The sequence below is a fragment of the Protobothrops mucrosquamatus genome, unplaced genomic scaffold (genome assembly GCF_001527695.2).
Source record: "Protobothrops mucrosquamatus isolate PMUCROS unplaced genomic scaffold, P.Mucros_1.0 scaffold1598, whole genome shotgun sequence".
Classification (NCBI taxonomy): Eukaryota; Metazoa; Chordata; class Lepidosauria; order Squamata; family Viperidae; genus Protobothrops; species Protobothrops mucrosquamatus.
The window spans coordinates 117,919-190,007 of record NW_015387761.1 but is presented as its reverse complement, the minus strand read 5'-3'; the positions used below and the strand labels follow the sequence as shown (position 1 = coordinate 190,007).

The following is a 72,089-nucleotide window of genomic DNA, read 5'->3' as shown; positions in this document are numbered from 1 at the left end:
TGGAACATGTATCCATGTGGAAGATGTGATCATGTGAATAAACTGTATATAAGTTATTAGATTTTGTAGCAACCTTTCATAAAATCCCATCTTCTCCATCTCCAGCTCTCCCCAGAACAACTTGTCAGCCGTTGTTTCCCAGAGGCTATAGGATTACCTGCTGATTTTGTCTGGATAACACCACTGCATTCCTAGGTCATCAATCATTAATGCACAGGGCAGAGAGGAAGGTCCCTGAGTGGAAAAGGGAAGTAGGCAGGTCATCTTCACAGCTTTGAATTGAAGGAAGAATTCATTTTATGATGATGGATGGGCACTAAGGAACAGATACAGCCACCTCAGGCCATTAAATGGGATAGACAAGACAGAGGCCCATTAGCTCTACCTTGGGTCACTAGTTCATGAAATTTCCCAGCTCAACATCACAGAGGAGAGAATGGTGGTCACAGAAAGAGCCCCTGGTGGCCACTGCTGAGCTTTCTTGAGGGGAATCATGTTCAGGCTATTGAGAAATCATTGTATGGCAGAGAGAACAACTGCATGTTTCTCTTCAAGATGGTAGAAAGAACAGATAGTAGTATTGGCTTCCCTTTGTTTAGATATTGTCTTTTATAAAATGGCTCTAGACTTTCAGTTAAATAATTTCTCTACAGTAACTAAATGTATAAACTGTCTTCAGGCTTAGGGGTCTGTTTTATTTAGAAAAAAGCCTTATTCCCCCAGCTAATACTACATCTGTTCTTGGTTGATTCTTCCTTACCACATAAGCTATTAATTCCTTCTTGTTTTGTTCACAGAATAAACTCACATTTCACTATAAATATCCAAGACTGGCTTAATTTCATCAATATCAGAATGGCTATGTTGGCAGACACCTGGTTAAATGAACCATGATTTATTTAACACAACTCAGTTGTAAGAATTGTACAACACAACTGAGCCACAAGCTAAACACATAAGTTGAGTCTGCATAGCATTTTAGGTCAGACTGTGGTTGACTAGTTTTTCTTTCAATGCAGTGTGCAAACTCAGCCAGTCAGGAAGAGAAGCTAGAGCTCTACCTTGAAAGTGCTTATATACATGAAGCAGTAAAGCTGTATAAAATTATTTATGAAATTCATGAGCTTCTACACATTGCAATGCCATTTATGGCTGAATCTGGATTTATTAGCAAAGGGCTAGCTGTGATCAGATGGGGGTATGACTTTGATGTCCTTAGCAATTACTTCATATGCCAAAACCTAGACTAAGTCAAACAGTGGGTGGGGAAGAGAGAGAAATTCCAGAACATCTGGAGTTTGGGAAGAGGAGGTAAAATTAAAAGGAAATCGGGGGCTGGAGAAAAATCACTGTTCCTATATTTCTTTGATCATCCTGATTGAGAATATTCATGAACAGGCTTATCCGATTCCAAACCTTCAAGGTGAGATCTGGCACTTCATTATGGAAAGAAAGTCAATATAAAAAGGGATGATTATAGGGGAATTAAACATGAATGTTGACTCTGGAAAAGATACCAAAACCACCTTCCCTGATTAAAAAAAATTAAACACAGACGGTTAAACCTTGTTCTGAAGAAGAAAAGCACAGCTGATCAAGATTACCTCTCTAGTGCAGAATATTTACATATAGAGGCTATGTTCACACAACCACTTAACCTGATTAATAAACTAACCATTTTCTGGGTACCAGATAGATTGTTTGCACAATGCACTATGCACACACAGAAAAAAAACCTTACCAAAGTTAACACTAATAATGTTTACCATGTAATATGAATGCAGCTAATAAATCTTGACCTGACATTTTGTGAGTCCAGCCAAAGGCTATCAGGAGAATTATCTGTACAGAATAAGAGGGTTAAGATAGGATACAAGAGAAGAAGTGATAGTTGAGAAGTGTTGGAAGGTCAAAAGTTTATCACATGTGAGAAGAGAAAACATACTTTGAACTTCAGTTACTCTTAGGGAGAAATGGGACTGGACGACTGGTTCTTACTGCTCTGTTGTAGAAAAAGGATTAATTGACTAACTCTCATAGGATTAAATGTAACCCAATAGAAACAATTAATGCTCTGTCTTAAACTAATGCCACCTAGTCCTATAATGGGAATGCCTAAAACCAGTCACCTGACCTGCTTTGCATACTTAGTCCTCCAAGAGCAAGAAGTGGAGAGAAAGAGTGGCTAAAACCCAAACCTTTTGATGACAGAAATCTTGTCTGGCCACACATACTATAGGTCAATGACAGCACTGAGTCCTGTTAGAGCAGGTTGCTGTTGAGCTTGGGACTCAGCTCAGGATGCAGTTTTGAATCTTTAAAGCTCTGTACCATTTGGATCCAGGTTATTTGGGGGCCACCTGCATCCTCATGAGCCTGCTTCTGCGTTGCAGTGATTTTTATTAGCATCATATAGATAGCTTTTTCATTTTAAGTTGACATATTTTAGCTGTTTCATTCACTTACATTTGTTTCAAATGACAGTATGATTTTATATGAACATCATACAGTATTGCTATTTAATTCTGTGTTTTATATTGAAACATCTTGAGAAGTCTGCAGTTTTGCATTAAGGGCACTAAGGGCATAAATACATTTTTAAAATACGGTAACTTCTTGGGTCCTATTATTTCTATTTCTCCATGGTCCTGTTGCGGCAGTGCATAACAGTACATTTGCTTGAGAACTCTAGAGGACTTCTAGAAGACAGTAAAGAGATATTTTTCTCTAGTGATTGTTCAGAATTTTGCAGGGCAGAACTGATAGCTCTGGGCAATTGATTGTTGGCATTTACTTCCAGCCATTGTTAATGTGCATTTCTCCAGTCCTTTAGTTGGAGAAAAATAAGATGGGCCCAATTTCTGCTGCTCCAACCGCTGATGTCTAATCTGTCAGGCAACTGCAAGACAACTGAAGAGGAGAACCAGTAAAATTCCCCTGGTATTGTTGTTCTTTCGCTTGTATCAGCAACCAACAGGGGAAAATGTTACTACTTGTAAAGTAAGGCAGGGTGATCTTGGACAAATGTGGGCAATGCCTAGGGCAAAGATTACCTGAATGACAGGCTGACAGAGTGCATCAGCTGAAATTTTTAAGTTGTTCTCAGAGGCTTTAGTTTATAGCAGGGATGGCTGGCTCAGGAATTCTGGGAGTTGAAGTCCACGAGTCATAAAAGAGCCAAGGTTGCCTATCCCTGGTTTGTAGCATCCATGCATTGAGGAAAGGAAACAAGTAGTATGCATATAAGTTCAGATGTCCCCAGCCTGACCACCATCCAGATATGTGCACATTGAATTCCAGAACTGCCTGGCTACCTTAGCTATTGCTGGGAGTTTACACATCTGAGGGTCTTGTGTCTGGTTGAGGAAGACTGACTAGGTTCTTAGAGGAACAAACGGCAGCATCACCGATCAATGACTGATGGTGCTCTTCCACAGTCTTAGGACTATAAGTGGGTCCCATTTCCCCATATCAAGTTATAAGAGAAGGTCATGCTACAGCTCTTGACAACATCAAGAGAAGTCCTTGATTGTAGATCCTGACCTCCTGTCTTGTTCTCTATGGCAACCAAAAGGTAAAGGCATTTCTTTACATAAAAATCATTTTAAAGCCATAATAAGATGAAGAAATATCCTGATACAGCACATCTCAAAATTTAAAAACCTTCTTTCCCCTATTGCTTTCTAACACTTTTCTACTTTCTGGCTCCCCTTTCTTGATTGCTCTCCATTGACCTCCATTGGGAATTTTGTTCAATAAATAAGTCTCCCAGGTAAATGGTGGGGTAGAGGATAGCAGCCAGGTTGCCATTTGTCAATTTCCTTTTCTGGAATGTCTCACTCCCTTCATGATAACCTGATATCCATCAGCCACACTGACCCTATCTTTAGAAAGCCTGAGGAGGAAGGCAACAGGTGAACTCTTCTGGAATTTCTAAGGATAGATAGCCTTTTAAGGTGAGGAAGGAAGGAAGGAAGAAAAGAGATAACCTTCTGCAAAGGAGGGGTAGGATAAATCCTATACTTCTTATAACTGAAGAAGAAGGTCAAAAGACATTTGTAATGCAAATTAGCATTACAGTAAATCTAGTTTTCTACTCATAGCACAACTCCCCTCCCTCTTCCCAAATTGTAATGCTGCCCCTCTAAGATCCACTTTGAGCTCAAGGTGTGGGGAAAAAAACCATGAGAGGAAGATCCAAGATCTGATTGAAAGCATGGTAGTTGGCAGAGTTAATGCCCAACCACAGCCTTGGGCAAGACCTGATTATATCACATTTTCCACCTGGCACTGGTTTTCCAAATATGGAAAGGTGTAAGGTGCCAGCACATAGAGAAGGATCCATTGTGCTGGCACCTTACACAATCAGAACATTCCTTGGTGACCAAGATGATTTGGAGGTCACACCTCTTACATTATCCTAATGACTCTGAAGGAGGATCTGCACAAGTGTCAAAGCTGACTTGCCTTAAGAATCTGCAACCACCAAAAAGAATCTTATCTTCCTGTTGCCACTTTTTCTGGTGCCCCTGAAGGGTTAATGAGCCAGTAAGGGGAAGCATCCCCATCCAACCCTCCCACTTCTTGATAGGCCCCAAACAATAAGCCCCAGGAGGCATTGTGGGCTCATTACTTTCACTCTGGGGTTGAGGCCATCTGCTTTTGTGTGCTCAATGCTGGCTCATCTCTGCTCCTTTGGGGTGGGGGTAATTGGGTTTAAACACTAAACTAATGAGGTGTGAAAAGGTTAGCACGGAGAATAAACAACTGAGGGAACCTCTGTGGGAAAGGGAGCAGGCAAATGGAACAGGAGAAGGCTACATCAGAAGATCGGCCAGCCAGGTCCACTCATATTCCTGGGCTTTCAAAGAATTTCCTCCATGCCCCAAATGGCCCAGCTGTTATAAACAGCCTGAGCTCCACACCAGACCTCACACCCCTAAGATAACTTCACATTGTCACTTTGGAAAGCAACACTGGAGGCAGGGCTGAAGTGATAGATGGTTATGGATCTGAAGCAGGAAGCATTGATTTCACTCTCAAACAGATTCATTGAAGTGTGCAGCAATGCATTAAAAATCAGAAACAGTGAACTGACAACAGTGAACTGCTCTTGAGGTCAGTCGCTTATTGTGAGTCCAAAATGGAACCGTGGTATTACACAAGCAAAGCAAATAGGAAGTACAACTCAAACAACAACTCAAGAAGCTTGGGAAACTCTGAAAACTAAGATCATAACCCAGTCCAGCACAATACTTCTGAAAAAGAAAAACAAGAAATCCAAGAAGGAATGAGCAAGGTTACACAAAGATCTCTCTGGTAAACCGAAAGACAAAAAGGACAAGTACAAAAAAATGGAAAGAGGGACACATATCTAAGACAGAGTATCAACAGATAGCCTGAATCTGCAAAGATGAAGTCAAGAAAGCAAAGGCTCAGAATAAACAAAGGCTTGCAACAAAAGTCAAGGATAATTTTAAAAGTTTCTTTCAACACATAAGAAAAAAGTCAAAGAAACAATAGGTTCACTTAAGAGAGAAGATGGCAAGGAAGTAACAGGCAGCAGAAAGCAGAACTGCTTAACTCATTCTTTGCATCAGACTTCACGCAAAAAGAAACTACAGCCCAACCTACCAAAAACATAACTGTAAAAGACAGACTAGAAATAAAAATTAAAATAAACAAGAAAATGGTTAGAGAACACCTATCTGATCTTGACAAATATAAATCACCAGGACCTGATGGATTACATCCCAGAATTCTGAAGGAGCTGGCAGATGTTATCTCTGAACCATTGTATTATATCTTTCAAAAATCCTGGAACACCGAGGAATTACTTAGGATTGGAAAAGAGCTGATGTGGTCCCCATCTTCAAAAAAAAAAAAAGGGGGGGGGAAACACACCCAGGAAACTACAGACCAATCATCCTAACATCATTACCTGGGAAAATACTGAAAAAGATAATTAAAAAACAGCAAACATCTAGAAACAAATAAAGTTATAACTAAAAGCCAGTATGGGTTTGTTAAAAATAGATCATGCCAAACCAATCTTATTTCATTCTTTGACAAAGTGACTAAATTAGTAGACCAGTGAAATGCTGTGGACATAGTATATTTAGACTTCAGCAAGGCATTTGACAAAGTAGACCACAACCTACTTCCTGGTAAACTATAAAAATGTGGAAAAGACAACATTACCACCAAATGGATTTGTAACTGGGTGACAAACTCTACTCAATGACTAATCCTTAATGATACTACATCTATATGGAGAGAAGTAAGCAGTGGGGTAGTACAAGGTTCCATCTTAGGCCGAATATTCTTCAATATCTTCATAAATGACTTAGATGAGGGAATAGAAGGAGAACTCATCAAATTTGCAGATGATGCTAAGGTGGTAGGAATAGCCAACACCCCAGAAGACAAGCTCAGGATCCAAAAAGATCTTGACAGGCTTGGCCCTATCCAACAAAATGAAATTTAATATGGAGAAAAGCAAGGTTTTACACTTAGGCAGGAAAAATCAAAGGTACAAGTACAGATTGGGTGAAACCTGGCTCAAAAACAGCAACTGTGAAAGGGACCTTGGAGTCCTAGTGGATGATCACTTAAACATGAGCCAGCATGTGCGGCAGCAGCCAAAAAAGCTAATACAATCCTTGGTTGTATAAACAGAGGCATAGAATCAAAATCAGTATTAATATAGTTTTATAAAACCTTAGTAAGGCCACACCTGGAATTATGCATCCAGTTTTGGTGACCACATTATAAAAAAGATGTTGAGACTTTAGAAAAAGTGCAAAGAAGAGCAACTAAGGTAATTAAACCCCTGGAGACTAAAACATATGAAGAATGGTTGAAGGATTTGGGTTTGGCTAGTCTAGAGAAAAAAAGGACTAGGGGGGATAGCAGTATTCCAGTATTTGAGAGGTTGCCACAAAGAGGAGGGGGGTTCAACTTATTTTTCAAAGCACCAGAGGGCAGGACAAGAAACAATGGATGGAAACTAATCAAGGAGAAAAGCAATCTGGAATTAAGGAGAAACTTCCTAACAGTGAGAACAATTAACCAGTGGAACAGTTTGCCATCAGAAGTTATGGGTGCTTCATCACTGGAGGTTTTTAAGAAGAGACTGGACAGTCACTTGGCTGAAATGGCATAAGGCTGTGGTGGCGAACCTATAGCATGGGTGCCAGAGGCGGCACCCAGAGCCCTCTCTGTGGGCACGCGTGCCGTCGCCCCAGTTCTAGGCCTTCAGCTGGGTTTTATTAAACCTTTTCGCTTTAGGCCTCCGCTGCCATGTGCAAAAAAAAAAGGTTCAATCAATCAGTCAATTTCAGCTTCTTGCGGGGAAAAAAAAGATCTTGCAAAGTTGGAATTGATTGATTGAACTTTTTAGTCCCACCCAGTCTGCCATTAGCACCGCAGCCACGCCCAGCCAATGGGCCACACCCAGCCAATGGGCCACACCCACCCAGCACCCAACAATGCATAAGTGGGTTTTGGGTTGCAGTTTGGGCACTTGGTCTCTAAAAGATTCGCCATCACTGGCATAAGGTCTCCTGCTTGAGCAGGAGGTTGGACTCGATAGAAGACTTCCAAGGTCCCTTCCAGCTCTATTCTGATTGAAGTACAAGAAGTAATATTTAAAAGAGGGATTTAATTGGATTGACGATCCACTTACCCCTAGCCTTTTGTCACGTTTTATCAAAGAATAATCTTGACTAGCAAGATTCTGTTAATAGTATTATGGCATTTGGTATATAACGTAATTGAAGTGGTAAATACTTACCTTCATTGCAGAATTTTTAGTGCAAAATTAAACTTTAAAAGGTTTTTAAAATAGAGAATATGGGAAGACATGCATAAAGGCATCTATAATTCTTCTCTTGTTCACTGACAGACATGAACAGTCATGTTCTTAGAAACAAAAATATGAGGGATGGTCTCCACGTTTTCCAAATATTTGTTGAAAGTTTAAGAAACAGTGGTTTAAGTCAATAGGCTATCTAGAAATTTTGCATAGAACAACCAGATATGTACATTAGTGAGGTTCATGTGGTCTGATGCAGTTCTAACATGATGTCTGTGGATCAACAATCTGGAAGGAATTTATTTTCTCCAAACATAAGGATATGCTGATTGATTGAAACTCATCAAGCACATCAAAAGTATATATATAAACAGGTATTCACCATGGGATTATACTTGTCTGACATAAAGTGGGCTCATACGTTGTACTAAGCCAATCTGTGATTTGTTGGTCTTAGTATGCCTCATTATGTAAACCCATCCCTTGTGCTTTATAAACCATCATTTATACTCAGCAGTGGTTAAGGCACTAGGCTAAAAACTGGGAGACTGTGAGTTCTAATCCTGTCTTTGGCACAATGCCAGCTGGGTGACTTTGGTAACTTTGGGTCAGTCATTCTCACTCAACCTTAGGAAGGAGGAAATGGGAAACCACTTCCAAAATGTTGCCAAAACTGCATGGTCTTATCCAGGCAGTTGTCAGAATTCAACACTGACTCAAAGGCTCAATCAATCAATCAATTTCAAACTCATCTAATTGCAGTTTAGTCAACAAACCATGCAAATTATAATGCGATGTATGAATCATGTAACAAAGTTTTCACCTGCTTTATTTTTAGTTGATTAGCTTTCTGACAGAAAGATATCCGTGCTCACACTTTCTCCAACTCTGATCAACTTAAAAACTTGGGACAGTCCTATAAAATCCAGTCATGAACTCAAGATCTGTATTTTATGTAGACACTTTTTTGAACTTTCACATATTTTGCTTGGGCCTTATGTACATACAGAGTGCAAGAATTTCATACTGTTCTTTGAGACAATAATACTGAAAAGTAATATGAACAAATGGTATACATTACAAAAGGGATGCCAGATATCATGGAAAGATTCAAGGAAGAAAAGTAAATTTTTCAGAATTAAGTGTAACACACTTTGTAGGTCATGAAGCTGAAGTGAAAGGCAAAGGAGTAAGTCTATAGGGGATCTATAGGGTAGAGGCCCTCAACCTTTTGGGCACCAGGGACCAGTTCTGTGGAAAAAGATTTTTCCGCGCCCAGAGGGGGCGTGGTTTCATCTGCTGCCTGCATCCAGCAGATGGGGTTTCATTTGTTTGTGCGGCCCGGTTGCTGGTATGCTGTGCCGGTCCAGGGACCGGGGGTTGGGGACCCCTGGTATAGGGGATTGGACATTGGGGAATGAGTCATTCAGCTGGGTACTTGCCATCTTTTGGGTACTTGCCATCTTTTGTTTTTTTCTTAGCAATTGCTTACGATTTATGAAGGTTCTGGGAGAATATAAATATCCACAAAGAAGCAGGGAGCATTCCTTGGATTGATACCCACTTTCCTAGCTCTGGGACCGACCAGCAGCCTTGTAAAAGAATACAAACAAAGCCTGCCCAAGGATTAGGCCAAAGCCCCATTTTGCTCAATAACCTGCTTCCCATTATAATTTCCAACTAAGAAACCACAAACCTTTAAAACAGACAGACAGATGATGAAGCAGTGGTCTTTTACTTTTTGCATCAAATTAAATGGGTGTTTATATGTCAAAGAATTCTGCCTAAATCAGGCAGGCAAGGAAGAACCAGCATAACCATGTTCAGGTTAAGGAAGCTGCCTTTGGACAATCTCCTGTTCCACTATAGATGTGGAATAGAGCTATCCCCTCAAGCTACTGGGTCTGCTCAGGTTGTTTTGTGGTTTCTGTCTCTTTAAGTTGATTCCTGCAACCTTGCAGGAAGTCATTGTAATAGTACAGAAGAGCCAGCCAGACCTGTTCAGCCCTTGCTACCTCATCTCAGCAAACATTAGCCAGAGACATTGCACTGAAACAGGAGGACTCATTGCCTTTATATCCTGCAGATATCTTTCTGACTAGATTTGAATTCTGCCCTGCGGGGCACTTCCATTGTTCTCTCACCTAGAAAAAGAATGATTTGATGAGGGCAGATGGCATTATGCAGAAAGTAGGTAGAAGGAGGATGATTAAGTGATGGCAACTAGCATAACAACAACAACAACAACAACAACAACAACAACAACAACAACAACAACAATAATAATAATAATAATAATAATAATAATAATAATAATAATAATAATAATAATAATAATAAAAAAAAAAAGGTGGAAGGGACCTTGGAGGTTATCTAGTCCAACCCCCAGCTCAGGCAGGAAACCCTATGCCATTTCAGATAAATGGCTGTCCAGTCTCTTCTTAAAAACTTCCAGTGTTGGAGCATTCACAGCTTCTGGAGGCAGATTGTTCCACTGATTAATTGTTCTGTCAGGAAGTTTCTCCTTAGTTCTAGGTTGCTTCTCTCCTTGATTAGTTTTCATCCGTTGCTTCTTGTCCTGCCCTCAGATGCTTTGGAGAATAACTTGACTCCCTCTTCTTTGTGGCAACCCCTGAGATAGTGGAACACTGCTATCATGTCACCCCTAGTCCTTCTCTTCATTAAACTAGACATACCCAATTCCAGCAACTGTTCTTTATATGTTTTAGCCTCCAGTTCCCTAATCATCTTTGTTGCTCTTCTCTGTACTCTTTCTAGAGTCTTAACATCTTTTTTACATCGTGGTGACCAAAAGTGGATGCTGTATTCCACATGTGGCCTTACCAAGGCATTGTAAAGTGGTATTAATACTTCACCTGATCTTGATCCTCTCCCTCTATTAATGCAGTCTAGCACTGTGTTGGCTTTTTTGGCAGCTGCAGCACACTGCTGGCTCATATTTAAGTAATTGTCCACTAGGACACCAAGATCCCTCTCACAATTACTATTACTGAGCAAGGTACCACCTATACTATACCTGTGCATTTGGTTTTTCTTGCCTAAATGTAGAACCTTACTTTTTTCGCCATTGAATTTCATTTTGTTAGATAGCACCCAATATTCAAGTCTGTCAAGATCCTTCTGTATCTTAAGCCTGTCTTCTGGAGTGTTGGCTATTCCTGCCAGCTTGGTGTCGTCTACAAATTTGATGAATTCCCCATCTATCCCCTCATCCAAATCATTGATGAAGATGCTGAAGAGCACTGGGCCCAGAACAGAGCCCTGGGGCACCCCCATTACACACTTCCCTCCATGTAGATGCAGTTCCATTGAAGGCCTCACGCTGAGTATGGCCGGTCAGCCAGCTATGAATCCATCTGGTGGTGATGCTGTCTAACCCAGATTTTTCTATCTTATCAAGTAGTAGGTTGTGGTCTACATTATCAAATGCCTTACTGAAATCTAACTAAATTATATCCACAGCATTCCTCTGGTCCACTAATTTTGTCACCTGGTCAAAGAATGCAATAAGATTTGTCTGGCATGATCTGTTTTTGACAAACCCGTGTTGGCTTTTGGTAATGACTTTGTTTGCCTCTAGGTTTTCACTGATTCGTTGCTTGATTATCTTGGACATTAGGGGAAAGTTGTGTGTTTTTTTTAAACAGACAATGGACCTTTGAATCACCATTAGCTGGAGAGAGTGGTGGGATTCAGCCAGTTTGCACCACTTCGGCAGAATCGGTAGCTAAATATTTGTTGCACAGGCTCAGAATGGACTTCTAGAAGCGGCATCCACACAGAGAACCAGTTGTTTGCATATTTGAATCCCACCACTGGCTAGAGAGCAACAACAGAAGAGAGTATTTCTCAAGATGCATGTGGATGATCACAAGGGAGAAGGAAGCTGTATCACGTGTATCTTTGATTCAATGCAGCTCTAATTGCATGTTAGCATCATGTGAGAAAGCGCGAATTGCCTGCCATTGAAGCCAGCTAATATTTTTTTTTTTAAATCTCATCATGATTGAGGACAGTTTATACCAGCCTACTACCTGAGTTGGTAGTTCACAGAACCTGTCAGCCTTCCCAGATAGAGCAGATAAGCTAATTCTATTTTATCGTAAGTCTACATTAACAGAATCTTGCAAGTCTGATAGTATAAGTCTCCCACCTCCCTTTTACTGAGAAGTTAGGGAGGTTCTTTTCTGATTCTCTTTTGCTGCCCATTATGCAACTAAGGGCTATGTCCCTCTCTTATCTGATTGTTACCTAGACAGCATCTCTCCCCCCCTCCCCCCACTCTCACATATCATTATGTCACCTTAGATACCAGCTTCTTTAATAGGTGAGAAGTCCAGAAATAACGTGACCCTCTCAGACACTTTTTTAAAATTTAAAAGTCATCCTTTCTGGATGGCAGACTACTGCTCAGTGAACCTTTGGGGTTGACCTTGGGGCTATAGCAGCACAAACAGGTTTTCAACATGTAGGAGGGCTGCACCATTTGGACCACTAGCAGCTGATAGTCCTCAAGGTGGCAACAATGAAATAATCAAATGCAGAGTATGCCCAAGTGGTGGAGTGGAATATATCATATCATAACTTATTTTTTAGCTGCTCAAGCTTTCCACAAGATGGTCTAATACGTGGTTCAGCATTGATTCTTTTACCTGTCTGGCTGGCACCCTGCAGAGCAACTTCAGCAGCACGTTGACCCCAAACAGCAGCAAAATCTTCTCAGATTAGCACCATACTCTCCTTTGAACTCTCATTTGCTGATACACAGAAAGTCTGCGGCTTCTAGTCCACCCTCCAGGCAGACACAGGATGGTAACCTGTTTCCCAGGGTTGCTAGTGGCAATTAAACAGCCTTTGCTTTGCCCCCTCTCATTAGCAGGCCTCCTTAGCCCTAACAGACTTTGGAGAACGAAGCTAGTCCACAACATCCTTATCTGCATGACAGAGGTACATAACTTCCTAAGGATGATTTTTGACTGCTTTCCCAGGGCATAATGGGGAGTCCTCGCTTACTGACTGCCTCATTTAATGATGAGTTGAAGTTACAACAGCGTAAAAATAGCCTTGTAACCAATCCTCACCATCAAAGCATCTGCGGTTACATGATCGCCATTTGGGTGCTTCACTTTGTGACATGCAAAGTTAATGGAGAAGACAGAAGTAAAATCTTAAGTTGCAGTCATGTGATATTTCACTTAACAATCATGCACTTAGTGATGAAGTTGCTGGTGCTAATTCTGGTTGCTAATTGAGGGCTGCCTGTAGTGGGGAATGGGCTGAAAGCCTCGGACCAACTCAGCTTTTATGGGGTAGCACCATCACCTGCAATGCAGGGCTCCCGTTCTAAAAATGGCTCCAACAGCAAATGAAGACTCTGATTTGCATGATGTGCTAACCATAATCTGGTTTCTTTGCCTCTGATTTAAGAGGCTGTATGAAATCAAACATAGTGGTTTGTCACCACCATCTGTAGGCTACTGTTTTGTATGACTCCATAGTTTGTTCAAATAACCCCAAAGATTACACAAAATATGGCACAGGGTAATGTGTCAATCTAGTCAGTGCTAGGCCCATCATCTGGTTGATTCAGCCTCTTTGGGGCTTATATCTGAGACGCTTGATCTTGGGGATACAAATCTTTCAAAGGTGTAGGGAAACCCCATAGCATGGTAAGGCAAAGCACACCTTTGTACTTTAGGCCACTTTTGCATCTTGGTTAATAAAAGAACCTTATTTTCCTACTTCGAATGCTTAAAAATCCACTGGCTGCATTCAGGATTGCAGCTTCATCAAGTGCAAACCGCTGTGCCCATGCCACTCAACAGTCTGTGCCACTGGTGAGCTGAATGTCATATCAGCATTCCATGAATAACATCAGGAGGCCTATCCCCACCATCACCCCACATACCCCTTCCTCTGTCCCCCTGCACGGCTTAGCCATTTCCAGGGAGAATCAAATTATCTTCCCATGTAAAGGCAAAGACAGGTGAGTTGTGTGGAAGTGGAATGGGGTAGGCAGCGGTAAAGACCACCAAGGGGACCTGAGAAGAAATTGCCCTCAAGTAGGAAAGAAAGTATTTACAAAGACCAGATCCCTGCCCCACCTGACATCCGTGTTCTTCTGCATGGGGAACTTGATGAGGGAAGAGAGAGGAGAAAAGGCTTGGAAATGGCCTCTGCAGTCACACACCCTGCCAACCCCGGGAAGTAGACAAAACATTCTGGGCAAGCTGCTGCTGCTGCTGCTGAAGCCAATGCAAACACACAGCAAGAGGAAAAGACATCCTGACCTCTTTGTTCCTCTCTCTCCCAAACAGGGCTCCGGGGAATTAACTGCACCCCTTACACACACACACACACACACACACACACACACACACACAACTTGAGCAGCAGCATGACCCTTCACCTTTCCTGCCACTGCTGACCTCCCAACTGTCCAGACTCGATGGTGCTTCCTGGCTTCTCTGTGCCTGTCTCTCATTAGACAGGGACACATGCTCAATGACACTGCAGGAGCCCTTTGTGGAGTTCCCTAATTATCCAGCAAGGACAATAAAGGCTCAGGAGCAGAGCCAGGCAATACTTCCTGCAACCAGAGGGAAACAGAGCAGTCAGGTCTCCAGCCAGCAAAGCGCCACAGGTTGCCCTGGAGAAACAACAAGAGCATGTAACATCCATAACTCACATCATCCCCCAAATGCATGGCATTTGAGCCTGGTCTCCTTCCCAAGGCCTTGTTCCCAATAATCTCCTTCCCTGTTGCAGCGACTAAAGAGTCACAACTGTCTGCAGAAGACCGAGGGGAGCAGGAAAAAAAAATCTCTTGATTACTTTAAGTGGTTTCTTAGGAGAGGTCTGGAGAAGTAGGTTGGATTGTGCTTAGAGCCAGTGTGGCATTTGGGGATAATACTCCGCTTGTAGCTCTTGCTCCATCACGAAGATTTCTGCTTGAGTGGGCAAGCTTGAGAAAGAAGAAGAAATATTGGTTTTTCAAACAGACACATCTGAGCTCTCCTCTTAGACAGGACAGCACCCTTTCCTTTTCCTCCCATTGCAGTCAGCAGCCAGAGATAGAAAGGAACATCACTTTTACTGCCCGGTTGCGGCTGTTTCTGATAATTATTTAAGACCACAATGTAAAATAATTCACGTTTTGTTTGCAGATTTAGTTAACCTGGGAAATATAACGTTTTCATCACTGTCCGTGGGGGCTGTTCAGTATTACACACCACTAGGATCCTGTGAATTATTAACTTGGCTGCTGAGGCCTGCAATGTAAGAAACAGGAAATGTAATCCACTTCCAGCTTCAACTCTCCTTTCTTTCTCTAAAAATGGAGGAAATGGTGACTCTACCCGTCAGGCAAAAGGCAACAACAAAATTCTGCTTCACTTTTGTGTGAGATGGGTGACTATACTAATAGGATAAATAAATAAAGATTGCCAAATATTTCTTAATCAGAACTCATCATTAAAGTAATGCCCAACACAGAAAACCCCACATCAGTTCTCTACTTAGCTGTGGACAAAGGAAGTCTGCATTTCCCCCCTACTGCTTCTCGTTCAATTTAATGAAAGAGATTTTGTTTAAGGAGAAATGTATCAACATTCTTGTTGGTGAACTATGGCAGGGCTTTTCAACCTTTTCACCCATTGTACCACTTTTAGGATATGGCAATATCCGAGTACCACCAGTCGCCTAGCAAGGGGTCAAAAACTTGATGCCCCCCCCCAAAAAAGGAAAAAAGTGATAAAGTACAGGTAGTCCTCAACTTACAACAGTTCACTTAATGACTGTTCGAAGTTACAATGGCACTGAAAAAAGTGCCCCCCAAGCCACAGCCGAGCAAGACACCTGCCTACCCACCCAGCGGCGCTCTTCCTCCTGTCTGAGGTTTTCATTGTTGTGAGCGTTTCTGTTGGGGATTGGCAGTGGAGGTGGGGTGGGGGGTGTTTGGTTTTTATTCCACCCATCTGCTGGGTGGTTGTAGCAAGTTTTGGTCACTTCACATGACCCTGGGACACTGTGACTGTCATAAATATGAATCAGTTGCCAAGCATCTGAATGTAAATCACAAGACCCTGGAGATGCTGCAACATTCCAGCTGATCGGCGCTTCTTCTGGGCTCAGCAGAAGTGCCAGGATCAGCGCCGAGCTCCAGCTGGAGCCTGGCACTGATCCTGGCGCTTCCACTGACCCCTGACAGCCCCGAAGAAGTGCCGATCAGCTGGAAAGCGGCACTGATCTTGGTGCTTCTGCTGAGCCCTGACAGCCCTGCAGCTCCAGCCATCTCTCGCTCAGGCTTGTGCGGTGCTGCCACCGGTTCAGCTCATTCCCCTCCCCCGCTACTTTTCTAGGATGGTCGCGTACCACCTGCCAATGTACCCCAGGTGGTACCCGTATCACTGGTTGAAAAGCCCTGGACTATGGGTTCCTTGCCTATTGATACAAAATGGACAGAGAAGATGTAAATAGTCTGTTTTCCATTAGATATTAATCTCTTCAGTGATCCGCAGCCTCCCAGGATCCCCAAGGAAATATATAAGAGAATTAAGAGAAACCAACTACTCAACATCTTTCTCATGAATTTGATGGAGAATTTTGCACTTGGCAATAGTCTGGTCTTACCTCTGATTCTTCTCCTTTGCAAAGCTGCCAGCTGTTGTTGTGGCTGGTATACTCATCTTACTGTAGGCTGCAGTCATGTCAAAAGAGCAGCCACCTCTTTCCCATTCCAAACCACCTCCTCCATCACCTCCAGAGTCCTTCACACATGGAAATTCCCACACATTCCAGAGGGAACTCTATGGGGATGGGAGAGCCAATTTATGGCTCTGCTGCCCCAAACAGCTGCTCTACATCCAGGACATTTCACACACCTGCCATTGTCTGCATTTGAAGGGCTGTTTTGTGCTCTTCTTTTTCCCCTCCCCCACCCTGCCCCTTTGCCTTCTTCCCCAACCCTTAGGGAAGCTGTGGGGTTTGACCTTTGGATGATGCAGTCTTGAGCAATGGTGAGTGCATATACTGGACATGTAGAAAGATTCTGCTATTCTATTTATTCATCCAGTGCTGGAGGCAGTTTTATTTTCTTGCCTTTTGTTGTGCAAGACAAAGGGATTGTTTATTGTACCGGCAGAGGCAATATAAGCAAGGGAGAACATTCTTTAGTCTTTAGTGTTATATGGACATCATGGCAGCATGATGCCACATGAGTTGAAGAAAACAGGGTAATCTTGCTATTAATGCTTCTCTGTACAAGGTATTTGTTTGTGAGTTTCAGTAGAATCCACTCCATAATATGGATTATTGCAGACTTTTGGCAAATTATCACAATATGTTCTGTGTATAGCTACCTTCGAGATTGATTCAGAAGCTAAAAGTGGTGCACAAAGCCACAAGTAGGTTTCTGACAGATGTGCCGTATCATCTCACATACACACAAGTGTGCTAAAGAACTTGCATTGGCTGCCAGTCTACCTACTCAGACCCAAGCGTTTAAAGCTCTAAACCATAGGGACAAAGTTACCTGAAACAATTTTAGTTGGCTCACTTTCCTAAGACTTCTGCTACTGTCCTCTTTGCTCTGCTCAGTTTGCTCTTTGGCAAAAATATGGCAGTAACTTTCCTGCAGCATCGCCCACTGCTGAATAACCTCTAGTCTGCAGTATGCCAGGCTGCCACAGCAATAGGTTTTAAATAATTGAAAAGCAGTTTTTTAGTTTGGCCTTCTTTGGCTATTAGCTCTCTTTTCTTTGAATAGAAAGGTTTTACTACCATTTTCTTCTTTGTTTTCATTGTGAAATATTTTTAGGATGGGGGGAGGGAGAAAGGAGATTCTTTGCAATTAAAAGTTAGGAAATACTGTTAGCAAAACAAGTTAGGAAAGCTGTAGCTGGCCTATGCCAATCATGAGAATCTGCAGCTCTTGTCCCCAGACCTGAGATGATATTTGCCTTCTCAGGTTAAGGGACTTCCTTCCTTCCTCTTCAGATTCTTCTGCAGCTGAGATTGGCACCATCAGTGGCCATTGTGACTAACAAGAACATGGAAGCTATATGGATAGGAATCCGATGAGGTCCCACTCAAAATAGAGATTAAGGTAAATGCTAAAATCGTGTCTTGAATAAATGTCAGTCTCTTGTCTGAGAGTAACTTTTTTGAAAATAATTTCTCCTTGGAGGATTTTGTTCCTTGGTACTTGATCTGAGCTCATGTCTATATTCACCCTGAATTTCATCAGATATTCAAGCACATACAAGAAGAGATGGATAGGACTCATTTATTAAATATTTGGCAGATGAGAAAACATGGCTTCTAGTTTACAGCTTTCTATTAGACTTGTTCCCAACATGTACAGAATCTCCCATATATTTTAACAAACTGTAGTGAAAATATTTGCACTCACGCACTCAGGAACTCACTCACACATATACACATTCACTCAAGTATGAGTGGGAAAACGGTTGTAAACTGGCATTACATTCATCCTCACATTGGTTTTCATTGTACCAAGCTTAGCGTTTGGTGTGCTGCGTAGTAGACAAGGAAGTATTAATTGCCAGTTGTAGAGCTAGTATTGTTTGAGATCCAGGATGTGTCAAAAAGAGAATGCATACTTACATTCACACATACACAGTGCACAATTTCCTTGCTCTCCACATCATCATTTCTAGAGAAATTCTGCCTGTTTTCTATCTCAACAGGAAAACACAGTCCTCCACTACCTCTTGGTAACAATCAGCATATTTGGCTTGCCTTCCATATCTTTGTACAGGATCATACCTACCCCAGTGATAATGTGGTCACACTGCAGCATTGGCAAGCCAAAATCAGCAAGGGCCAAACCAATTGAAAGCATCCAGGAATAATAGTGGGAGGGAAGCTTTGCTCCAGTACCTTCTTTGTATTCTAGGGAGAAGACTGGCTGGCTTGCTTTTAGTTTCTACATGGAAGAATGGTCTCTTCTGCCTCCTGTTTGGTCTAGCATGTCTTGTCTCAATCACACTTCACTTAGATGCCTAGATACATCATGGCTGTATCAAAGAACCAGCAGCTGCACTTGCGCAACATGTGAAGCTACATTATTTTAGTTTTATGTTGTTTATCATGGTGTTAGTCTAGGGCAGTGGTGGCGAACCTATGGCACGGGTGCCAGAGGCGGCACTCAGAGCCCTCTCTGTGGGCACGCATGTGGTAGCCCCAGTCCTAGGCCTTCAGCTGAGTTTTATAAAACCTTTTCGCTTTAGGCCTCCGCCGCCATATGCAAAAAAAAAAGGGGGGGTTCAATCAGTCAATTTCAACTTCTCGCGGGAAAAAAAAGTTCTTGCAAAGTTGGAATTGATTGATTGAACTTTTTAGTCCCACCCAGTCTGCCGTTACCACTGCAGCCACGCCCACCCAATGGGCCACGCCCACCCAATGGACCATGCCCACCCAATGGGCCACACCCACCTGGCACTCGACGATGCATAAGTGGATTTTGGGTTGCAGTTTGGGCACTCAGTCTCTAAAAGGTTCGCCATCACTGGTCTAGGGTCAACATACTGAATGAATTGAGAAAACGGGGCTGGATGAACTATAGAAAATTCAGTAACCAAAGTAGGTGTGTGGTATGATGACAGCCAATCTCTAATTCTTGCCAGCTGATGCCAGTTCCCAGACATGGGCCAACAGTTCCACTAACGCAGGTTCTTCCCTGTCCCTTCCAGAAGGTCCCGAGGAAGAGAATTGCTCCTTTCAGAGAACACTAAAGAGGAGGAGCAACTTTCCCAAATGAGCTTAATTTCTGCACGCAGAGCAAAATCTTTCTGAACTACGAGTCTATGTGGCTGGCTAGAAGTCTTGTTTTATTTTAATCTGGGTTGGCATATCCACTGCCCTCTCCCCTGCAAGCCAGGTCACCCAGAAAATAGGAACAGCAAAGCCCCTCCCCCATGCTGTCCCAGAGCTCTATCAAAGCTGTTGCCTCCAGACTACTACTGGACTGGGTCTGCTTATCTTTTCTGGTCATTCACTCATACCTACCAAAGTGCCCTCTACCCACATACCAAATTACTTGGACATAGAGAAATCTGGATGATGGACAGCTCGCCAAGAATCCACACCTGTCTATTCTGTGATTCTGATAAACAAAACCAAGTTCTCTTTTTGGTTGCCTTCTCCAAGGAGCTGGTTTTGAGGGACTAATTGTGGACCAAGCAAAGCAACAAAACTTTGCCATTTGTGGGTGGGGGGGGAGAGAAGGGAGGGAGGGAAGGAGAGGGAAAGTGAACAAGAGTACAGCAACTGGCTCATTTCGTCACCAAAATATTTTAAATACACATCTATTCTGAGGAAAGTTCAATTAATCTATGTTAATGATCCTTTCCCATGTTTAACATCTTTATGCAAACTCTTGTGCGGGGACAGGCCTCTGTACCTGTACAGTATCTTGAAGTGCTCTAGTCTGCTAGGTTGAAACTTCCTTTTTGGTTATCTTTGGTTTCATTTCAGTGCTGTTTCCCCCCTCTCCCCAATACTGTACTCCCCAATACTAACACCAATTAACATGACACAAATAGAGGGCATTCTGGAAAGCAGGGGCTCCTGAAAACCTTATGTCCTCCTTTCAAAAGGAGCTCTTTTGATCCTGAAGTAACAATTTAAGGCAGGTTGTTGACGTATCGTTGGAATAGGAAAACAAGCCTGATCATAATGACTTGTTTTACTTTAGACTCCAATTGCCAGAACAGTAGAAGCAAAACATAGGAAGATTTTTCACTCAGTTCCTCTCAGATCTGCTACATCTGACATACCTGCTCTGTCCTTTCTCTATCAGGATCAGACTAAATTCTATTTCAAATACTAGCCAGCCTAGCTGAAACCTCAGAGAAGCTTTATTGCTCCCTTTCTGGAGGCAATTTATTTTACTACACTTATGCCATGGTATGTGAAGAATCTACTGACTCAGCATTGTGGGTCAGATGTACACAATGGATCTGAAAGGTTGGTCTTCCCCAATAGCAGCAGAATCACTCAGTGGCTTCTGAAGGAGGAGGCTCACCTTAACTACATTTACGTGCCACCCATCTTACTATCATGTGACTCAGTGCCTGCATTGTCCCTGCTTCCAGTGCCATACTGCCACGAGTAGACAGAAGATGGATGCCTCTCTGTTCCTTCCCATCCACAAGCCATCTTTTTGAATCTGACTCCAGCCCCACAATCTTGGCGCTCATAAACTCATAAACCAATAGCCATATACTGTAGGTTTTTCTTGGTCACATATTTCAAAACCACAAGTTAGATTCAAAAGAAATGTCTTTTGATTCAGTGAAAAATTTCCACCCCTACAGTAACACACTTTGGCTACAGAATATTCATCCATGGCTACCTGAAACATACAGTAGTTTACTCAATTACCCATTTTTCTTGGCTCACACAATACACTGAAATATAAATTAATCACAAAGCCTGGATTAGCTTGTTTGTGATTAGTATGTCATGTGAACATAGTCTAGGTATAGCTAAGTTCCCAACTTCATTGGATCTCTGGGAAAGCAGCAACTGAACCGCATTTTGAAAAACAGATGACTGGTTTTGTCTTCCGGCCAAAAAGATTAGATAGCACTAAGCCCTGCACACAGGCCCCGAGAGCAGATCTTTTTCAACTGCAGTTGGGAGATCTGTCTGTCTCCTGGCTTTCAAAGGCACATTCACCATATTGAAAAGCATACTGCAAAATGCTTTGGAACAGATGCCTCTCCTTGCCAAATCCCAGCAGCCAAAAATGTTTTGCCTGAATTGCAAGAGTTCATACCTAGAGAAGAGAGCGAGCCAGAAGGTTTGGCAAGCATGCATGGGCAGCTGGAACAGCAATGCCGAATTCTCTGGAGACCAGCTAGCTAAACCAGTAGTCTTGGGCACATCTTCAGCTTCAGTAATATAATTGCCAAGATGTTCCTTAGCAATGGATGGCAGAGAAAGAGCTTGACCCCTTATTTTGCCTATTTCTTGCCAAATAGTATTTTTTTCATGACTTCTCTTTTCAACTAGGTCAGAGATGCAATTCAGAGCAACGCAGGATCCTCAGATGAATTTTATATGTGTTCAGGGGCATTCTTCATTGTACAAGAGAGGGAACCCAGTTCAATTTGACATTGCCTCCTCCAGGACTTTGTGGCTGTTGAACTCTGGCCAACAGCTCAGTGATATACCTGTCTCCTAAGCCCAAGTGTTAGAGGTGAAGGGCAGTTTGGGGGAAAGAAGTACTTCCGTAGCTCTTGGGGAATACAGATGGAAGGATGAGCTATTAGCCCCTCTATGCATCTCAGCCTGTCAGGAAAGCTTAGAAAATGCCTTAAAAGTCAATACAGAAGCCCTTCAATTCCAGTAATATGAAGCATATGTTAATTATTTTGTAGGCTAAAAAATGTGTTGTGGATGAAGTGATCCAGACACATGGCACTGACACAAGTGCAGGGTAGAAATCTCTTATTTGTCTTGTCATGGCCTGAACCACTGATCTTGGAATTTCATGCAGAAATGAGCCTTTCTGTTATAATCACTTCCTGGACTGGATTGCAAGAAAGGGCAGAGATACAACTGTATGAGAGTTGGTCTCTGGAGGTAGCTGACAGCAGGAAGAGAAGCTTTAAAATGCAGCGCCTTTTCAGCTGCAAAAAACAGACATGGCAATTAGAGGCTGGTTGAAAGCTGCTGCTCCTACTCCTGAAGCTGGCACATTTGTGCATAGAGGACCTAGTGTGAAATCTAACAAACCATCTCATCCAGCATGACCTCTTGGTTTCTAGACTGGCAGGAGATGGAAATAATGTTTCTTAAACAGGGATTATGCTGTCATGTGCTCCAGGGTTGAGCAGAAGACAGAACAGGATCTACAGGCAGATTTTTTTATTTTGACCAGTAGACCAGTACATTGATAATGGTAATGATTTTGTACTTTCAACAAGGTAAACAGCCTCTAGAATTGACTCCATTCTTGGTGACTATGTAGATTTCTAAATCGTTTTCCTTGCAACTCTACGTAAATGGTTCACTATTGGCATCTACTAGGCTTAGCTAAGTTTTTCTGCTCGTCTACTATACATGATGGAGGCAAGTCACCATAGAGGAACCTAAATATGACTGCTGAATTGGAAAACCTCTCATCTGTTCCAATCAGGTATGGCTTGTGTTGGTAAAATGGTTAAATGAAATGGTTAAAAATTCCCCAATTTCTGATTGTAGGTTTTGCTGTGGCCACAATAATCCCGGCTTTGGATATTTGTCTGTGTGTATTTTTATAGCTACAGGCAACTATTTATAATACAAAGGCTAAGCAGCACTTCATTTACCTAATCTGAACCAACAAAATAGGACAGATGTAGAACGTCCTATATGACTGTACAAATTGGTGTGTTTTTTTTAGAAAAGTGAAGCTCTTGGTCCTAAAACTGGAGTTTCAGATCTTCAAAAACAGTTGAACATTTGTGCATGACTTTCTCTAACCCCTAAAAGGCAATATGGAAATTGTAAGCCTGCTCCCTGGAGAACCAGTACACCCAGCCAGCTTAGTCAGAGTTCACTCCAAGGCTACTCCACATTTCCCTCAGAGCAAGCTTCTGAAAGAAAAAGGGAATCACTATGGATAGAAGGGAATGATAGAAGCTTTCTCAGCCACCAGAGCAGCAGGCTGACTGGCGTTTGATGTTGGAAAGGGCATTGAGTGATAGCAGTACTTGCTTAAAACAGCTTTCTTTCACTAAGCCATCATATAAGGCGACAACCACAAAACCACCTGTTCTGAGAATTCTCTAAAGGTAGCTGCCAGATGCTGGACCTTTCTCCCATCCTTCTCCTGATATCAGGACAAGCATAAGACTCACTAGAATGCTCATGGTGAAAATCCTCATTTTAATGCCCATTGAAAAAATGAAACCGAGGGCACCATCTACTAGGCCACAACTCTATACCACCCTCACTGAAACAAGCCAGCTGCACAGGGGCACGGTGGTGATAACGCTCTAGTGGTGCTCTCATTCATTTTGACAGGACTGACAGAGAGAAACCTCCAGTTGGATTAACCTTGTAGGTCAGACCTACCCATTTACCACTAAACTATCTTTAATGGTGCCCAGGTCAGTTGTCTCCTGGCAGCCCCACCATCTGGCACACCTTGCTTCTCACCGGCACTGTGTGACATGCATTCACAAACAACCCAAGCAACCTGCCATTCACAGACAAAAGCCACCATTCTGAAAAGGCAAGAGAAGCTGCTGCCATACCAGAATCCCCAGCCAGCATTCATCTCTGTTACTTGGTGAAGAAATTCAGCTGGTTGCAAGTCTGCACATGGGGGACTTGAAGATCACAAATGTAACTGCCAGAGCATGATAAGGTGTGAACAATGAAGCCCAGGTAGAGAATGGGGACAATTCACAGGAAGGTGGCTTGCATTTTCAGAAGCCATTATTCAAAAAGCTTTCTCATTGAAACAGAGATGAGGCTCTGTCCAGTTAGCACTGAACACCTACAGAAATAGGACATGCAAATTTAAGGAGATGCCCCTGCCCTGCCCTCCCCCCAGAAAAGCCATTGTGTCTGTTGGAAGAAGACTGCTCCCCTGCAATTGTTGTTAGTCACAGCTTCACAATGGTGGATGTGTCAGTTGGATCATGCCTCTTCTGAAGGATGTGGAGACATCTTTAGTATAGGAGCTCACACCTTGTTACCTGCATCAAGACACAGAGAATCTCGTAGGACACTTGCCCTATAAGAGATATACACACAGAATTTTAAATCTGACTAAAAAATAGTTTAACCAGTGGTCAGTTTAGCCAACTCCCTCTTTTTGTGTCTCTCTCCCACTGTCAAGGTTCTTTTGTAGAGAGCCAAAAATATTAAATGCGGCTTCAAACAAGTTTCTGTTTGCTGCATATACATGCCATGTGCATCTCCTTAAAAAGCTACAGGCATTTCAAATTGTTTCCAGATCATAGTCCCAGTAGGTGATTCCTTGAGGGCTCCAAGACCCACATGAAAGAAAAATTCCTTTTGAATCAGCACTTCACTGGAAACGCAGTGGGATCTCTTAGCCGACTGCAAGAGTAAAGCACAAAGCATTTTAAGCAAGATGGGCATAATTCCACTAAGCGCTAGTAGATCTGTAATACTGAGAGTGTAAAACACATCACAGTGAGGTCTCCAATATTAGGATTTCTCACATGCCCAATCCCTCTCCCATCCTATTCCCTTGGAGGTAGCTACCAAACAGGATTTCTGTCTGATTATAAACATGAAATGCTGAAATAGGCATCTGGTTTCTCTGAATGAATGCTGTCAGGATATGCCTAAACCACACTAGTGCTTTGTTGGCAGCAGAAACTTCTGTGTTCTGTGAAATCCAAAAGATTGCTACAAATGTCACAATTTGAACTACATATCATCTGTACTATGTGGGACAGTTTATCACTAAGATTGTCCCCATTCATTACATAGCTCTGGTGCAGAACGTAAGTTTAATGTGCCAAACATGCTAGGTGTAAACCCTGGGATGTACATACAGGGAAAGGAAAATAATTCGGAATATGTGCTTTGGGCTATTCTGTGAATCAGATTTATGTGGTGCCTTCCTATTGTTGACTAGTGTGTTGGTGGCTGATGATTGGTTGTTTCCTTGTGCTGCCAAGCCCTCAGCTCCTAAGTACCTGAAAAACTGGTGGTAAATAAACATAAGGGCTTGGCAGCACAAGGAAACAACAACCAATCACCAGCCTATAATACACCAATCAACCAATAGGAAGGCACATAAATACTCTGTAGCAGGATATTTGCTCCACCTCACCTATATTAATTATTCTGCTATTATCTTATTCTCTGTCTGTCTATGAAGAGAAAATGGTGGACAATGTTTCTGACTGAGCTGTAAGAATTACAATGGCTTTTGCTTGCTTGGAACAGAATGGCCATACACTTACTTAAACCTCTGGTTGGTCCAGATTTTTTTATTTAACCTGCAAGAAACAAAGAAAAGTTTGGTAAAAATCATTTTCATTTTCATGTTTAAAATGTGAACATTATGTCTCTGAAAGAAGCATGTGTATTAGGTCCTAGTCAATTTTTAAAACAAACTTAAAAATAATTAGTAATCCAAGGACAAATCAGGCAACTAAATTAGTAGTGCACTGTTCAGTAAATTCCACTAATAATAAAGAACTATGAAATGTCTAGTGCAGGGCTTTTCAACCTTTTCACTCATTGTACCACTTTTAGGATATGGCAACATCCGAGTACCACCAGTCGCCTAGCAAGGTGTCAAAAACTTGATGATCAAAAAAAAAAAGGGATAAAGTACAGGTAGTCCTCGACTTACAACAGTTCGCTTAGTGACTGTTCGAAGTTACAATGACACTGAAAAAAGTGCCCCCCAAGCCACAGCCGAGCCAGACACCTGCCTGCCTGCTCAGCGGTGCTCTTCCTCCTGTCCGAGGTTTTCATTGTTGTGAGCATTTCTGTTGAGGATTGGCAGTGGGGGTGGGGTGGAGGGTGTTTGGTTTTTATTCCCCCCGTCTGCTGGGTGGTTGCAGCAGGTTTTGGTCACTTCACATGACCCTGGGACACTGTGACCGTCATAAATATGAATCAGTTGCCAAGATGCTGCAACATTCCAGCTGATCAGCGCTTCTTCTGGGCTCAGCAGAAGTGCCAGGATAAGTGCCGAGCTCCAGCTGGAGCCTGGCACTGATCCTGGCGCTTCCGCTGAGCCCTGACAGCCCGGAAGAAGCACTGATCCTGGCGCTTCCGCTGAGCCCTGATAGCCCTGAAGAAGTGCCGATCAGCTGGAAAGCGGCACTGATCCTGGTGCTTCTGCTGAGCCCTGACAGCCCTGCAGCTCCAGCCATCTCTTGCTCAGGCTTGTGCGGTGCTACCACTGGTTCAGCTCATTCCCCCCCCCGCTACCACTTTTCTAGGTTGGTCGCGTACCACCTGCCAGGTGTCAATGTACCACAGGTGGTACCCGTACCACTGGTTGAAAAGCCCTGGTCTAGTGGAAGAAATACGCCAGTAGGTGAGCAAATATGTGTGCACAAACATATGAAAGTCAATCATATCTGTGACATCCTCAGTGTCACAGATTCTGTGTCTTGAAAGGAGTTTGAACTAACATTGTAAATGCTTCCTTTTGGTCTCCATCCATATTAGGCTTTGCAGACCTATTTTTGTACCTTACATCTATTAAGGCTGATTAAACCAAAATGTAAGACGTTAAAATGGCAAGCCTTCTAGCTGATCATTACAACTAGATGCTAAAAGAGTCACTTGTGCAGCCTCTGCTGCAGCTGGCAAATATACATTCCCACAACAGGACCAACCCATACTGGGACCAAGGTGAACTGTGCCATGTGCACTTAAATTCAGTTTTCTGATTGATCATTGACATGTTTTAAATTTGAAGTGTGTTAGGTTCTTTAGGCACATTCCAAAACTTGCCAAATACTCGTTTAAAGGAGTCACGGCAGCTTTGCTTTTACCTCGGTCCTTCCCATTCTGCATCTTGTCCTCCTCTTCCTCCTCCTCACCTCCTTCCTCTCCCCCTAAGACAGAAAAAAGCCAGTGGCAATGAGAAAAAGTGAGGGGGCAACTAGGAAGCAGGGAGCTGTAATGGCAGGAGACTTAAGAAACTCTGCTACTCTTTCCATGGGTGACTCAAGGTGCAATTCCTTCTTCAAGACGGCATGACCAACAAAGACAGAGAGGGCAGCTTTGGTCTGGATCACAGGCTCTATCTGGAGCCCAGAAGCAAAAACCTTCAACCAGATTGGGATAACCAAACATCCTTTTAACAGAAAACAGAATCCTGAAATTGAAAGAATTGAATGCTACATTCTACAAAGGATACATTACAGTCCCTCTTACCCTTCCTGACCAGAGGTTGCATCAAAATAAATTAAACAAGATTCTAAAGATTGTGTTCATTCAGTAGGAAAAACCCTCTGTATACAGTATATCATGTATGTTGGTTTCAAGTTATACTGTAAAATTCATTTCTTAAAATGTGCACTATGTAGACACTTTCCTAAGTACAGGGCAGAAAGCAGTTGAGTGGTGGGCTGGAGTACAAATAGAATATGGTGGACATAAAGTTGGAAAGAACAAGAAAGAGGAAATATATCACAAGAGAAGAGAAACAAGACTGCTATAAAGAAAAGTAATAAGAGTAATAAGAGGAGTGTACAAGTGCAACTTTATAGGCTTAAATTGTGGACTATATTCCAAAAATGAGTAGGGCTATTTTAGGCTTCAGGATTTTAAAACCTATATACGTTTTAAAGAACTGACTTTAGTAGTAGTAGTAGTAGAGTTGGAAGGGACCTTGGAGGTTTTCTAGTCCAACCCCCTGCTCAGGCAGGAAACTCTATGCCATTTCAGACAAATGGTTGTTCAGTCTCTTAAAAACTTCCAATGTTGGATCATTCACAACTTCTGGAGGTAGGTTGTCCCACTGATTAATTGCTCTAACTGTCAGGAAATTTCTCCTTAGTTACTTTGGAACTTGAACTGACTATAACTTTAAAAAATGCAAAAAAGAGCCCCTATTTTAGCTCTACCTATTCTGGGGGACTCTAGGGGCATCATAAAAAGGGATGCTGGGGCTACCTTTTTTGCACCGCTGCTGTAGGTCCAACATAGGGCATTGAACTCATACTTATCTGACTTTCCAAAGTGAGCATCGAGGAGCATGTTATAGAGATGTATAGACTACTTGCTTTTGAGACCAATCAGATACGTTTGCTTAGGAGCATGGAAGATGACATTTAAAATGACCTATTAAAATAAAAAAGACCTATGGTCTTTGAAGCAACATTGTAACTAATCTGCTTTTTATGTTGTAGAGATAGAAGGGCTGGATTTAAGTCATATCTCCCATTGGCATTCCTGGCTGAGTCTAATAAAATAACTTTTTAGTTCTCATAAGGCAGTGATGGCGAACCTTTTAGAGAGCGAGTGCCCAAACTGCAACCCAAACCCACTTATGCATCGTCGGGTGCCGAGTGGGTGTGGCCCATTGGCTGGGTGTGGCCCATTGGGTGGGCGTGGCCGCAGTGGTAACGGCAGACTGGGTGGGATTAAAAAGTTCAATCAATCAATTCCAACTTTGCAAGATCTTTTTTTTTCCCAAGAAGTTGAAATTGACTGATTGATTGAACCTTTTTTTTTTTTTTTGCACACGGCGGCGGAGGCCTAATGTGAAAAGGTTTTATAAAACCCAGCTGAAGGCCTAGGACTGGGGTGACGGCATGCGTGCCCACAGAGAGGGCTCTGAGTGCCGCCTCTGGCACCCGTGCCATAGATTCGCCACCACTGTCATAAGGGCTTGACCTCTTTTAACGGTCACTCAGGATGCTGTAGGCCAGAACAAAATCAGATTATACAGATGTAAGGTTTTGAAACCAGGCTCAAGAAAGTTAAAGAGAGTTGGGAAGCATGCTGTTGTATCATGACTACTTCAGACATAATCTGCCCAGCTCAGCATAAGCTGCTGGGGAGCTCTAACTCCAACTGTTTCTCTTGATTTACACAAATGAGAAGAGGTTAGATACTTTCCAGGATCTTCTTGTCTGGCTCTCATCAAAGTGGGTGCCTGCAGTTTGTTTCATCTGTCATTTGCCTGAACTGCAAAGAACTCAGTACAATACACAAAACCTGGGTGCTGGTGGTAGAACAAATCCTACTTTTTACAATTGGTATGCATCTTTTCATTTCCCAACTAGAGAAGAACCGTCTGGCCAATTCAATTCAGAACCTCAGGATTCTATACTATTGGAACCCAATGGCTGCAGTTCTGGAGTCCACAGAGACTAAGTGTGCCTGGGATTGGTTCTGCAAAAAAAAATTCAGCAACTTCCTAGCTAAATAAAAAGATCTGAAGAATATCACGAAAATATTATTGTATGATGTCCACATGCCATGTATTTGGAAGTGTGAGGAACAGTTATTGGTCTGCTACAATCCTTGTTTTAGTTACCATACGACAGTGCACAGGAGTGCCCCAGTCTGCTTTCTATCAGAGCATGGAAGACCCTATAAGCTCCTGTAATTGTATCACATTCTACCTGTACCACAAGGCCATGGATATATGACTAGCATGAAATATTAGAGGGCCTGAGGAGACGTTTTGGACTCTTCTGAGATTGGTATCCCAGAAACAATTTAGTCAAAATCAAGCACCCAATTGACACCAAACCTAGTTTCTTCTTCAGGAACCCTCCCTAGTTGTATTCATCACATGTAAGTCACGTGGCCATTTTGGCTAGGAGAATGACAGGATGTGACCACTACTAAATTATTCGGGGGGGGGGGGTTCTGCTATTATTACCCACTGGAATTCTACTATGGAATCTAAGTCTTTTGTACAGAGTTGACAGGACTCTCACTTTATATCTTTCCTGGCCTCCCTATGGAGTTTGCATTCTGATCAGGCTCTAGCATCTGGTTTCTCCAGTGCATTTTGTGACCTTTTTGTGACCTGTTTAGCCTGACTTATTCCTTTGCTTGGCCATGGCTCAAAGAGAACTAGCTCTACATGCATATGTACCCCAGATGATTTTTTGTATGACTCAAGCTACAGTGCTATAGCTACAGAAGGAACTGCCCAGTGGCTAGATCATCCAAGGAATAAATTATTCCATCCGGATTTTCCTCTTTAGAAGTTACTCCAAAAAAAATAAGATAAATACAATTATTTTGCTTTCAACCAGCTGGTAAATGAAAATATCTTGATTTTATAAAGCTCCAGGAATATGCCATGTAACATGGGCTTGTAAAGTATTTTCAAAAAATCATATTCTTCCTAAACTTAGTCAGCTAAATCTAAATATGGTTTGATTTTAAAATTAAATTCAGCATTTCTGATTCTAGTCTGTTTGATATTTAAATATTCTAGTGGAAGCTGATAATTAGCATTTTGTCTACCTAGAAAGTAGATTTATCCATGTGCCAGATTTGTGAACCAAACTTATACGTTTGTTTGGGTAGTTAAAGAGGAACCCAGGAATAGGATTCTAATCTTGTCTAACTTGCAACTGTTAGGCCTATACCAATGTTTTTCAAATGCTGTAAACATGCTGGCTAAGGAATTCTGGGAGCTGAAGTCCACATGTCTTGACGCTGCCAAGTTTGAAAAACACTGGTCTAGATTCTCACTTATTTAGCTGTAGTTTATGAATGATTAGTCATTCAAAAAAAATGGCAGCTGCAAAACTGTCTCTAAAATATATTACACTGAGGCATCCAGTCTTTTCCTCCTTGTGCTGGAGGATACATTTCAATTTGTCAATGAATTATGTCTATGTTGTCCTTTAAAGCTAACCTCTCTTGATATATGCATGTACCTTTTGGGCCTCTGTTCCTCAAACTACGGCTGTCTTCAAGATTTGTTTGACTACCGCTCCAAGCTCCCCAAGTGTGGAGTGGGCCTTGGGCCTTTGGGAATTAAAGACAACACATCTGGAGGAAAATCAAGAAACTAAATATTTAGCAAATTGCATATTATCACCTACAACTATCTAAATTTCTTCAGGAAAAATATATTCCACATTCTCCATCAGCCCACTTAGGCAATTACAATATTTTCACCTCTATCCTTAAAACTGATTAATTCCTCCTGCTGGCCTTCCATTCTACCAAAAATTGTTCTATGTTTTGATACCAAGTGTTGGATTATGGAACATATATACCTTAAACCAAAGCATATAGATACTTTTATTTATCTTATTTATAAAATAAATGTGCTCAGACAAGCGGGAAACAAAATGATACTTACGGTATTAGTACAAAGACAAGATATAAATAAAATAAATACAAATTTTAATTTATTTCCTAAGTTTTCCTACTTTATTATTTGCTTTATTAAATTTATTTTTCCCTAAAGTAGGAAATACTTTATTAAGTAAATAAAATACATTACTTATTTAATCTACTGCTTATTTCAAAAAGAACATCCTAGGCTAATATTTCTCAATCTCAGTGCCTTTTAGATGTGCAGATTTCAGTTCGAGTTGAAGTCCAACATCTTAAAGGTTTGAAATTGAGAAACACTACCCTAGAACAACATATTTCTTTTCAACTTATTTTGTTAAGGAAAATTGTATTAATATTTGCACTAATTTCTCAGCTGAAAGCCTCATTACAGGAAACATCACTGGCACTCAAAGTGTGTCCTTGAATCTTTTGCTTAGATTAATATAGAAATTTCTTGCATACCTGAATGAAGCTCCTTCACCAAATATGACATTGTATTGGTAATGGAATCAGCTGCTACCAGTAAATCATTACGGAGGTTCCGCCGAGTTCCTGAAAAAGGGTGATGAAGTAATATGCAAATATGTTCTAAGAAAATTAGTAGCTGTAACACCACTATAATATTTTAGTTATTGTGGACTTCAATAACTAAAGTGGAAATTATTCTTATTCCCTGATCGAAAGATAAGTTCTCCCTTTGCTAGGATGGCCTGAGTTCCAGCAAATATTGGTGAGAATCTGCGCCTTTCGCAGATGCAAAAACTGATCCTAAGGGTGTTTCCCCACTTATACATTCATTGACCATGTAGATTAGTTAACAAGTGATTTGATTCCTGGCTCATTATCCCAAAGTGACCAAGTGGCAGTTCCTTGGAAGGTGGTGATCATGGCACCAGCAACAATAGCCTCTGTGCCTTCCATAGGTGAACAGTTGGCCTTCCTGGAGGCTAGAGGCAGCTGCGACTTGAGGAGGTGGGGGTAGCTAGTGATGGGAGGAGGGCAGTATTAGAAAAAAGATACGGTAGCAAGAGAACATCAGCCACAGCTGCTTCCACTGCCTGCTGCATAAGAGCTCCTGCCAACTCTCCCAACTGCAGTTGCTGGAGAAGCCATGCAAAGAAGGAATGAGGTAGTCAGCAGCAGAAATGGCTGCCATAGCAGCAGTCCCAGTGGGGACTTTGTGTACATCCCAGGCAATGTCAACGCTTGCTGTTTTCAACAGACTATAGGGATGACTTCCCAGAAGTACTTGGGTAGTCAGGGGCTGGCAGTGCAGTGGATCTGAGCATGTTCCATCACCCACTGAGTGAAATACTTAAAGAGAAAATTAACAATAGTTTGCATGACTCACACAAAATTGGCTAGATAACAACCCTGCATATGTGAAGCACAGAGAAATCAGTGGAATAACAGCAGAGCACATATAGGACACAGTAGGGGCTTTTGGTGGTCTTCTGCAGAAGTGTGTTTTAAAATATTTTCCAAAAATAAATTGTGCACTCTAGAGCTTTTATCTTCTCCCCTCCCTGCTCCTTCCCTCATATTTTTATGTATACATGCACAAAAGGGTATATTATGGCTCACCTTGTGCAAATGCTTCCTGGACGTCTCCACCAACACCAGTAAGTGAATCTTGGGGTACATGAGTTGGGGTAGAACCAGCAGATGTGGACCTGACTGGCATTGGCATAGAGCGGGTTGGGGAAGTATGTGGAGAACCAGCTGCCTGAGCCTAAAATAAATGGAAAGCCCAGTTACTACATTTCTTTCTAGAACAGCTCTTCCAAAATAAAACTCCAGCTGCTTACGTTGCAAAGATGAGTGACAAACCCTCAGACAAACATTCTCTGTCTCATACAGCATGCAAACTCGAATATCGGCGCATGCAGTTTGTACCCATTAAGGCATGCTTTCCAATCTGGTGTCCTATCAACTCCAGACAACATGGTCCATCTGGAAGGCGTAGATTGGAGAAGGCTGCATTAAGACAATCCCAAATTTCCTGGGAGTGAAAGCAACTGTCTCGTGTCTATTTGGGCAATCTGATCTACTTCAGCTTTCCCCTGAATGGGAGTCTTCCAAATATGGGGAATGGTAGCTTCCAGGCTTCTCAGAAATGGCCATGCTGGCTGATGTGAAGTCTACCAAGTTTTGAAAGGTTTATTTCATCTAGCAGCCACAGCTCACCAAGGCACCAGGAAAAAAAGAAATAGTTCTACTTCCTAAAAGCTGTTTCACTCTGGCTAGGAAGTGAATCCTTTTGCCTGCAAGTAAATATGCTATCACTAAGGAAAGGATCTTTCCTAATTATAACTAAACCTCATGCTGTGTTAGATGATTGGTCAATATATACTTATTCTCCACTCTAAGGCAATGATCATCCAGCATACTAAAGCCAAATTTACTAAACACAATTGCAATCACATCAAATGCTATGCCACAATAAATAAACCATAGTATGGCTTAATGGGTGGCCTGGTTCACACTATATGCAGAAACAGCTGTGTTTCTACAATATACTAAACTGCAAACAATACAACCCCATTTAGCCAAGGCTTGCATGTTGTGTGAACCCAGCTGGTAAAAGATGCTTATCTGAAAAACCAGAGACAGCAGTACTAGACCACACCTGACCTAGCCAAATACTAAGATTGAAATGCTCAGAATCATGGATCACATCAATCTCTGCCTCACTACTTATATTTAGTTTGATGGAAAAATATATCAGCACATCAGAGAAGCACCCATGGGATCATCACTCTCAGGACTCTTAGCAGAGAATGTAATGCAGGATCTAGAAACTATAGTATTCCACATATACAACAAAAGTATGGATGTAGATAACACTTTCATCATAATACAAAGGGAGTAACTAGAAAGAAGACACATAAAACAACAACTTCAGTGGAATAAAATTCAAAAAAGAAGTAGAAAACAACATTATCTTTCCTCAATATCCTCATCAACAGAGGATACAATGGCAATTAGAAATGCAAGTGTTTGAAAAACAACCCACATTAACTAAGGGCTTCATTATCAAAGTAACAACCCAACTTCCCACAAAAGGAGCTACATAAATACATTATTCAGATGAGTATAAATGCACTACAACATGGGTGTCAAACACATCGCGTCACATGACATGTTACGATGTATCGTGACTTTTTTTGCATTGCGGGAGCTGGGGTGGGTGTGGCCTTCATATGATGCAACCGGCTCATGGGCCAGCAGTTTGACACCCTGCACTACAACAACCCAGAACACTAGAAAAAGGAAATAGACTGCCTATATCACATGTTCCAACAAACTGAATACTTACACACCTTTATCAAGAAGTGCTTGACTACTCAACCCATTACAACTAACACAAACTATGAAAAGAATAATACTGCTTTACATCAAAAACAACTCAGAAACAACCAACAGACAATTATAATGCCACGACATCACCATAGCACACAAACCAACTGAAGCTTTCCGAAACACCCAAAAGTCCTAGTAGCCAAGAAGGAAAACAAGAGTCACTTATAACATACAGTATAAGGACTGTAATAGCTATTATGCAGGACAGACATAGAGAAAACTAGCAGAGTGCATCCAACTAATAGTCAGAAGACACAATGAAAACAATCTCACAATACATGATCAGACTCAATCATAGTTGCAACTGGGAAATTGTGAACATCCTAGACCAAGCTAAATCCCAAATGTTAGGGAATTTCTGGAAACGTGGCATTCAGACAAATCAGCCATCAACAGACACATAGAGACAAACCACATTTACAAACCTTTCAAAAGAGAGAATAAAAAAGCTAAGAAAGAAAAGGAAAGATTGGAACATATCTTTCCAGCAACAAACAGTGAGATAAGCAGGGATGAGCAGAAAAATGAGCAATCAGAAAACAATATCCTAACTAAGGAACTACCAAGGAGAAAACCACATCCCTACCAACACTGGCAGGACAAGCTACTATATACAAACAGAGAGCAAATCCCATGACCAATAGCACTGATTATGCATCTGCAAGCAAACAAACAAGCTCAGAAAGCACCAAGGACACGACAATGGGAAAGAATGACAGAAAGCTGACTATATATTACAATCAATCTACTCAGATTACTAGCATTACAGATTATGGTCCCACACTGACTTTTATCTGGACTAGTGAATAAAGATGGAAAACTGGAAACTAGCACTTCTGGGATTAAGTGAATTTTATATATTCCAAAAGCACCCTGAAATGAGTTTTCTGTGTGTAACTAAAGCTATCTAGAATGCTTTAGCTGTTTTATTGTAACATTTTGTACTTAATAATTTTATTTCAAATTATGAACATATCAAATATTTCTCGTTGTTATAAGGTAACATTTGTATATACAGTAAATTACTACAGTTGTATAAACTGAATTCTACTTTGACATATTATCTAAATATCAAGTGATGAAGAATAAATTTGAGTTCCCCAGCTAAAGTTCGTACTTTGTCCCAAAAGCATAAACATTCAGCGTACGCACAACTGGCATTAAATGATGCATAAACAGAGCTGGTAATGTGTTCTCAAGGGGGCTGTATGTGTTGTATTCACTGTCCACATATGAATGGATTCTGGAGAATTAGCTCTTCAGTTATGTTGGTGTAATAGTGAAAAACCACAGGGGAGAAAGTTTGGAGATTAATTGAATCATCGGCCTGGCTGGCGGATGTAAGAGACTGTTGAGACCTGATTTGCATAACAGATTCTATGTTGCTCTATGAATATATACTTTTTTGGTCAGAAATAATTTGAATAACATAGCACTGATGCCATGATTGGACAGAAACCACGGTTGTACTCACCATGGAAATTAAATTGGTGATATTCGTACTTTTTATCCAGATGGGGAAAAGATCAAGCTATGCAATGAATGCACACTGGGACATTATAGCTGACCAAAGGGATATGAAGGAATACAGAACAAAACACTTCAACTCTTGGGAGGCTGCCATCTCCAAGTCCCAACTAGAAGCAAACACTGACCTTTCTTATTGCTTTGTCCAGCTAGATAATAATTTTAGGAGTGAGCCCCTTTTTATGCAAAACCCAGCTTTTGCTAGGCTTGAATTGAAAGTTAATCACATTTCTTTTACTTATAAAGTTTTTTTAACCTTTCCTTTTCAACTCTGTTCTTTTATTAATTGATCTGTAAAGTAAGCTTTGCAAGTCTTGTCTTTCATGTGTACACAAATAGTGAGACACGCTCATGGCTGTTTTGGACTGAACATTTGTGACTAATACTGTAATTACCCATTAACATGCATAACCTTTGCACATCCTCCCATATTCAGTTTGTGTCATTTCATCTGGTTTTTATTCTCTGTTTTCTTTACCAGAAGCAGCCCCAACCTTTGAATCACATTTGCTACTATGGAAACCTTACTGTCACAGAGTCTGGAAAAGAATCTGATGCTCTTGGAGGTGAGACGAAGTCAGTTTTCACAAAGCTAAATTTGAAGAGTGCTCTGGAGGTTGACCCCTGATGCAAGTCTTCACTAGAGTAAACTCAGGTAGGCTCTACACAAGTTCTCCACTGAAACTGCAGTTGCTGGACTTCTTTGCCACTGTTTCCGTCAGAGCAAAGGCAGATGGCAGAGTCACATAATGGTGGATGTTGCTATTTTTCTAAACTTTAAGCTGACCTTCAAATAAGATGTATATAACAGCTAATAACGGAATTCAATCCCTTCATGGGCTTTTTGGATCTTTTTTGTACAAACATTCTAAAAGTTCAAACCAGAAGATAAAAACTAACAAAAACTAATAAAGGAAAGAAAGGAAAAAAAGAGGAAGAAAGGAAAGAGCTAAGATGCAAAAAGAAACAATAAAAAGAAATAGAAAGAAGCTTCCAATTTCTTCTGCAGCAAATCATAGAAATACGATGGCATAATTATCTCTTAACTTATTGTTACAAGAAAGCTCTTTTTTATTACCTAATATTTTCTAATCATCAAAACCAAAAATAAAAGTTATTTGTTTCTATTTCATGCAAAATTCCTTAAGCAATAACAGAGCCAGTTTGGCCTGGTGACTAAGGCACCAAACTAGAAAACTAGGAATTCTACTTGTGACTTAGGCACAAAAGCCGGCTGAGGGACTTTGGGCCAGTCACGGTCTCTCTCAGCCTAATTTGCCTCCCAGGGTTATTCTGAAAAAATAGGAGGTGGAAGGACTTAGCTATGTTTGCCGCCTTGAGTTTTTATAAACATAATAAAAGTGGAATTTAAAAAAGCTTTAAAAATGTAGATGTTGTCTTTCTCTGATCAAAGAAGTTTCAATTTAGTCATCTCTGCAAATCCCATTATCTTTACCAACCATTCCTTCATTGAGGATAGTGCTGAACCTTTCCACTTTGAGCATATCATGATCTTGCTACAGTTATTGTGTGCAAAAACAAAGTTCCATAACTTTTTTTTTCCAGCTCTTTACCCATTAGTTTCAAAAGAAAAGTCTCTGGCTTCAATTATACATTGGTCTTTAAAAACTTCTGAATTAATGCATATATTTGAGTTCAAATTTTGGGGGCTTTTTTCCACATCCATCAAACATGATAAAGTTTTCCTCCATATTTCCAGCACAAATTCAAAGCAACTTTATACACTCTAAATTTCTCCAATTTCATATACATATAATATGCAATACAGGTGGTCCTCGACTGTTATTCTGTTGCTAAGCAAGACATTTGTTAAGTGAATTTTGCCCCATTTTATAATCTTTCTTGCCACACTTGTTAGGTGAATCACCACAGTTGTTAAGTTAGTAACACGGCTGTTAAGTGAATCTGACTTTCCCATTGACTTTGCTTCTCAGAAGGTCACAAAAGGTGATCACATGACCCTGGATACTGCAGCCATCATGAGTCAGTTGCCAAGCATCTGAATTTTGATCATGTGACCATGGAGATGCTGCAATGGTTGTGTGAAAACCTTTTTCAGTGCCATGGTAACTTTGGTCACTAAATGAACTGTTGTAAATCGAAGACTACCTATATATACATTATTATATGTATATAATATGCTGACTCTGTAAAATCACTTAGAGAGGGCTGTAAAAGACTATGAAGTGGTATATAAGTCTAAATGCTATCGCTATATTTCTCTTCAGATCTTATACCTCTTTCGCCTTTTACCTTCATGGGCTCTTCATATCAAAGCCAATAGGATGGATTTGGGGGCAGAAAAATGGGCACTTTTCCACATTTAATATTCTCAGGCTTGGAAAGATTTTAACACCCTTTTACACCAAGGGTAATTTTAAGGGGAAATCAAAGAATGGCTGAGATTTTATGGCCAGTTTGTTCAGGTTCTCATTGGCAGCTTCATGTTCTATGCTAGATGACAATCTTGTTAAAAGGACTAAGCTATTATCCTTCCTGAACAAATTTCAGCCTATGCACAGCTTGATGCTCATGAGCAGAGCTGGAATCCTTTTAGATCAGTGTTTCTCAACCTTGACAATTTTAAGGCATGTGGACTTCAACTCCCAGAATTCCACAGCCAGCATTGCTGGCTGTGGAATTCTGGGAGTTGAAGTCCACATGCCTTAAAGTCCACATGCCTTAAAATTGTCAAGGTTGAGAAACACTGTTTTAGATGTTTCTGTTTCTACTCTAGGCCTTTCCTGATAGCAACACTGAACATACATTTTGCTTTAGGGCTGCTTTACTTCAGTTGGAACTGGAACTTTAGTTATGGTGGAGGGAATTATAAACAATTCCAAATATCTGCCAATTCTGGCAAAAAAAGCTTCAGACCTCTGCTAAAATGTTGTAGATGAAGAGGAACTTCACTTTTCAACATGACGACAACCCAAAGCATACCTCCAAAACAAAAGAATGGTTTAATCAAAAGAAGATCAATGTTTTGGAATGGCTCAGCCAGAGATTGGACTTGAATCCAGTTGAAAATCTGCGGGTGAACTGAACAAAACATGCTCTCACAATCTGACAGATTTGGAGCACTTTTGCAAGGAAGAGTAGGCAAAGATTCAAAGGCAAGATGTGCCATGCTGATAAACTCCTACTCCAAAAGACAGAATGCTGTCATAAAAACAAAAGATTTCAACAAAGTGTTAATTTCAGGACGTGCATCTTTATGCAACCACATTATTTTAAGTTTTTTATTGTTATTTTTTCCCCCCTAAGGGATTTCAGTTTGTTTTTTAATTGAATTGTATAGCTTATGTGTTATATTAAAGGTGGGGGAAAAAGAAGTGATTTATCTTGGTCTGATTTTTTTACATCTCAAAAAACTGACATTTTAAAAAGTTGGTGTAGATTTTCTATATCAACTGTTTCTTATTGCCTTTGAAATTTCCTTTATTCTGCTCTTGCTCCACTCATATTATATTGATTGTGCTTTTGTCCTTGGGCCAATCCAATAATGCCAAAAGTTTTGACTCAGCCTTCCATCTTTCCGAGATTCGGTAAAACAAGGACCCAGATTGTTGGGGACAATAGGCGGACTCTGTAAACCGCTTAGAAAGGGCTGTAAAGCACTGTGAAGCGGTATATAAGTCTAAGTGCTATTGCTATTGTTATTTATTAATGTTAATGTTTATGATCATAATATTTTACCTAGTTTATACTCTGTTTATAAGCTGCCTAGAGCAGTGGTTCTCAACCTGTGGGTCGGGACCCCATTTGGGGTCGATCGACCATTTCACGGGGGTCGCCAAGCAAGGCTGTCCGCCATTTTTTTTGTCCGCCATTTTTTCCCCCTTTTCTGGCGGGTGCCTTACCTCCCTTGGGCTGGGCCAGCTGGTGGTCGGCCTGCTCCGTCTCTGCCGCTTGCCAGCTACGCCTCGGCTGGCGCAGGGGGCGGAACCACGCATGCGCGGCGCTCCTGGGCAGGGAAAGTCCTCGACTTACGACCGGTTGGGTAGTCCTCGACTTACGACTGGTTTAGTCCTCGACTTATGACCGGTTTAGTCCTCGACTTACGACCGGTTTAGTCCTTGACTTACAACCAGTTGGGGTCGCGGCATTAAAAAGGTTGAGAACCCCTGGCCTAGAGTCACCTCTAGGCAAGACAGGCAGCATATACATTTAATAAATAAATACCAGCCAATTTGTCAATATGTCTATAGCCTGCTCTCAAAATTTCAAACATAGCTCCCCCAGTTTTGAAAAAAAGAAGGCTATATTATATGTACTGTAAGGCTATATAATAAATATATAGGAACAAACAAGAACCTTGGCTTTGTCTTGTCATGGTTAAGGGAAAGTATCACATTCTTTGTCCTCAAATGCCAGGTGAAATGCCACATATACCAGCAACAAATGCACTCCATTTAGAAGCCCCACATTGAGACCAGGTGTAAACTTCGGACTTCATATCTGTAATCTCTGGGCTGATTTTTTTTTTTTTTTTTAACAAATATTCTAATGACATATGCTGGAAAATGCAAACACATTCCTACTTTATTCTACAGCTTTGAGCTCTATTTAATCACAGCCATTCATTTAAAAAATGTTCCAAATCAAAAAGGAACCAGGCTGGTTTTCCTTTGTGCCAATCGTATTTGCTGCCAGTTATAACTTGCAGGCTAGGAGGCAGAGGACATGGCAGAGGGTCACCCTCTCAAATCAAAGGGCAAAGAATAGGAGATTGGTACACATTCTTCATAAATCAGAAGCATGTTGCAGAAAAATCTCTTGTGTGATATTTGCTGAACAGCTGGATTTGCTTAGTTCTGATGAACCACCACTTGATTGATGGTGGCACTATAAAAATACAGGGATATCTTTGGAGGCAGATGCGGAGTTTTCCTGATGCGTAGATGAACCACTTTAATTGGCACTGCCTAATGTTTTTTTATTTGCTCATGATAAAACTGTATGGCTATGTTTGACTTTTAGGAAGAGCGGTAAGCTATCTGGAAGTCCACTTTTCAGAAGGATGTGATTTGCACTGAAAATTTTAAAATGAAATACTACCAGCAATTGTTATGCCAAAAATTTCCATAAGTTCCAACACCGTCTGGAGAAAAAATTAAGAAGAAAATATTTGGAGCTTTTCTCCAAAATGGAGTAACACAATAGTTAGAAATTGGAAATCAGTAATGGAGTTTTCTTGATCCTTGTCAGAAAGAATTATTTTCCAGCCACAAAACTTTTTAACCCCCTGTAGGAAAAGCAATCAAGCAATTTTAAAGCAATTTTAACTCATAGCATGCAATTCACTTAAGAAATTCATGACTCTGAATGCTGGGATTGTTCTTGGTTTTAAAAAGAGCCCAAGATAGTTGACCACAATGCAAAAGCAAAGAAAGACTTCTTACATTCATACACACAAAATACAATACAGCAGTTGTCTTGTACATTTTAAGAGGCTTAAAGCAGATGAACACGAGGTTAATCTACCTGTCTAATGCTCTGCCACCTTTGTTTCTACTGTTTATTTTGACTTTAAGTAGGATGACCTTCTGAGGAACAAAGTCAATCAAGTCTGAATTAGAATTTAATAGAGATTATAAAGAGCAACCATCTTTATTACAGATGTTAAGAAAAGGTGAACAATGAACAGTGAATCAGAAAGAGTGCCTAAGGCTAAACATTTTTTTCCTCTCTCTAAAGGTACTTCAAACTCCTTCTCTGCTAACACCTGCAACAAGTTCATGTGGGATTTCTCCTTAAGAAAGAAGAGACCATAATTTTAGGGCACACTTAATGCCCTTTCCCATTGCTGGAATGCTTTTGAATCATCACTGAGATGGCAGAAAAGTACCGTATATTGGCATGAAATGAACTTTCTCCATTGCTGATTCTATGCTACTATTCCTACTTACTGCTGGCCCTGACTTTTCTCCAGAAGTAACAAAACCCTTAAGACTGACTTTGGACAAGGCTGAAACAAGGAGAAAAACACTTTTAACACCAATATAGGTAAAGAGAATGTACGTTCTCAGTCATAGGCTGGGGAATGAGATAAACTTAGTGTCACGGGGACAAGAAGGAATATCAGTAATGGACAATATTGTACAATGGTTAGATGCAGGCTTAATGTAAGTGGTTAGGGCATCAGCGGTTAAAGCAGGGGTGTCAAACTGCTGGCCTGCAGACCAGTTGCATCATACGGAGGCCGCACCCACCCCAGCTCCGGCAATGCAAAAAAAGTCACGCTATGTTGCGACACGTCATGTGATGCTGTGAGTTTGACACCTGTGGGTTAAAGCATCACTATAGTTTTATGTAGTAGTTAAGGAATCAGGCTAGAAATTGGGGAACCTAATTCTGCCTTAGGCACAAAGCCAGCTAAGTGATTTTGGGCCAATCACTTTATCTCAGCCCCATAATGGCAAACCACATCTGAAATACCTTGCCAAGAAAACTCCAGGCAGGACTTGTCTGTCAGGGACTGTCTTGAAGGTACCTCCTCCCTGCCCTGCAAGTATCATTGAGACAATGCAAGATTCTAATTCATTTTCTATTCTGAAAAATAAATACTGCAAGGGGTATCCATATTAAATCTGTTTTTGTTTGCAGAGAGAGGGGCAGACAAATAATTGCAAAGAATGAATCCCTCTATAAAACTGCTCAAGCATTATTACTATTACATTGTAGATTACAACAGGTAAGATCCTCCTGGGATCCTGGGTTTTTATGCTACTTTACAAGAATCAAAACAATGTTATTATGTAATGTGGAAATGTTCTTGTTTTATATCTGGTTTTATGACTTCCATAAACCTTTAAATGTCTTTCTACACCTGGATTATGATGTTTCTTCAGAATGATAAACAATGGATAAATCTCCTGGCATGCAAATTCATGTGAGAAGATAGGAACCATCTTTTCAATCCAGAGTTAGCCAAACAACAATTGCCTGCCATTTGACTATTGACTGGTTTTATTACCAGGACATCTCAAAAACCGAGTTCTTACATTCCTAGGTGAAACAGAATAAGGTGAAGCCTCTCTTCGTAGGTTCAAGAGCAAATGTACTCCTTTAAAAAAATAGTCAATTTATATTCTACCTGTTTCTTTATTCAAAGGAGCTTAGCAAGAAATAAAAATTCTGTCAAAACACGTTCAAGAATATAGAAAATATACTGGCTCTGAAACCATCACCACTTCTGGAGGGCCCCACAAGGCAAGGGAAGAATATTTTAAATATACAAAACCTGCAGGAATTATAGTTACTCAGAATCTGTTGTTTCTCCAACTCAACCGCTTTAAGATGTATGAACTTCAACTCCCTAAATTTGAAATCAACTCATCTTAAAGTTGCTGAGGTTGAGAAACACTGACCTAGGCAATGCCCTGCTGGATTGGACCCCTGTCCATCTAGTCCAGCAGTCTATTCTCACAGTGGCTAATCAACTGCACAAGAAAGCCCACTAGTGTCCCTGCCTATGGCTTTCAGTCACTCTACCATCAAGGCCAATAGTCACTGATTGATAGATGTTGATTCTGACACATCTGCAAACTGGCTGAAGAAATAAAACCAGATGATACTATAATTCTACAGGCTCCTCCCCAGTAAGATTCAGAGAAGACCTTCTATTCATAGACAGGCAAGAGAGCTGAATCATCAAGAACACAAATGTGTTTGGAGGATAGATTGGCTCTTGCCCATCACATTCCAAGTCATTCGTGAACAAAAAACACATCTGGACATGAAACTAAAAGTAGAGTCAATCCACTACAATATTTGACAAATGCTGGCGATAGAATAGGTGAAAACACGCTCAAATGAATGAATGCTATGAAACTGATGTGATCATGGATACAAAACATCCCCACAAGAATGCAAATTGCTTCTTAGGTTAAGCTTAAGAGAAACATGTTTCGCTCCAGTTGTGCAGCTAGAAAACTGATAGGTGAAGCTTTACCTGGAAAGCCCAGATTCCAGTTGCATGTCTGAGAATTAACGGAGATCCAATATGAAATTTTTCAGGCAAGTCACATCTATCACTGAATTATGATCCCTTTCCCGTTGTATTCTCCCATCTTCAGAAAGTTTAAAGTCAACACCCTGCATTAAAGGCAACATCAATTGGTTCTAAGCTGAAATGGAATAATCTTTTTTCATGCAAAGGACTAAGCAAAACCAGCAAAATGTTTCACAGTAGCAGTGCAAAGGCTTCACTGCAAATTTGGTGCTGACCAGTGGCACATATGCTGGCTAATTGTGCTCATTTCCTGGTTCCATTCTGCAAAGCTTTTCTGAACATACAGAGACCTCTATGTCATTCACCAACCATGGCTTTGATCTGTAAATATGAATATGTTGAAGCAAAACTTTATACCTGAATTAGATCAGCCTGAAACTATGTAATTGGCTGGGCAATCTTTACTCTCATGTGGAAACTGGTCACTGTTCCTGTCTTTAAATGTTGCTCTTCCTTGTCCCTCTGTGCATCACCCAAAAAACTTCTGAGAACAATCTCCATAAAGGGGCCCGTTAAAAAGCTGGTTACTTTAGCAGCTTAATAACCTTTTCAAAGCTTTAATACCTTTTCACCTCCTTACCCCCCCAGCTAAAATCTGAAGGACTGTTATCATGGCAACAGAATGAAAGAGGCACTTCATCGGCGCACTGCTGTCTTCCGAGCGCATGGAAGGCAGCCAGGTAGCAGATGGCTGGTGTGGACTATTCCCTGCTTTCTACCGCCGCTGCTGCATGTTTAAACAAAACAAACGTCATCCTCCTCTTGGTTACTGGCTTCAGAAGAGCTGCATAGAAACACAGCAGGCAAAGGTGCTTATGTGCAGCCAGGAGAGGGGGCCGCAGCGTGCACTCCTGGCACTCTGACAGCAATGTACAGTAGAGGGAGAGAGACGTGCACCGTCCATTTCATATGTTCTATTTTGGGCCTCTGTTGGCACCGGCTACTCCCCCCCCAAAAGCACAGCTGTCTAATCAAATGCTGGAGGAAAAAGAGCAGGCAGGATCGACAAGATTACAAGGCAGAAGATTGTGTTTAATTGTTGAGAATTGCATAATTTAATTAAGTGTACCGACACACATTCAGGCCCTTGTTGCAGCGGTGATAGGAGAGCCTAGAGTTGGGGCTGCTGATACAGCAGTCTCCCTTGAATGCAGAACGAGGGAGCCCAAAATAGCTAAGATGGCGGAGTGTGTCAAAGACATAGCAGAAGGGCTTGCACGCACATGCCTGACAGAGTCCCAGCATTAATTCAAAGCAGCTATTTGGGCTGTTTGAAAGCAAAAACATGCCTCCAGACCCCTCCTCAACCTTGCTCCCCCTTCTTGAGGCTGCACGCTAAGTTCCAGGCCAGAATAAATGATTGAGGCAGCGTTCCTCTAGCACAACCCCTCCCTTGTAGAGAGGGAGTGGGACTCTGCGGCAAAGCTAACACAAATTCTACCATAATGATTAACTTCTGTGAAGGGGGAACTCTGACTGGCTAGGAACAGAGGGGGGATCCTCAGAGAAAAAGCAATCAGCATCCCCCTTTCCACAGAGCTAATTTTACAACAGTGTGGAAGGCACAATTCTTCATCCTGAAGAGCCAAAAGTGTCACTTCATCCAACCTGGGAAGAACCACAGAGCTATACAAACCTAGTCCTTGTTCCACTCATCAGTATTATTCAGAATTATCCAGAGCCAGGCTGCCTCCCTTTCCCAGTAAATAAGGCAGCACCTTTTCAGGCGAACAGAAAGAAGACACCTGTTCAAGCCAATATGGTAGTTCTACTCTTATCTAACAGGGAAGGCAACAAAGCAAAGGTATTTCCCCCAAAATGCAAATGAGTGGCTTGTATGTGTGTGGAGTGGGATATAGAACCAACTACAGTCTCCAGCAACCAGCTAGCTCACTGAAGCAGCTCCTAACCTCTGCCTCCATGACACATTTAACACCTGGAAAAATCAAATGATCCCAAACCTGTCTCCTACTGGGGGGGATCCAGCACCCTTGTCTGATCGATAATGCAATGTTCCATAAAAATGTCCAAACATTTTTTTTTTAAAAAAAAAAGCTTAAATGCACTCTTTTTTTGCCAAGGGTAGCACCATACTCAGAGAGAAGAAGTAGCAAGCAAAAGCAAGCATTCTAGGAGTATCACAGAATTACAGAATTGGAAAGGGATCTTAGAGGTCTTCTATCCTCCACCCATTCATGCAGGAAATCTTACACTATTCTGGACAAATGGCTATCCAAACTCCTCTTAAAAGAATAATAATTCTTATTATGTGATTTTAAGTTTGCCTTACAGAACTAGCAAAGCCTCTGGAAAAACAATATAGGGCAAAAACAGTACTCTTCTAGCATCTTACAGACTAACACATTTATTAAAAGCTTCTGTGGAGCAGCTTTGAAGGGTTTAAAACTGCAAGACTGTACTTTCCAGGAATCAAGAAGGACTCTCTAATTCAATGCTTTTCAACCTTTTCACAGATTGTACCACTTTTAGGATATGGCAATATCCAGTCGCCTAGCAAGGTGTCAAAAACTTGATGACCCCCCAAAAAAGGAAAAAAGTGATAAAGTACAGGTAGTCTTCGACTGACAACAGTGACTGTTCTTAGTTACTACGGCACTGAAAAAAAGTGACTTATGACCATTTTTCACACTTAAGACCGTTGCAGCATCCCCAGGGTCACGTGATTTACATTCGGATGCTTGGCAACTGATTCATATTTATGATGGTCACAATGTCCCGGGGTCATGTCACCCCCTTTGGCTACTTTCTGACAAGCAAAGTCAATGGGGAAACCAGATTCACTTAAGAACTATGTTATTAACAACTGCAGTGATTCATTTAACAAATGTGACAAGGAAAGTCATAAAATGGGATAAAACTCATTTAACAAATTTCTCACTTAGCAACATAAATTTTGGGCTCAATTGTGGTTGTAGGTTGAGGACTATCTATATACCCACTCACCACACTTTTAATGGGAAACTTGTGTTTGTTTCTTTGACATGAATCTTTGCACTGTTCTATCCCCTTCTGTCCTTCTGGTTGACTCAAGAAGCCTCTCCTCTTCTCCGTCTCTCTTTCTCCATCCCTTCTCTTTCCCCGTTGGTTTTTTTCCCCTCCCTTTCCCTCCAAAAGCTTCTTTTATATTCTTTCCTCTCACCCTTCTTTTCTCTTTGGTGTAGCTGCAGCTGTTGCCTTTCCCCAAGGCTGCCCGCAGCTTCTGGAAGCGCCAATCAGCTAGAGCCCCACAGCGATCCGGGGAGCTCAGCAGAGCCCCTGCAACACCGTAGCGCCTGCTGACTCTCCCAGAGGCCTGTGTGGCATTGCCACTGCTTCAGCTCACCCCCCTGCTATACTTTTGCACTTTTTAAATACTTTTTTTTACAGTGCTTTTCAACCTGTTGTACTCGTATCACCTGCCAGGTGCCGAAGTACCACCAGTGGTATGTGTACCACAGGTTGAAAAGCACTGCTCTAGATCTCATGAAGGGTTCTAGATGGAACCTCCACAGACTTTGATTGCTGCAGTCTATGAACCATCTTTTTAAGATGTCAACTAATGTTTTATCTTGATGTTTTTAGTAATATCATTGCAGATTAATTTAGTTGTCTAAGTAAAAGTAGTTATCCTTTCTCTGCTACACCGGGTGGACTATAATCCTCAGTTGAAGCAGCTAATGCCTGATTTGTTTAGCCAATTCCCAGGACCAATTCTTTGCAGCCAAGTTAATCTGGAAGGTAACCTTTCTGCAGACTTTAGTGTGATGAATCAGCCTTCATTGTGATTCACCATTTAGTATTTGGTTCAAAGCATATTTTCAGGTTCTAAAGGCATGATAAATAATAATCTATATAGGATATACTAGAAGACATAAGAATTAAAATAGTGAAATCTTGAAAATCCTTCCCCTCCAACCCCAACTGATTTGGGTAAGGTCTTTTTCCTAATCCAGTTTGGAAATATATGACATTCCACAAATTTCTCCCATAATCAAATCAAGTATCCCTGCCCTTTTGTTATTGGGACTTCTATTTTAGGAGGTGTAGCCAAGATGACTCATATTTTGTTGGGTATAGAATTTGAGAGTTAAAAGCCTGCTAGTGAATGGATGAGTTGGGAATCAAAGAAAAAAAAAGGCAAGCTGGGAAAGATAGCAATTCAGAAGAACAATCCTGTCTTTCATGATCTGGAAAGAAATTATGTCAAAACGTCTCAAATATGCTCCAAAAGATGGATCTTTTTATAATGTTGAATGAGTATTGGTAATACTGGAAACAAATTAATTCATCTCTGGATTTGTTAACATCACATGTGAGATTGCCTGAACAGCAAATCTTCAAGTTTTATGCATATTTTCTCTCCCAAAGAGATACATAGTATAATCTTCAGTGATTTTATGGGAATAGGACAGGCAAACACTAGTCCTGATCAGGATGACTTGGTGTGTTCTACTTAAGGAGAGTCTGCAAAGCCATTGTGAGGTGTATATTCAACATCTATAGTATAAAGTTGCTTGGATTAATTTATGTAATTGTGTAACAGGCAGTCTTGCCTCATTATCTCGGAAAAGTTTTAGCTTATTTGTCCCATGAAGTGAACAAGGCCATCAAGGTCACATTTGTTCAGTCACATTTGCTTTAAATCAATGTCCCTTCTCTGGCTGGTTACCACCACATGGGAGGTGATATATGGTTGGGCCTGTGTAATGGCGAATGCTTCTCTGAATGAGGGAGGGAGGGGTTCCTCTGGCTCTGAAAGAGGCAATAGTCCACCTTCTCTTCAAGAAGCCATTGCTGAATCCAATAAATCTAGACATTTTCATGGAAGGATGTTGAGAAGGTAGTTCACATGAAATTCCAGAGGTCCCTGGAGGAAATAGATTATCTTTTCAATTGGGTTTCAGACTGAAATTGTAGGAATCTGGATGGGAAAGAACAGTCTTCAGTTCACTCCTGGCAAGACCAAATGGCTATAGCTCTTGAGGCCTTTTGCATTTTTCATTTCTTCCATTCCAACTCTGGATGAAGATGCACTCTCCCAAGCAGAACTGGTATGCAACTTGGGGGTCCTCCTGGACTTGTAGTTCCTGTTCAAAAGGGAGGTGTTAACTGAAGCCAAGAGGGCCTTTGCACAAATGTATCTTGTGCGCTAATTCTACCCACTTCTAGCCTGGGAAATCGAATTACGGTTACTCATTTTCTGTTACCTCCTGTCTGGACTACTATAATATACATCACATGGGCTGCCCTTGAAGAATATTTGGAAGCTTCTGGTCAGGAAAAAAATAATAAACGATGAAGTCCAGGATATATAACTTCTCTGTGACTGACCTATGGAACACCATTCCCCACAGAATACAGATAGTCTGAATTCCACAAGCCTTAAAGACCTGACATTTCTACCAAGCTTTGAGCCAGGATGTTAAATGAACCTGGTTTATATGATTTGCATGTTTTTGTGTTTATTCTTCTGAGAGTTTGATATTGTTGTAATGTGATGATAGTTATTTTTTCTTTATTTGTGTCACTGTTAATATGTTAAATTGTTGTTAGTAATTTGAAATCATATGTAACATGAGCGACCATATAAGTATTTTAAATTAATTAAATCAATAAAAATAAAAATGCAAGGACCATTTTCTTTTTCTGCTTGATATGTATTTACCCTGTCCAGAGAGCAGGCAAGAGCAAATGGGCTAATGGTATTGTGTAGCAAACAAGTCTCTTTGATCTTTACCTTCATATACATTTGGCAGACGAAAAGTACCACCTTCAGTTTGGCTCTATGTTCACAGACCGTAAGAACAAATGGGCAGAATGAGAAACCATCAGACATTAGAATGCACTAGATTTGCACCAGTAGCATAGATGGAAGTTATCTTAGCTTCAAATCAGCAGAATAAACTTTTAGTTCAGGGTTTCTGGAAGTGTATTTGCTTCAGTGATCATAAGATTTATTTCCGGATATGGCAAATATGTCTAATTTTCCCAGAATCAGTTTCTAGCACCTTGTATACCTTGAAGCTTAAATCAATTCTGCCATAAACAGAGCTGCTGCAGTAATGGCTGCTTGCTTAGGAAAGAAAAAGGGCTCCCTCTGGAGTGTACTCAGAGCTAATACTGAGCTGGGTTGAAGGACATCTTGAGGAAGGAAGGCACTTGCTCCTCCTCCTGAGCCATTGAAAGTTGGAGCTTTGCTGAGCTCTTGTCAAGCTTGCAAGGGTCAGGGCCTCCAAAGCCCAGAGCAGTCATTTTTAGGCATGTATTCATGGCCATCAGGCAAATGCAAGATTCACAAAGGGGAAAAAAATTGCTATCAGAGACCTCAGGACAAAGAAAGCTACCAGAATATGCAACAGGGACTGAACCTCTAATTTCTGTCAGGTATATATATTTAAAAACCTGGAAGAAGGTCTTGTTAGTTATACTGTCAGGCTACAAATTTCATTTGATATGGGAAGTAGTTGTGTCAAGAGTTAATAAGCTCATGCTTAATAGGGAACAAAAAAGGTTGCTGAGGAATAAAGATGATAGCAAAATGCGACTCTATGCTGCTCAATTTATTTGCATCCAACCCCATCATGACAAACGCAACACCCAGTCGCTTCATGCAGAATCAAAGAAAAATGAGTGTCAAGGCTGTTAACTTACTGCCTGCTTTTGTTCTTCTTCCTATAGAGAATTGTAATTGGAACATGAGAGAGAAAAAGAAAAAAGAAAGGACAATTGTTATCTTGAAAATGCAAACACAGTTGAGTATTAGAGGGAACACCAATGTGACCTAACACTTGAAGACACAAGGAATAAGGATATAAAACACTGCCAGAGCCTGGGTTTTTTCTTGTCAGTGTCTCACACCTGGAGGATTCACGGTCCCATGAAAACACAAGAGTTTCCCAGATAAGACGTTTATAAGGGAAGTCCACAAAACAAATAATAAACACAACTAGTTGGTTTTATACCTTCTCCCCAGCAATTGTTATTCAAGGCAATTTTGTTTGATATCAGAGGTAATATACAGTATAATATATAACAAGTTGACATTGACCACCTATCACCTGCAAATATGAAGCTATCCACTTTCAAATTCCTTTCCAATCCTAATTCTAATGGTCCTGAACCTTGGTCTGAATGAATGATAAAAGATCTTGTTGGTTCAGTAAAACATTCTCAAATTCTGTGAAACCTTTAATGCTCTTAATTCATTGGACAAATGCAAAATGCCCAAATATTACTTTTAACTTTCATAATTAAACTCTCCACCTCACTATCTTCATATGTGAAAAGAAACATACAAAGAAGTGCATTGTAACACTCCAAGTCCCTCGCAGAAATGTATTCATATTCCAACCCATATGAGGGTTATAATTTAAATACTAAATCAAATAAGTATTTTTATAGATACAGTGGATCAGATTCAGATGTTAGGAACTAAAATGTTCAGAAGTATGGAAGACAAAACCTGTGAGGAAATGCTGACAGAACATGCAAAAAAGATTGAGTAGGGTCAGGACAGTAGCCTTCAAAGATCTGGTAGAAAAAGAAAATGATTTGCTGCCTGCTGTCCCAGAGGGCATGGCTGTATATAAGGTACTTAAATTATATTTCAATATATTTTCAGATTTCAATAGGTTTTTCTGTCAATAACAGCAAACCATCAGTGAAATCAATTATGTAGCGTAGGGTAGAAAATCTCTCCCCCTAAAGTTGCATGCAGCTCTCGACCTAATTTCAAAAGCCCTCTGCAAGCAATTAGTTCAGGTCTCTTGCAAAACAATCTATCCCTCCTCAAGCAGTCCCACTGGAAGAGGCACGAGAAAAGATTGTCTCATCTACATTTGGCCCTGATCCCAGCCACCCCTAGTATATAGCCCTCAACAGATTACGCTAAGAGACTGTAGTCTTGGAGACAAAAAAAATCCAATCTTCCTTAAAGTTAGAGATATAGGGCGAGTTCTTCCTCATAACAGCCTTTTAGCAGATGCTGGGATGATCTAGCTTTAGAGTTCCTGCATCAAGTAGAAACCTGGACTTATTTTTGGGGAGTCGGAAAGAAGCAATTAAATACGAGGAGAGGGAGACAACTGGAACAGGCAGTTTCAATTGATTCCTACCAACCAAAGACAAAATCTAGCACAAGAGCCATCTCAGATCTATGCTATTCCTATATGCTTTAGCAACCAAACTCATTCATCTCTCTATGCAGCAAATCCCAGATCCAGTCCCTTCAAATGTCAGATAAAAAGAGTTCAATTGAAAAAGCATGCTCCAAGAAGTGAAATAAGAAGTTCACAACACAAATGGCCAATTAGCACTGCAGTTACATTGGCCATAGGATGAGTGCAGACATGATGTACCTTGAGCAGCTTCATGAGTCCTTCCAGTTGTACCATCAGTTCCCTTCGGCTTTCCTGAAGAGCAGACATTCGTTGTTCCAATTCATCTTTCCTTTGCCTATTCAAGTTTAATAAAAGGATAATTTCATGAGTTTGTTATCTTGCTCTTTCTGTTCTGATTATCATTGCTTCTGTATTCAATATCCTAAATTAATTTGGCAGAGGTTGGTTGATTACCGCAATAGCCTTAATTCGGCCAGTAAAGTTGGATTCTGCTGGGCTTTTTCAGGTGTTGGCTGGGAAGCCTGTTCGTGTTCTAGTCTGAGGCGCTGAATTTCTTGCAGTATTTCTCTAGAAAAATAAATGTGAAATTAGTTAAACATAATTCTTCTTTTTTACTCAAATACCGCGGATATGCTTTTTGGAGTTTGAAAGGGCCAGTTAATATCCCAAAGATATCCTCCTATACATTAATAGAGTCTGAACTGGTAGGGGCTGACAAGGAAAAGGGTGTTGGAATCATGATTGACAGCTCAATAAAAAGTCACTCTTATGTGCAACTGTTATAAAAAAAGACTAATCTCATGGTTGAAACCATTAGGAAGGGAACTGGAAACAGAAATGTCTATACAATAATGTTATTATAGAAATCTATGGGCTGAGATTACATTTGCTGTATTGTGCTCAGTTCTGATCACTGCACCTTACAAAGAGTATTATAGTGTTATAAAATGTGCAAAAAGGGGCAACTAATGATTAGGAGAATGGCTCCCTACAGGGGGAGATTACAACACCTGGGGCTCTTTAGATTGGAAAAGAGAATAAAGGGATGTATAATACAGATACGTATAATCTTGCACGGTTTAGATAACATGGAAGAGTTTTTCTTCTGTTATAGTCTTAAAACTCAAGGTCATGTATTGAAAATAACTGCAAGACAAAAAAAAGGTAATATTTTCTCACATAGCGCACAATTAAATTGGAAAAACCAGGCCCAGCAATTGGGGGCAATAACATCCAAACTGAATAACTTTTAAAAGGGAGCTGAATATCAATTTATCAGTAACCATTAATATTGGCGACTGTTTCCTGCTCCCTAAAGAGGCAGTAGACATTATTATATTTTATTATATTTTATTTTTTTTATGCTGTCCATCTTTCCCATAAATGACAGTGACATTATACAGTGGTTGTTCTTAAACAGCCAGTATAACAGGTCTTTTGATTCATTCCAGGCTTGTGAGCTTCCCAAATAAAGCTAGTAGACCTTTGTGTGACACAGAATGTTATGATAATAATAATAATAGTAGTAGTAGTAGTAGTAGTAGTAGTAGTAGTAGTAATAGTAGTAGTAGTAGTAAAGTTGGAAGGCCGGCAGCCTGATCCATCAGGACTCTTTTGATGCTATATGTATCCCCTTGTTACCATAGGAACTCAAACATCCCAAGGAACAAGTACATTTATCTAAGAAAGCTTATAGGAAAATGATCACTTTTTACAGCACAGACACCCCATTAAGCATAAGATTCTGTAATGCTATAGAAAGATTATTTCTTAATACAAGAAAAACAGAAGGAAAATTAGATGTATGAACGTTACAAGCTTGTGGGGTCTTGTGCTCTAAATGTTTTGTAAAACTATTTATGGTTGCAATGTTGCATTGAAAATGGTAAATTGACGGCTGGAAGTTGCACTTAATGTTTTAGGGAGGAATAGAACAAGGTACAGTGAGTAAGGAGACAAAAATACTAGATGAGGCAGTGATCCCATCATGCAAATGGGATAATCTAAGTTCCCCCCTCCCACAAGCTTTAGGGGCATAATTTTGCTATTGTTTTAATATGTTTAGTATATTATAAGGCATATTTAAAATATATAAAGCATATTTGTTTTAAGTTTTCCATCTAAAACAGATGTGTTAAACTGGCAGCCTGCGGGCTGGATGTGTCACGTGCAGGTCACGCCCTGCTCCGCAAAGGCAAAAAACGTCACGATACGTCACAATATGTGATCGAGTTGGACACACTTGTGATCTAAAAAATGGAGCTGCCCAGAGTTGTGCTCTAAGATAGGTGGCCATACAAAACTTTTAAAGAAATAAATACAAATGGCTGAAATCATATCATCAAAGTGATTGATTTTGCACATGGCTTATCAGGAAACATGAGAAACTTGTCCCACTTATTACAATTAGTATCTAGAAGTTTTTGGCTTGGACCCCAGAAAAAAACCACCAAACCAGCTCTATCTCCCCAAAATATAGTCACCTTGAACCTGAGATGAGAAAGAAAGAAAAGAAGGAAGAAAGGAAGGAAGGAAGGAGNATTAGTTCAGGTCTCTTGCAAAACAATCTATCCCTCCTCAAGCAGTCCCACTGGAAGAGGCACGAGAAAAGATTGTCTCATCTACATTTGGCCCTGATCCCAGCCACCCCTAGTATATAGCCCTCAACAGATTACGCTAAGAGACTGTAGTCTTGGAGACAAAAAAAATCCAATCTTCCTTAAAGTTAGAGATATAGGGTGAGTTCTTCCTCATAACAGCCTTTTAGCAGATGCTGGGATGATCTAGCTTTAGAGTTCCTGCATCAAGTAGAAACCTGGACTTATTTTTGGGGAGTCGGAAAGAAGCAATTAAATACGAGGAGAGGGAGACAACTGGAACAGGCAGTTTCAATTGATTCCTACCAACCAAAGACAAAATCTAGCACAAGAGCCATCTCAGATCTATGCTATTCCTATATGCTTTAGCAACCAAACTCATTCATCTCTCTATGCAGCAAATCCCAGATCCAGTCCCTTCAAATGTCAGATAAAAAGAGTTCAATTGAAAAAGCATGCTCCAAGAACTGAAATAAGAAGTTCCCAACACAAATGGCCAATTAGCACTGCAGTTACATTGGCCATAGGATGAGTGCAGACATGATGTACCTTGAGCAGCTTCATGAGTCCTTCCAGTTGTACCATCAGTTCCCTTCGGCTTTCCTGAAGAGCAGACATTCGTTGTTCCAATTCATCTTTCCTTTGCCTATTCAAGTGTAATAAACGGATAATTTCGTGAGTTTGTTATCTTGCTCTTTCTGTTCTGATTATCACTGCTTCTGTATTCAATATCCTAAATTAATTTGGCAGAGGTTGGTTGATTACCGCAATAGCCTTAATTCAGCCAGTAAAGTTGGATTCTGCTGGGCTTTTTCAGGTGTTGGCTGGGAAGCCTGTTCGTGTTCTAGTCTGAGGCGCTGAATTTCTTGCAGTATTTCTCTAGAAAAATAAATGTGAAATTAGTTAAACACAATTCTTCTTTTTTACGCAAATACCGCGGATATGCTTTTTGGAGTTTGAAAGGGCCAGTTAATATCCCAAAGATATCCTCCTATACATTAATAGAGTCTGAACTGGTAGGGGCTGACAAGGAAAAGGGTGTTGGAATCATGATTGACAGCTTAATAAAAAAGTCACTCTTATGTGCAACTGTTATAAAAAAAAGACTAATCTCATGGTTGAAACCATTAGGAAGGGAACTGGAAACAGAAATGTCTATACAATAATGTTATTATAGAAATCTATGGGCTGAGATTACATTTGCTGTATTGTGCTCAGTTCTGATCACTGCACCTTACAAAGAGTATTATAGTGTTATAAAATGTGCAAAAAGGGGCAACTAATGATTAGGAGAATGGCTCCCTACAGGGGGAGATTACAACACCTGGGGCTCTTTAGATTGGAAAAGAGAATAAATGGATGTATAATACAGATACATATAATCTTGCACGGTTTAGATAACATGGAAGAGTTTTTCTTCTGTTATAGTCTTAAAACTCAAGGTCATGTATTGAAAATAACTGCAAGACAAAAAAAAGGTAATATTTTCTCACATAGCGCACAATTAAATTGGAAAAACCAGGCCCAGCAATTGGGGGCAATAACATCCAAACTGAATAACTTTTAAAAGGGAGCTGAATATCAATTTATCAGTAACCATTAATATTGGCGACTGTTTCCTGCTCCCTAAAGAGGCAGTAGACATTATTATATTTTATTATATTTTATTTTTTTTATGCTGCCCATCTCTCCCATAAGTGACAGTGACATTATACAGTGGTTGTTCTCAAACAGCCAGTATAACAGGTCTTTTGATTCATTCCAGGCTTGTGAGCTTCCCAAATAAAGCTAGTAGACCTTTGTGTGACACAGAATGTTATGATGATGATGATGATGATGATGATGATGATGATGATGATGATGATGATGATGATAATAATAATAATAATAATAATAATAATAATAATAATAATAATAATAATAATAATAATAATAATAAAAATAGTAGTAGTAGTAGTAGTAGTAGTAGTAGTAGTAGTAGTAGTAGTAGTAGTAGTAAAGTTGGAAGGCCGGCAGCCTGATCCAGCAGGACTCTTTTGATGCTATATGTATCCCCTTGTTACCATAGGAACTCAAACATCCCAAGGAACAAGTACATTTATCTAAGAAAGCTTATAGGAAAATGATCACTTTTTACAGCACAGACACCCCATTAAGCATAAGATTCTGTAATGCTATAGAAAGATTATTTCTTAATACAAGAAAAGCAGAAGGAAAATTAGATGTATGAACATTACAAGCTTGTGGGGTCTTGTTCTCTAAATGTTTTGTAAAACTATTTATGGTTGCAATGTTGCATTGAAAATGGTAAATTGATGGCTGGAAGTTGCACTTAATGTTTTAGGGAGGAATAGAACAAGGTACAGTGAGTAAGGAGATGAAAATACTAGATGAGGCAGTGATCCCATCATGCAAATGGGATAATCTAGGTTCCCCCCTCCCACAAGCTTTAGGGGCATAATTTTGCTATTGTTTTAATATGTTTAGTATATTATAAGGCATATTTAAAATATATAAAGCATATTTGTTTTAAGTTTTCCATCTAAAACAGATGTGTTAAACTGGCAGCCTGCGGGCTGGATGTGTCACGTGCAGGTCACGCCCTGCTCCGCAAAAGCAAAAAACGTCGCAATACGTCACAATATGTGATCGAGTTGGACACACTTGTGATCTAAAAAATGGAGCTGCCCAGAGTTGTGCTCTAAGATAGGTGGCCATACAAAACTTTTAAAGAAATAAATATAAATGGCTGAAATCATATCATCAAAGTGATTGATTTTGCACATGGCTTATCAGGAAACATGAGAAACTTGTCCCACTGATTACAATTAGTATCTAGAAGTTTTTGGCTTGGACCCCAGGAAAAAAACCACCAAACCAGCTCTATCTCTCCAAAATATAGTCACCTTGAACCTGAGATGAGAAAGAAAGAAAAGAAGGAAGAAAGGAAAGAAGGAAGAAGGAAGAAGGAAGAAGGGAAGGAAGGAAGGAAGGAAGGAAGGAAAATCAGAACTATAGTAGTAAGTGAGAAGCTCAGCCAATTAGGTAGGGATGAAGAAAGTTTGCTTCCTTAAGAGCCCATAAAAGCTGTTATTCACTCCCCCTCCCGCCCCAATATCTTACCTGTTCTTGTTTTCCAGTTCTGCTATCAGTTGCCTTTGCTGTTTGTTGGCATCAAAATTGAACCCCAGATCTATTGGTGGCCGTGTCTGGTGAAAAACAGGCAACATTTAAATAAGCTGACTCAACTCTAGAGACACACAGAGTTTAAGCTTTCATGGAAAACTCATGATAAAATTAAAAGAATTCAGAAAAAGTTGCTTGGTTCCATGCTCACATTGTTTTAGTGAGCAGTTTCTCAACATTTGGCAAGAATGGCAGGAAAAAAATGTACAATGAGAAAAACTGAATGAAGCACCTTGTTAGAAGAAATTGATATGGGGGGAGAACATGGGATAGTTGCCTTCGGGACTCTAAAATCTTCTCCTGTTGAGAATACCCCATGATCCCCGATTCAATAAACCTTCAATGCACCCTTCAGTTGTTTTGTTTTTACTGTTCTGAATTGGGATGAAGTTTTTTCCTACAGTGCCTGAATCTAAGGCAACATCAGTCCCAATTAAAAGAAGAGGATGCTTTTTTTGTAGAACTGACTAGAGTAACCTTAATCAGTTTCACACTATTTTTGTTGTCATAAATGTGAGCATTAGTAGGAAAATGTATTTTTTATTACTGTTTATTACAGTCATTTTTGAAGAATGGTCACCAATTCTATTATTCCCTAAAGTGTATATAAGAAAAGAAGGGAGGACAAATTGTGCTCCATACAGGTAAAAAAGAACCAGGAATTAAAGATTCTTTCAATCCACAAAATATTTTACCTTCTTTTGAAAAGGTTCTTTTTTCTTGGCTATGATTAGAGAATCTTTAGAAAAAAACCTTTGAGTACACTTTGACCCAATATTCCAGCATGGCTTTCAACTATACAAATCCCAGTTCCATAAAGGGTGAATTGGGCCATATCCGGTGCGACCTGATGATTTTAACCAGAGGCACTCCAGTATTAAATATTCTGATACACTGTAAAAAGCTCAAAACAGTGAGGTGTTATCACATCTGTCCAGCCATATTCTAAGTCCCAATATTTAGCCAGCCAACTACAGCCAAGTATTAGAAAAGATTATTGTTGCTCTTCCTCATGTAACAAAACGTTTTTTACAGCATTCTCTTCCCAATCACCTCAAGCAACAGCTATCATCTTCCTTAATGGCATCTCTACTGATCCATCAGTATTAAGTTTCAAGGTTGTCTTGTTACACAATGGCAATGTACACCTTTCAGTACCTGTTGGCTAAGCTGCACACATGAAAGAAACATATGTAAACATGGAACTGTTGTTGAAGCATATACAGTACACCAAGTGCAACTGGAACAGTTGTGGAAATCTAAAAGTAGTGGTGCTGCTCCTTGGAATGCAACTCGGATATACGAAGTACTGTTATTGCATGTGTGAATGGAACAGCCGTGCAAGAGAGTCGCATTATATTAAAAAGAAATGGCCACTCTGAAAGATAGGACAAAAAAATGTAGCACATGAATTATTTGTTGACCCAATAAAGATATTTGTGCTTCCACCTCACATAAAACTTTTGTGAAAGAAATGAACAAGGAAGGTGAAGGTTTTTGTTATATGAGACAGATGTTTCTAAGAATAATGGATGTCAAGATTAAGAAAGACATTTTTGTTGGTCCACAGATCAGATATATCATCCATGACAAGCAGTTCAAAGATCTGTTAATAGGGTCAGGGAAAATTGCTTGGAAAGTATTCAAGGATGTTATTGAGAATTCTTTTGGCAACTACAGAGCACTAAATTACATTCAGCTGATTGACAAATTTCTTACAGCATACAAGACCATAAAGCGCAATATATTACCAAAGATTCATTTTCTTCATTCACACTTGGACTTCTTTCCCAAAGATCTACATGGAGTCAGTGACAATCATGATGAAAGATTTCACCAGAACATTGTCACAATGGAAAAATAGTATGAGGACAACTGGAATCCATCAGTGCTCGCTGACTATTGTTGGACAATGCAGTGAGATGCATCAGACATTGAGTACAAACAAAAATCAGCAGCAAAACACTTTTAGCTCTGTTGAACTCACGCAATGTGTTGGAAACATGGGATTAAATACATTATAGTCATTAAAAGTTAAATTCTCAATATTCCTATGTGATATAGTCATTCTGAAATTATATTTGCATTCAGTTTGAAGTGATCTATCCTAGTCCCCAAAGGTTTTTCAGGAAACAAAACCTGGGGGGAAAAATCCATTATTAGCAATTAAAAATTTACTAATAATCAATTAAAATGTGATTTTTGTGGAAACACCTGTCCTTCTCTCATATCTTGATATGGGACATGGCATTTTCCATTTATATCTCTAGTTTACACAAGCAGTTGTTGCAAGCTGCACAGCAATAATTGAGCCGCTGATAAAAATAGAAAGCATTCATCTTGTTGACTCACTGAAGGACACAGATCCTCAAGAGGTGAGAAGTGGCACTCATGTTCAAGAGCATATAGAGTCACATGCAAACACCTCCCATCTCCTCATCTCAGGACACACATTGCTCAGTGACACTCAAGGCAACTAAAAACATAAATCAGTTGGAAGATGACTTTGGATGGTACTATTTCTAAACTTGCCAGCAAGAGAATGTAACAGAACAATAATAACAGAATAACAGAGTTGGAAGTGACCTTAGAAGTCTTCTAGTCCAACCCCCTGTTCAAGCAGGAAACCTTATGCGTTTAGACAAATCATTGTTCACTCTCTTCTTAAAAACCTCCAATGTTTCAGTACCTGCAAGTTCTGGAGGCAAATTATTCCACTGATTAATTGTATTGGTCAGAAATTTTCTCATTTGTTCTAGAAATGTTCTCTCCTTGATTAGTTTTCATCCATTGCTTCTTATCCTGCCTTCAGGTGCTTTGGAGAATAGCTTGACTCCCTCTTCTTTGTGGCAGCCCCTTACATATTGGAACACTGCTAGTCCTAGTCCTAGTCCTTCTTTTCATTAAACCCAATTCTTGCAACCGTTCTTCATATGTTTTAGCGTTCAATCCCCAATCATCTTATTGCTCTCCTCTGCACTCTATCTAGAGTCTCAACATTTTTTATATCAGGACTCTGACATACTATGATTTTTAATAGTACCATTCTTGTTTATTTTTCATTCTTTAAACTACGTGGACTTTTCCCTTTTTGAAAGTGTGTGCTTGTGTGTGCGTGCATGTGCGCACGTGTCTGTGCATTTTACCCATGGAGAATTCTGCAGGCTCAATACTTAGCACTGGGTTATGATGAGGAAACAGAAAAGTGGCCTTCATTATCTGATAGAACAATGGAAGCACCATGCTAGAAAGCTATGCTACATATCTCAGCCTGATATTTCAGCCTGATCTGATTTTCCTCTGACAAATAGCATATCACAACACTGCTTATTGGAGTTCATGGAATCATAGGGCTGGAAGTGACCTTGGAGGTCTTCTAGTTCAATTCCCTGCCTAAGGCAGGAGTCCTTATACCATCCTGGACAAATGATTGTCCAATTTTTCCTTGAAAATCTCCAGCAATGGAGCACCCACAACTCCGGGATGCAAGCTGTTCTGTTGATTAATCATTCTCACTATCAGGAAATTCATCCTTATGTCCAGACTGAATTTCCCTCTGATAAGCTTCCACCATTGCTTCTTGTCCTATCCTCAGATACTATGGTATAGAGAACAAATCAACCCCCTCTTCCCCGTGACAACTCTTCAAGTACTGGAAGACTGCCATCCTGTCTCCCCTGAGCCTAAACATACCTAGTTCCCTTAGTAGTTCATTGTATGAGGAAGACCCCTTGTCATCTTTGTTGTTCTTCTCGGCACTCTTTCTAGGGCCTCAGCATTTTTTTATATCGTGGTGACCAGACCTGGATGCAGTATTCCAAATGTGGTCTCATTAGTGTAATATAGAGCAGCATTATTATTTCTTGTGATTTTGATGCTATCCCTCTATTGATGCAGCCTAGAATTGCACTGGCCTTTTTGGAAGCTGCAGCACACTACTCACTCATACTTAAGTGGTGATCCATCAGGACATGAGTTCTACTTTGGGATCTATCCTGTGCATTTGCTCTGTGGCACATCACCACAAAGAGACTGCAAGGATCCTACCACATGAATGTTATTTTTATATATCAATTCATTTTAACAAACACTGTGCAATACTAGCATGAGCCACTGCTTTGCTCATGAAACCCTACACAAGAAAGATGACTTCAGGATTTCCTAGTTTAGTGCCCTTCTCCTAATTTAGTTTTCTAAGGATTTGGGAACTCATCTCACGTTTGGGATCTCATGTTTGCACCTTGATTACCAAAGAAAAGAAGATAAAAGCTCAGATGCCAAGAAATAAATTCAATTGCTCACCACATTTCCAGCTTCAGCAGCTAACCTGGCAGCATACCGAGCAATTAACCGATGCTCTTCATCCAGTCTGCTAGGACTGTCCAGGACACTGCTAAAGGAAAGAGACCTCACATTTACCAATTGGTACTTGCAATTCTAGAATATCAAATCACACCAGGAATCTAAGTGATTGTCCAACGTGGTACAGAATTAAATCAGTGTATCTTGGGAATGCATTCTCAAGCTTCATTCATGAGCCAATCATGCCCAATTTCATTTCTGCATAAAAAAGTAATAATTCATGGGAATTCCATAATTATGGCTTCTAACTGCATTTTGTTGAAAAGTGTATGTAGAACTGCAACATATTTTCCATACAGTATTTCTGGGGACTACTGCATTCATGTAGGCAAGCTCACCCTTATCATTTACTAGCTTCACTATTTCCAATATCAATTTTTTAAATTTAAGCATGGGTTTTTAAAAAACAGGTGAAAGATGTTTTAATATGAAATAGTAGAAAAAATAACATTGCACTGACTTTGTGTCACAGCATATTGATTGGGTGATTGGCTCAGAACATGAATGCACGTATCAAAACCATATTTCTTCAAAAAGGTAGAATAACATTAATAGAAATTTCATTTATAGAGTTTCTGCTATGAACCCATTATGTCCCCTAAAAAGGAAATAAGCGGGGGAGGGGAAACAAAAGAATAACATATGATGACAAAGTCATATGAACGGCTTGGAAAGACAACATGAGAAAAAAAATCATATCCAAAGTGAAGCCCTTGTATTTTAACAGGCAGAAGCATCTTATACTTTGGTTTTCAAGGACAAATGCATTAAACGTTATCAAATACTTTGGTATGCCAAAATCCGTTCAATGTGAATGGGATTTTTATGGCTGGAGAACATTAAAAATGACTACTGCTTCTAGTGAAGTTTTCATTGTGCAATTCTTCATTGCAGCCTTTAAGACAAGAAAGACAGAATAACTGCAGGTTACCACCGGACTGGTAGTAAGAGGGCAGCTATTTATCACATCAGGTGCCAAAGCAAGAAATTTCCAGCAGTCTTCTTCCTCAGATGGGTCCCAAAACAAGACAATGTTTTTCTCTATTGCTAATGGTTGCCAGGGCTGCTACGAAAACACTAACTTTTAAGAGGAATTAAATCAGAAATCTGATTAAAAGCTGCAATATGAACAGGCTTTTTTCCCCCTAGTATTTTACCCCAAGTGCAGAATCTGGGTTTTTTTTTATTGATCCATTGGTTGTGACAGGACTTGACCTACCAGTTTGGTGGCCGCCCTAGCCTAACATTGTGGGTTGAGAGAGTGACTAGGCAAAGTCATCCAGCTGGCTTGCATGCCTAATGTGGGACTAGAATTCACAGTCTCCTGGTTTCCAGCCTGGTGCCTTATTCACTAGACCTAATTGGTTTTTGTAATATGAACAGGCTGTACCATGACAAACCTGATCACATTGACAGATAGAGTTGCTTATACCAGAACAATGCCATGCCATGTATCAAAAAAGTTTTATCATTAAAATGAAAGCTTTTTAATGTCTCAATGAGCTAAAAGTAAACCCAGATCCTTTTAAGCTGAAGTCACAACAAGCTATTTATTTGATTATTGTTGTTTTATATTGTTTTTTTTTCTTTTGAAGGAAACCTGTTTATGGTGCTTCCACATTTTATGGCAGATACTTGTGGGCACATTTGAAATATTGGGCGTTAACTTTCCTAAAATGGAAGCTATCAGGGAAGTACAAGTTACAAGGCATTCATTCACCAAAAGTCAAATACTGAAATTGCCTTCCACAATCTCTTCTATTACCCTCCTGTATTCTCTACTTTTAAGAATGACTATGGAGGCCAGACACATACTTATAAATATGTTAGAAATTGGCCTCACTGATTTCCAAAATGGCAACTCCCCATTTTTAAACTATTTTTCTAATATACAGTAATACAAATAACATAACCCATTTTGGAAGGAAGATTGGACAAATCATAGCTTTATAGGACAATTTAATTAGTGCCCCTTCTAGAAATGATCTCACTCAGAGGATCAAAAGGTGCTGGGAGATATTGCATTGCCTATTTTGGCTTACTGGTTTTGTCTGTGGGAAGGAATTCTTTTCCTTATACTATTCTTTTTAAAAAGCTGTTTGGCAGCATAAGGCAACCCAACTCCATTTTTTAATCTCAAAGCATCAGGCATCTGGCACGAATGGGCAAAATCAGTGTGGCATAATATAGATGTGCACCATTCTAGTTTATCACTGGTATATTCATCCCAGGGCTATCTTTAAAGAAATCAAGAATAATTTCTGAAATTCAGGAACTTGGAAAAGACCTGGGATTACTTCTAGATAAAACTGCTAGAGCTATCCATTGGAACACATTCTCATGAATTACTCAGCTTGAACAGTAGGAATCATGATTCTCCCTATAACAACTCAGTAGTTCATCATTTGGAGCCTAGAAGAAAACATTATTCATGCTTCCCCACATTTAGGGGTTTTTAAGAAATTAAAATATTTCATAGTTGTTACATTTCATGCCCAACACCATTTATTTGCTTGAACCATCGCAAGAAGCCCAGTTAAAACTCCTCATTTTGATATTTGTTCCAAATTTCCATCGAATTGTTACAAACAGAACCTCCTTCAAAGCAATCTGGTTTGAAATCCAATGAGTGCATCCACAAACATCTCATTTTTAAATTGGCTCTTTTTTTTCTTCATAACATTTAGTCACAGACCTTTTTTTAAAAAAAAAAAACACCACGTTTTTTTAAATCAATAATCCATTTTCAAGTAAATATAGATAAAATAAAAATGATTAATCACAGACCTTCCTAACACTTGTTTTAGTGGATGGGCGCTGGGCCAACCCAGCTGCCTATATAGGGCATCCAACAAAGTTCTGAAAGGGAAAAGACCCCACACCCTTTCCACACAATCTGCTTGCCTAGCACTAACCGTGTGCTGCTTTGTAGCTGGCTCACATAGGCTGCTATCAGCACATGCTCATCACTGAGCCCATCGGAGGGGGCGAGGCTTTGCTGCAACCTAGGGATATTAAAAGCAAAGGAAGCAAAACTCAACAGAAATGAAGATGAAGCAATGAAATAATGTAAATTATTTGAGGAATATAACATGATTAAAAATAATAGTTAACATATGTAAACGTTAGAAGGCGGTAGGGGAGACGGACTTAAATAGGCAGCAGTCTCTTGTTAGAAGTAAGGGATCAACAAGACATGAAGAATGAGGTAGCCTGTCATCATATTCTTTTTCTCTCCACTTCTGAAACTGCACTATTAATTTGGAGTCTGCAATTCTGATGGGAAACTAGCAGCATCATTTCTAGAAAACAGAATATAACATGGTTCTAATTCATGGAAGAGCAAGGATGTTTATTACTTGGCAAACCCCAATTGTAACCACTCTCTTGTACTTTGTTTATATGCATTATTAGCAGATGCATTGTTCTAACAGACATACAATTAAATGATGCCCAGTCAAAACATTCTTCTTTGACAATCCTACATATTCAAATCCATATTTTGGTGTTTTCAGAGGACTATGTCATTAGGCTGAGGCATCAGATTGGCTTCCATGGTCTACCCCAAATCCTTGTCCTTTCAACAATCCATTACCTTAGTCCTCTAGACAAACTCCTGAAAAAAAAGGTCCCATTTCAACTGTAAGATAGAATATAATTCACTATTTCCATCTGGCCTCTAAAATAGAGCATAGCATGAGCGGAAAGTGGTAGAGGATGTCCATTAATGTAAGTAAGGACTCGTTAGACAAAGGATGCCTTTGATAGACAGGGCCTGCTTCCCATATATTTCCTTTTGTACACTATAAAAGAAGGCTTAATATAAGGCGGGGTGGGGGAAGAGAGGAACATAGATAGCTCATTTGTGGTCTCAGAAAAAGCAGAGGAAAACAGTTCAGTTCAGTTGAGTCCTTGGAAAACTTATTAGACATGGGGTAAACACTTTTTGGATATCCCAAAACCAAAGCACAAAGCACACACACACACACATACACAAACACAGAGGGGGGAAAAACAAGAAATGCAAGGTGAGGAACATTATTTTGGACATTTTACATTTCATTAGTTTGTAAATGTAAGATGATTAATGCATATTATGGATATTCTACTTTACTGTGCCATCCTTTCAGAGGTTGATGTACTATATATGAATGTAGTGTCATCTTGGATATTCAAGCTAAAGGTCTTAAAAAGTGCATAAAGTTATTTTTAGGGACATTTTGAACTTTAAAAATCTAATATTTCCTATTACAAAACAACAACAACTAGGAGACTGCTTTTCTTTCTCTAAGATATGAATTATATTTATATAGGTATTTTGTTTTTGAGATGACTTCATCTTGCTGTGCCTAGGAGCCAGCTTGCCAGAGCTGAGTAAATTGTCCTGAAGAAGTCAGAACTCATTTTATACAACAAGGTTAGGCAGTTTCTACAGAAATAAAGTTTAGTGGTTAATTGGGGACACTAAATAATGTTACTAAACAATTCAAGTTGCCCTACTTCACTAATCTGAAAAGGGCTTGATTGGGTTCATGACATTTTGCTGGATTACTTTATTGTGCTCCATGCTGTTGTTCAATAAATCTGTTTCTTAATTGATTTCTTTTTGTCCAGATTGTGAAAAAGTATTCATTGTCACAAATTCATTCTTTTGTAAGAAAAATGCTGCTAGCAACAGTGGAAGGGACTTAATCGTCTGCACTACAGAGAGGCAATTAACTGAAACGAACATTCAGGGCAACTTCCATATTCAGGAAAGCTTATGAAACATTGAATTTTTCTCTTAAGCAGGTAGAGAGGTATCTGCAGTAACTGCTTACTTGGCTATTATCTATTAATCTCCTAGTTTTACAGCTGTTCTCCTTCTCCTAATAATCTATGATGTAATGAAATTGGCTGAAGAAAATATTAATTGCTGAGCATTTCACCATCACAAGGCAGCATGGGGCTGTGCACCTCATGGCCCCTGCTGAAAATCAGATCTTTTTTCCAATTTGGAGCAACTGACCTTTTCCAATAACATTTACGGCCTAAGAATATTTACAATGCTCTCCTTTGACCCCACATCTTGCTTTAATGTCATTACACTTTCCAGCTGGCTTGCTTGTGCAGGTTTATGAGCTTGCCATAAAGTTGAGCTTAGTGACAATGAAAACCACTCTTTGTAATAAACTAAGAGGCCCTCCACAAGATCCAGATAGCACCGTATTGGAAGGCAAGGAATTTAGCTTCCTTCTTGGATAATGCAAAAGATGAATGTCTGGCAATATTTTCAAAGTAATATGGCTCTTTGTCTCTTTGGAAATGAAGAGAAGATTCTCTCTTTGCAGTGAAAGTAGTTACCCTTCACTTAAGGCAGGAAGCTCAAGAAAAGGGTCCTTCTGCATAGAAATACAATTCTCTTCAAGGAGTTTTCCATTGGGTAAAATCTGAGAAATTTTTACTAATAAAGGGTGATTTCACTTACTATTTGCTAACACGATTTTGGTACTGCTCTTTTTAATTCTTAAAACATTTTTCTTCTATTGTTATCTGCTCTAACAGACACTGGACTGGAGAGCAGAACAAATGTTTATAAAACTATTGGAAGTGTATATGCTAGCATGATTTACACTGATAAACTCCTGCACATATGAGCCATGTCACGTCAATGCCTCAAACTGGAACATTATTTGCCTCACCTTTCAAACAGAAGTCCCACAGCTTTGAATTAAAGATTATAGTCCATAATAATACAAATAGGCCAGTCATCTTGAGGGTAAAAGAAATCCGTAGCCCTGATCTACTGAAGTTGTCATTTATATTAGTGTTTCATTTTCTGCATTGCTCCTGAAAATGTCTTTAAATGTGAGATATGCACTACAGACATTGCTAAAGTAATAAAAAGTGGTAGATACTTAATCATATTCACATATTAATTTCTCCTGCAAGGAGTTCAAAAATGTTCTTAGGTTCAGTTATTTTCATACCAATCCTGTGAGGTAGATTAAGCTGACAATGTATATCATTTGGAGAAGAAACACAAAAGAAAGTCTTGTGGCTTCTTAAAGATTGTCAATTTATTTTGACAGAACATCTCACAGACGATAATAGGTTTTAGCAGACACAAATCCCATTTTCAGAAGTCAGATTAACCTTCCAGATGATTTGCAAAACAAGAATAAATTTAAATATTCTACCTCTCTGTTCAGAAACTTTTAATTTTCAGCTGAAAAATATGCAGTAAGTATAAAGCTAAAATTACAGTTAGAGAGAATGAAAATATAGACTATAAAAACAGGGTAGATACACAGTGTACCTTTCTTGTTCACTGAAAATTAAATTCTGGTTCACTGAATAACTGGACAGATAAAAGCATTTAATATTCAATTAAACTGGTTCAGACAGGCCTCTCTAAGACAGGTATTCCTTAACTATTTCTAACATGGACAAAGCTCCATTGTCTTTGTTCACATCAGCGTCGAAGGCTAAAAAGAGCCTCCATAGCAGAACTTAAAAGACCAGCAATTTCATATGGAAGCATATTGTTTTTAGATACTATCTAAATAGTTAACAACTGAGTGATTCAATGATGAGTCTCTAATCTAGGCCTCTTGTATCTAATTCCAATTTGCTTGATTCAAAGTCATATGACAAAACCATATGGAGTTTAAATGGTTTCAGCATTTAAGTATAAGTAGGAAAAAAATATGGATCCATAGAAGTTTTCAGCTAAGGGAAATGTTAAAAGAGACATGTATACAAAATGAAAGATGGGTGTAATCCTGAAGGAAATGTACCGGTACTTATAAGAGGCTGGTATCTATAGAAAGTAAGTTACAAAGGCTAAAAGCACAAAAGGAAGTGAGTCTTGTAAAGGAAATTAGAAATAACAAAAAAAGGCTTTTTTTGACTATGCCAATAATAATTTAAAAAAACCAAGAGGTGAGCTTGTTGTCAGGAGATAATGACAGTAACATGGAAAAGAAGTGAGCTCTTCAGAGTAGAACTGTGTCCAAATGACTTAAGCAGAACAATTGACAAAAGAAGGAAAATAAGGAACAGGTACAAGTTGTCCTTTTATGAAGGACACTGACAACTAGAGTTCTCCAAAGGAGAGCAACTAAGATATAAGGAGGCTGGAAGAAAAAACCTATGAGGTATGGTTGGCATTGTTGGGTATGTTTAGCCTGGAAAAGATTTTGGGGAGACATGACAGTTATCTACACATATTTGAATGGTTGTCATGGAAAAAGTAAAAAAAAATATTATTCAGAGTCGTTCCAGAAAATAGGGAAAGAAATATTACACTCAAATTACAAGGAAATAAATTTTGGTTGAACATCAGGAAAAAATCCCTAAAAATAAGATCCAATCAGCCTGGTAGGTGGTGGATTTTTCTTTGTTGGAGGTATACAAGCAGAAGCTGCATAGCTATCTTCTAGGGATGCTATGGAAATGGATCCCTGCATGGTGATCTCCAGGTATCCATTCAACAATGATTCCATAAGTTCCATAATGTAAATTTCTTCTGGCAAAGGTGTTTGGACTTATTGCTCTTGGATTGGTCACAGATGGCATCGTCCATCAGTGAAATTTCTTTCACATTTTCCCCACCACTTTAGTTAACATTCTTTGTAAAAAAAATCAATAAAATAAAAAATAAAATAAATAATACCACCTACAGCTTGCACAACTGTATGCTACTTCATCTGCAAAACTGTAGCTTTCAGTTTTTTAAACAAATAATCATTCAGACAAGAAATAAGAATGGCTATTGCAAGGATCTGAGATAAATAACAAAATTCAGTTTAGGCAGGGGTGTCAAACTGCCGGCCCAAAGGCCGGAAGCGTCACGTGGAAGCTGTGTCTACCCTAGCTCCAGCGAGGGGGAAAAAAGTCGTGATATGTCACAACATGTTATGTGATGCAGTGAGTTTGACAACCCTGGTGTAGAGGATTTGATCTATTACTTCCATTCATTTCTCAGGCTTCTAGGGTCTATAAAAATTTTGAGCCATTTTGAACTACAAAGCTCTTCCCTAAGTGAATAATAGCAATTCAGGTTATAGCTACATAGAAAGGCATGCCTGTGGCAACACTGTAGTTAAACTAACATTTAACTGAGTTAAACAAGGAACATTTCTAACTACTCTAAACCAGGAAGTTCATGGAACCAGAAATATGATAGTTGTTTAACCAGTTGCAAACATGGTTATAGGGCTGCCAAATTAAAATTATATGGAAGTATAATCATTTAGAATACAATCCTACTTGATTTCAAGAGGAAGCCTCCTTAAAATGAGTGGCTTAGGAAAAAGAAAGCTATAAGAAAAATGGGGACAAACACTGTACGTTCCAAACACTTTGGAAAAGCACAACAGAACTTGAACTGGAATGCCAATTGCAGGTTAAAAATATACCTCTCAAATAAAGCTTTAAATATCTTTTTTTAAAATTTCACCATGCTAGCTTTGTATGAATGTATGTATTTATTCCGGAATCTTAAAACACATTTGTGTTAGCATAAAGCTGTAATGCATAATCTGATAATTTTCAATAGTAATGGAAATAGGATAATAATAAGATTTCTGTTAGCAATTCAAATATTCTCAATATACTTTTTTTAAAAAAAAATTAATTTATTTTTTTGAAATCAAGAGTTAACAGGATGGTTTTGATAGTCCTGAAATAGAATTGGGCACCTGAACAATAAAACTGATTTCAGACTTCCTGAAGTAGAAGTCTCTTTAGAAGTCTGAAATTGTTAGTTCATTGGATATATTCATCTGATGCACATTGGCATTAAAGATCCTAAAAAGATTTCTGCAGAACAAATATGCAATTTTTTTTGCATATATGAATCAAATGGTGCATTATGTATTTTAAATCTCAGTAACTCCATTGTCTTTCTCAGTGTGAAATCTCTGTCTATGCAGCACACTGTAGATTGAATCCTTGTACAGTATATCATATGAAAGGTGGACATATCGTGCATTGTCCTGTTTCTTCCTTTTTTCACAAATCATATGACCACTATCAAATGGTTCCTATTTCCTCATGCAGTAACAAATCCAGAGGCAGCAAGATAAAGCTTTGGTTCCTTTGAAGGAGAGCTTGCTCAAGACTGTAATTTCTGCTTTATTTACACTGACTCAAGCAGGTCATAATGCAAGCAAAATAAACTCCTGTGTTAGTCAGCAAAATCACTGAAACTACATTTGATTCCTACAAAAACTGAAGGTCCTCCGAATTTCCTACAATTGTCAGTAGAATCTTTTTTTTGCCTCTGA

At 39.9% G+C, this 72,089-nt stretch overlaps 1 protein-coding gene across 1 annotated transcript; it reads right to left on the bottom strand.

The window, feature by feature from the left end:
- Positions 1-24,541: 24,541 nt before the first annotated feature.
- On the bottom strand, positions 24,542-65,911 carry LOC107293369 (dystrobrevin beta). The gene is made up of 10 exons (XM_029285392.1): positions 65,733-65,911; positions 62,758-62,845; positions 58,393-58,478; positions 56,035-56,148; positions 55,819-55,915; positions 33,209-33,356; positions 32,087-32,176; positions 27,321-27,411; positions 25,801-25,836; positions 24,542-24,593 (listed from the first exon to the last, which is right to left on the bottom strand). Exons 1-10 carry the CDS (start codon positions 65,909-65,911, stop codon positions 24,542-24,544), a joined length of 981 nt encoding a protein of 326 aa, XP_029141225.1.
- Between the last annotated feature and the right edge of the window lie 6,178 nt (positions 65,912-72,089).

Coding starts and splice junctions, on each gene's coding strand:
- LOC107293369 (XM_029285392.1), bottom strand. CDS start 65,911: ATGTTATATTCCTCAAATAATTTACATTATTTCATTGCTTCATCTTCA. Junction 56,149..58,392: donor GAACTGGAAAACAAGAACAG/GTAAGATATTGG, acceptor TTATTTTTCTAG/AGAAATACTGCAAGAAATTC. Junction 55,916..56,034: donor GCTGAATTAAGGCTATTGCG/GTAATCAACCAA, acceptor ACACTTGAATAG/GCAAAGGAAAGATGAATTGG.